This window comes from Impatiens glandulifera, chromosome 2, assembly GCF_907164915.1.
Source record: "Impatiens glandulifera chromosome 2, dImpGla2.1, whole genome shotgun sequence".
Lineage (NCBI taxonomy): Eukaryota > Viridiplantae > Streptophyta > Magnoliopsida > Ericales > Balsaminaceae > Impatiens > Impatiens glandulifera.
In genome coordinates, this window is record NC_061863.1 from 64411808 (window position 1) to 64481865 (window position 70058).

General features: G+C 30.1%; 10 protein-coding genes, 1 long non-coding RNA gene and 1 other non-coding gene across 15 annotated transcripts; 7 read left to right on the forward strand and 5 right to left on the reverse strand.

Annotated features, from left to right (window-relative positions):
* Nucleotides 1–2722: 2722 nt before the first annotated feature.
* LOC124926451 (wound-induced protein 1-like) lies at nucleotides 2723–3578 on the reverse strand. Its single transcript, XM_047466678.1, has one exon. The coding sequence runs from the start codon at nucleotides 3294–3296 to the stop codon at nucleotides 2946–2948; it is 351 nt and encodes a 116-aa protein (XP_047322634.1). The 5' UTR covers nucleotides 3297–3578; the 3' UTR covers nucleotides 2723–2945.
* Nucleotides 3579–9570: 5992 nt separating this feature from the next.
* LOC124925593 (amino acid transporter AVT6C-like) lies at nucleotides 9571–11356 on the forward strand. The gene is made up of 5 exons (XM_047465638.1): nucleotides 9571–9999; nucleotides 10077–10229; nucleotides 10330–10533; nucleotides 10626–11091; nucleotides 11168–11356. Exons 1-5 carry the CDS (start codon nucleotides 9591–9593, stop codon nucleotides 11292–11294), a joined length of 1359 nt encoding a protein of 452 aa, XP_047321594.1. The 5' UTR covers nucleotides 9571–9590; the 3' UTR covers nucleotides 11295–11356.
* A 2469-nt stretch (nucleotides 11357–13825) lies between these two features.
* On the forward strand, nucleotides 13826–16960 carry LOC124923639 (probable methyltransferase PMT23). The gene is made up of 8 exons (XM_047463600.1): nucleotides 13826–14382; nucleotides 14650–14799; nucleotides 15042–15312; nucleotides 15387–15497; nucleotides 15742–15913; nucleotides 15986–16228; nucleotides 16310–16504; nucleotides 16579–16960. Exons 1-8 carry the CDS (start codon nucleotides 13921–13923, stop codon nucleotides 16775–16777), a joined length of 1803 nt encoding a protein of 600 aa, XP_047319556.1. The 5' UTR covers nucleotides 13826–13920; the 3' UTR covers nucleotides 16778–16960.
* Nucleotides 16809–18790, reverse strand: LOC124923640 (peptide-N4-(N-acetyl-beta-glucosaminyl)asparagine amidase A). The gene has a single exon (XM_047463601.1). It carries the CDS (start codon nucleotides 18663–18665, stop codon nucleotides 16917–16919), a length of 1749 nt encoding a protein of 582 aa, XP_047319557.1. The 5' UTR covers nucleotides 18666–18790; the 3' UTR covers nucleotides 16809–16916.
* Nucleotides 18791–24548: 5758 nt separating this feature from the next.
* Nucleotides 24549–27916, forward strand: LOC124927500 (probable inactive receptor-like protein kinase At3g56050). 2 transcript variants are annotated; one of them, XM_047467918.1, is made up of 9 exons: nucleotides 24549–25159; nucleotides 25255–25393; nucleotides 25471–25542; nucleotides 25620–25754; nucleotides 25833–25946; nucleotides 26150–26595; nucleotides 26687–26877; nucleotides 26964–27096; nucleotides 27196–27916. In XM_047467918.1, the coding sequence occupies exons 1-9, from the start codon at nucleotides 25054–25056 to the stop codon at nucleotides 27765–27767; spliced, it is 1908 nt and encodes a 635-aa protein (XP_047323874.1). In that variant the 5' UTR covers nucleotides 24549–25053; the 3' UTR covers nucleotides 27768–27916. The 2 variants fall into 2 exon arrangements, with proteins under 2 accessions (XP_047323874.1, XP_047323875.1); XM_047467919.1 differs by lacking the exon at nucleotides 24549–25159 and having other exon boundaries at nucleotides 25471–25531.
* A 3162-nt stretch (nucleotides 27917–31078) lies between these two features.
* On the forward strand, nucleotides 31079–34708 carry LOC124925866 (sorting and assembly machinery component 50 homolog). Its single transcript, XM_047465984.1, has 4 exons — nucleotides 31079–31698; nucleotides 31823–32308; nucleotides 33697–34221; nucleotides 34311–34708. The coding sequence occupies exons 1-4, from the start codon at nucleotides 31198–31200 to the stop codon at nucleotides 34392–34394; spliced, it is 1596 nt and encodes a 531-aa protein (XP_047321940.1). The 5' UTR covers nucleotides 31079–31197; the 3' UTR covers nucleotides 34395–34708.
* A 311-nt stretch (nucleotides 34709–35019) lies between these two features.
* Nucleotides 35020–40545, forward strand: LOC124927678. Of its 2 annotated transcripts, none has more exons than XR_007098424.1 (3): nucleotides 35020–35289; nucleotides 38050–38137; nucleotides 40422–40545. It is a non-coding gene; the product is annotated as an uncharacterized LOC124927678 (long non-coding RNA). The 2 variants fall into 2 exon arrangements; XR_007098423.1 differs by having other exon boundaries at nucleotides 40398–40534.
* On the reverse strand, nucleotides 35651–37899 carry LOC124927677 (U-box domain-containing protein 1-like). The gene has a single exon (XM_047468133.1). It carries the CDS (start codon nucleotides 37881–37883, stop codon nucleotides 35823–35825), a length of 2061 nt encoding a protein of 686 aa, XP_047324089.1. The 5' UTR covers nucleotides 37884–37899; the 3' UTR covers nucleotides 35651–35822.
* A 1194-nt stretch (nucleotides 40546–41739) lies between the features above and the next one.
* Nucleotides 41740–41813, reverse strand: TRNAI-AAU. Its single transcript has one exon. It is a non-coding gene; the product is annotated as a tRNA-Ile (tRNA).
* Nucleotides 41814–52421: 10608 nt separating this feature from the next.
* On the forward strand, nucleotides 52422–53913 carry LOC124926584 (alcohol acyltransferase 9). Its single transcript, XM_047466835.1, has one exon. It carries the CDS (start codon nucleotides 52449–52451, stop codon nucleotides 53823–53825), a length of 1377 nt encoding a protein of 458 aa, XP_047322791.1. The 5' UTR covers nucleotides 52422–52448; the 3' UTR covers nucleotides 53826–53913.
* An 8880-nt stretch (nucleotides 53914–62793) lies between these two features.
* On the forward strand, nucleotides 62794–63858 carry LOC124925209 (ethylene-responsive transcription factor ABI4). The gene has a single exon (XM_047465180.1). It carries the CDS (start codon nucleotides 62794–62796, stop codon nucleotides 63856–63858), a length of 1065 nt encoding a protein of 354 aa, XP_047321136.1.
* A 1509-nt stretch (nucleotides 63859–65367) lies between these two features.
* LOC124927340 (trigger factor-like) lies at nucleotides 65368–67627 on the reverse strand. 2 transcript variants are annotated; one of them, XM_047467745.1, is made up of 8 exons: nucleotides 67484–67627; nucleotides 66815–66903; nucleotides 66643–66689; nucleotides 66463–66548; nucleotides 66262–66370; nucleotides 66131–66144; nucleotides 65947–66048; nucleotides 65368–65774 (listed from the first exon to the last, which is right to left on the reverse strand). In XM_047467745.1, the coding sequence occupies exons 1-8, from the start codon at nucleotides 67532–67534 to the stop codon at nucleotides 65649–65651; spliced, it is 624 nt and encodes a 207-aa protein (XP_047323701.1). In that variant the 5' UTR covers nucleotides 67535–67627; the 3' UTR covers nucleotides 65368–65648. The 2 variants fall into 2 exon arrangements, with proteins under 2 accessions (XP_047323701.1, XP_047323700.1); XM_047467744.1 differs by having other exon boundaries at nucleotides 66463–66554; nucleotides 67484–67626.
* Nucleotides 67628–70058: the final 2431 nt, after the last annotated feature.

The window sequence follows — 70058 nt, forward strand, 5'->3', positions numbered from 1 at the left end:
AGAAAAATTTATTGTCCTTCACTTAAATTAATTTTTTTTAAGGAAAATAAAACATAAAATATTTGATATTTTAAAAAACACTCTTTTTTTTTTTTATAAACTTTGTTAATACATTTTAAATATGTTCCATTTAAATACACTTTTTAAAATATTTTATACTTAGATGTAAAATATAAATAAAATTTTAAATTTATCTTCTATTAAGTTTAGTTTTAAACACATACTTCTATAATGAATTTAGATTAAAATACATAAACAATAATAAAAAAATATTAATATTTATTTAAAATATCCATTAATTCTCAAGCCAAAAAAAATAAAATTACACTGATATTATCATATATTCATATTAGTCAAATGAGATAAGAGCAATTCAATAAACAAATCAAGTTGATAATCGCTAAGATCATCTCCAATCCACCTGCAAACTCATCTTCATAATAAGTTTTAGCCCTTCAACCCACCTGCAAACTCAATTGCATTTTAAGTTTTTCTGTAAATTCTCTATCCTACAAACCCAAATTTGTAGGTACACTGTTCACATACTCAAAAGTTTTTAAAACTTTCATTTCAGTCTTTTTAGTTTGTTTTTAATTTATTTGCATAACTTATTTATATTTTAATTTATTTACATATTTTATTTAATTATATTTTAATTTATTTATATTTTAATTTATTTATATTTTAATTTATTTATATATTTAATTCATGATAATTTTAATTTATTTATATGATTAACTTATATTTAAATTTGTTTATATTTATATTTTAATTTTATGTGTGGAAAATATGTTTTAATAAGGTTTGTTTTGTTTTGTTGTATTTTTTTTGTTTGTGAAATGTAATTTTTGTTTATTTAATGATGTTTAATTTGTTTTATACAGTTGTATAAATAATTGATTTATAATTAGAATTGAAAAGTAAGTAATAAGTTGTTGTAAAGTTATGAGATCAATTTGTAATTTTAGATAAATATATAGATAATATTGAAAAAATTAAAAATTATTATAAAAATTAATATTCTGAGAATACTCTTTTGAGTTTGAGTTTGGGTTTTGGGGTTAGAGATAAATTACTGTTTGATTGAATGTTTACTGCATTTTGGGTTTGAAAATATGTATTTGGGTTGAAGATGGCCTAATATCTTAACAATGCTAACCAAATCAACGTCAATGTATGAGATTATTCATTGTAAACATTTATTATAAAAATAAATAAACATATTCATTGTAATTATAATTATTTTTTTAAAAATGATCCATTTAATAAAGTAATTATAATTATTTATAAGTGTTTTTTTATGGGAAGAATGTCAATTTTATTATCGAACTATAACGAAATATTCACGTATATCACTGAACCAATTTGTGTTCGCTCATACCACTGCAGTTGAGTTTAACATTAATCTATGTTACTGCTGGAAAAAACATCCAAAGCCGTTAAGTTTTTTGGTAAATGATAACACTTGTGATTGACATGTCATTTTTATAAAATTAATATATATCATATATTCATTTTTATTCACTATCTCTTAATAATAAAACTTAATTTACATTTTCAATGACATTAATTAAACAAATTATACATTTTGAGAAACATTAACAATAATTCACTTTTTTAAATTAATATATTTTCAACATTTATTTTTATCAACATTTTTAAATAATAAAATTCGTTAATAAAATTAAATATTGAAAATATATTAATTAAAAAAAAGTGAATTATTGTTAATTTTTCTAAAATATCTAGATTGTTTGGTTAATGAATCTAAAAATATAAAAGTTTTATCATTTAAAAATTATGAATAAAAATAAAAATATAATATATATTAATATAAAAAATGACATGTGAATCACAATCACATGTTTCATCATTTAACGAAAAACTTAACAGAGTTGGATATTTTGGGTAACCAGTGATATAGATGAACATTAAGTTCAACTATAGTGGTATGAACGAACAAAAATTAGTTCAGTGGTATACATTAATATTCAGTTATATTTCAATGATAAAATTGACATTATTCTCGTTTTTATTATTATTTATATATACTTAGTAAGAATGAGTTGTCCATTATAGGTGAGTTTGAAGTTAAATTTTAATATAAACTCAAAGTTACAATTATTTTTTATTTTATCTATTTATTTATTAAAATGAGATGATCACAATAAGATGTCGGTTGGATTTTCATTGAAACGGTTGGTGTCTGTTTTCTTACAAATTTTTTTTTTATCTGTGTCGGTTGACAATTGAACATGGTGGTCGATCAATTTTAATCATTAAAAAATAAAAAAAATAAAAAAATAAAAATTTAATATAATAAATTAAAACATTAAAAATTTATTCATAAACATAAAATTCTAATAATTTGTGAAAGTTTGATTTTAAATCACTAAAATCTAAACAAAACATCTTACAGAGTCATTTTTTTTATTAATAAAATTACATATTAACACTAGTATAAGAGATAATAATTTATATATTCGGTTTTGCTTAAACCCTTGTGATATTGTACTACACTATTCTTCAAGTTATTTTGTAGGCTTAGTGAGATTTGAAAATAAATTGAGTTGTATAATATAACTTGTATTCTTCTAATTTACACTTTTATCGATGGTATATCTTCTTCCTTAATTTATTGATGAACAAATATAATATAATATAATATATAAATAAAATAATAAATGAAACGTGTCAAACATGTGATGAAGGAGGAAAAAGGTAAGCCAATCACAAGGATTTATTATTATCATTAAAGCAAACTGAACCGATGACATCAAACAAACAAACTAGCAAACAGTAACCAAACACGCCCTTAAAAGATAAAACAGAAATATCAAACAAACACGCGCGGCCTTATCTTAGCACCATCAATCATCAACATCAGGTTTGACCGGGTTTATTTATTTAATTAATTATAGAGAAAGATAAACCGGGCGGGCGGTTTAAATGGCAAGAACTAATCCAGGGACCGACTTCCCGACCTGATCCGAAAGCGTGCTCTCCCAAATGGAGGGGCAATAGAGGGATGTGATGGAAGAAGAGAAATCAGTGGACGGCGGCGAGGATTGGTCTGTGTTACCGAGACGAGTGACAGTCAGTGAAGTGTTGAAGTATTCTCTGACCTGGGTAATAATCCCATCATGAGTGAGGGTCCAGGCGTGAATCCAGGCGATTGAACGGCTAGGATGACAGCCTTCGACGAGAACAGTTGATCCGAAAACGGCGACAGATTGGGGGACGAATTCGAAGGAGTGTTCTTGGGGCTGAGTGGTGCCGGTGAGGAGGCGCATCATAAACTGGTGGGAAGGGGGGCCATGGAACCACCACTCTAGGTCGGGAGCCAAGAGTTTGGTAACGGTTTCAACGTCTCGAGATCTCAGGGCTTCATACAGGGTTAGAACCAACCCTTTACTACTGGGCTCCTCCAGGCTTTCCGATGATGAGTTCGCCAGCTCCGACCCAAATACTACTCTCTACACAGAGAGAAGAAAACACTTCTTTAAGTTTTGTGAAGAAGAAGAAGAACAAGATCAGAACAAAAAAGGTCAGTTTTGGAAAGGATGTTAAAATATCTGTGAGAATTAAGGGAAGGGACTCATCATTTATATAGTAAGAAAAAAGAGTAAGGGTATATATGTCTTTTTGTAATGTCAATTTTACAGCTTTTACTTTTTTGGAATGAAGCATCAAACATTATTTTACCTTCTTGTCTCAAGAAAAAAGAAAGCTTAATAAAAGTTGGGAGATAAGTTCATTATAACTTTTTCTTCCCTTAAATCACATTAATTAATTAATTAATTAATTAACTTAAAATTTTTATTTAATTTTTTAAAATAATAATTCATTCATAGAGAATGAATTGGTAATTTTTTTTAAACAAACTAATTAACTTAAATATTATTTTTTTATAAATAATTATTTATATTATATTTTAGTAAAAAAAATTAAGTAGTTAAAAAATGAAGTTTTTGAAGTTAAAATTAATGAGTTTTAAATTATGTAATTGTAATACACTTATCTATCTTTTATGTTTTTTTTAATACATTTAGTAATACTTGTTCTTAAGAGATAAAATTAAGTATTCTACTTTTAAATTTAAATAAATACATAGCTATAAAGGATTATGCTAGTATCATTAATTAAAAAAATTAATTTAATGAAACAATTTAAAATTAGGAGAATTTTTTTATTCAGACTATATTAAAATATTTTATTAATAAAAAAATATATTAATATTTTATCTCATTTTTCTCAATTTTATTTATTTATTTATTTATTTAATGCTTAATGATAAATTGGTTGAATTATTAAATAATATAAACTTCTGTTGCAAACCAGAGTAGTAACCAGGTGTCAGAATGTTATTGGATTGTATTGGGTATCACGAATTCGGCATCGTATTGGATCTACGCTTATGGACCACTCTCCCTAATTAGTGAAGTCTACTTTTTTTTTTTCTCAATATTTGTTTTATCTATAAATAAATAAATCTAGAGATGAAAAATAATGTTCTAATTAAGTAATAAGAAAAAAAACTTCAATTAAAAGCTATTTTTGGTATTTTAAGTTATTTTAAATGTTATATGTATTTAATTCTATTATATCATTGTTATTATAATTATTAAATTCAAATTTTAAATACAAAAAGTATTTTAATAATTTAATTTAAAACAAATCTCAAATAACTTTATTTTCTTTATCAAAAATTTACTTTTAAGAAAAAAATCCAAGATCTTAAGTAAGAAATATATACTTTTAATTTTTTTGGTTTGCCTCACAAATTACTAATTTTACTTTTTCATGATTATCATATACTAGGATAATTTTATTTTTGGAGTATACTCAAAGTCTTATCTTGATTTTGTGCCTAATTAAAAATGTGTGACTTTTTGTTTATATATTACTTAAAATAAAAAACTTTCCAAAATTAAAAGATAAAAATACAATTATTATTGTTTATTTTAAAACTAATTACGATAATAAACTCCGGGATCCAATAATCTTAGTTAGGATGCACTTGAAAAAAAGATTGAATAGACTTAAATAATAACGATTTTTTTTAATAAAACAAGTAAATAAAAGTAAGTTTTGTCAAAAAAATATAGTAATTAAATAAATATATAGTGAATTATATTTATTTATTTTTTTAAAATTAGAGGTAATATCACACCTTACCGAAAAAAAACAAAATAATAATAATTTATTTTTCAACCCACGAACCTTTACATATATCCACGCCATTATTGAGTAGTTATTAAATTGAATTTTCATTTCGTCAAATATTTCATGTATAATTTAAAAGAAGATTAAAAAAATGCATGTTTAAGGTTTTGTTGAGGGCCGGTCACAATACATTTTAATATAATATTTAACTAATTAAATTAAATAACTTTTATATATTTATTATACAAAAATAATTATATTTCTCTCATTTAATTTAAATATATAAAGTTAAATAAAAAAATCTACTGTGAATAATAAAAAGCATAACCTCAGTGGACTAATGATGAATGAATTATAATATCATAAATCCCAATTGTAACTATTTCGTCATTGCGTTTGCCTAATAATAAGAAATTGCAACCTTTCTCTATTTGTTTTGAAAAATAAACCCAACATTTGAGCTATGTCATGTATATATATTAGAAATCTTAGTTATGATTCAATTAAATTTGATAATTCTACGCAAACAAAACAAAACCTATAGTTTAATGACATTATTTGAGCACTTTATAATAATTAATAAGCATTATTTGAGTATTAAGAGAGGCAAATGACAAATAAGTTAGTTGTCTTTACCTAAACCTATTAATTAAGGACAAAAAGGAACATCCAAATTCCAACAAACAAAAAGAAGTTTAGAAACTCTTTCTTTCTCAATTAACTTTCCCAAGTGCTCTTTACATGTTTTCACGGCCTTTACCCTTTCGGCGCTTCAACGGCTAGAAGACACTTATTTAGCTTACTCTTTCGTTGTACAATTGTTGGGACTTTTGGTTGCCAACTCCCAAGTGATGTGGTTCATGTTGGTTTCTCGATTTTGGGTCTCTTTATAGGCTTTTAGGGTCCGGACTTTTGAGAAGGGTGAATCGAACCTCTTCATCTTGTGGTCCGACTCGAGAATTCTAGGTTCGGATTCATCGAGTGATGATAATAATTGACTAGCGGCTTAAGTTGGTGAATGTTGTGAAAATTTGTAAAGTGGAAGTAATTTGTAATCATGTGTTACTATCACATCACCATTAGACTTTAATAGTTTATTTGACATATGGGTCCTTGATGCCATCAAATGAATTGAATAGATTACTACATTATTGGGATGATAATTAAATGTATATATATATTTAAGGATTGAAATTGGTTAAATTACAACCCCATATACATGCACTTATAATTAAGAAAGGATTTATGAGTGGCTGTGGCTGCTTAACAACCCCACTAAGTTTTTACTTGTACTTGTCACCCTTTTTGCCGTCTAAGTGCAACTTTTTGTCAACCTATTTGGTATCGAGAGTGAATTCAACTAATGTATATTAATATTATCATTCATTTCTCATTTTTTTAAACTTATCATGTTTTAATACATTAACTACATTTTTTAACCCTATTATTAAAGATAATCAGCAAATACTAAGACAATGTGAAAGAGACATTTGAATAAGAATTAAACAACTAAATGGAAACGACCCCAGGGTTTAAAATGCATTGAGAAGTTTTGTAACTTTATTTTTTTAAACTGTTTTGGGCAGTCTGACTTTCCCATTTTTAAGTTTTATCTTTTTCACTAAATTGAGTTTGTGACATCCTGTTTTCTTCGTTAAAATAAATGTCATCGTTTTGGGAAATACTTGTTCGGGGTTCTCTTATCAATTCATGATTGAAGACTAGGGATCTGGTCATCCTCATTAACAATAATTTGTATGGATTTCTCTTTAGTTAATGATTTTGGTGGTTTTCCTTACACCAATATTGATGTTTAATCTTTTAAGAAATTAATTATAGTTTTTGTTTGTGATTTTTGGCTTGTTTTTCACTTTCTTTGTGATTTCAAAATGGTTTCTTATCATTTTGATTGAAGTAACATTATTAATCAAAATATATATTTTTTTGTTTTGTTTTTCGTATTATTTATTTTATTTATTATTGTAAAAGTTATTTAAGGAAAATGTAAAATGTTGTTATTGAGCTCCACCTATTCGATCATTGCACTATTGAAATATAGTGAGATGATTAGATTATAATAGAGATGGTAATCCAACAAGGTAAGAGTGTCACGGGTTTTGATTCAATCTAGAAGCGCTTTAAGTTTAAACGATGGGTTATGTCTAGGTTATGTCTGTGGGGTGTTATGCTAGTTCTCCTTATAATAATAATAATAATAATAATAAAAATGGTTCAATTGTGAAAATATTGAGTCTTTCATTTTATTGGTCATCTGTCTTTTAACAAAATTGTGGAAATTCTAACAATTATAATAGCTAGGTTTATTAAATTCATACATATGACCATTCTCATTATCTTTATATGATTTAAAATGTACACCATTAGGCTCATAAAAGGCCTGAGAGCGATAACTTTATGGATTTTGGTAGCTGACACTAAGGTCCAATGGATTATTTTGGGCCTAATTTTATTTCAAAAGAATTTTTATTTGTACATACAAATTTTTATTTTACCTTTGTATTCAAAAAAGTTAAATTTAATCCAATCATCTTTTATACTAAATATAAATAAAATCAACCCCAGGTAGCTAAATATAAATAACTTCCTATGTTATCTTCTTTTTTCCTTAAATCTATATTTTTTTTTAAATATCTAATTCAAATATCGATTTAGATAAATAATATTTTGAACTATACATTATATATAATTTTACTAATAATGTTTTTCATTTAAACTCAGTTCCATTATAATTTCAAGTAATTTCAGCTGTGTCGGAATTTTTAATATTAAGTGTATTTTGAATCTCGTTAAAATTGCATATCTTAAAGATAATATACAAAATAATAATACAAACAAAGTGACTTAAAAAAAAAACAAATTAAATTGCCATACTTATCAATACTTGGGTAGTGTTGGGTTTATGCAATTTATTTTTTTAATAATATATAGATATATAATACTTTTTTAATATTAAAATTGAAAATATTGAGTGGTCTATTTTCACCATCAACCAATAATAAGATTTGTATCATCACAATTATAATTTCTTCAAGACTTGTGAGAAGATAAAAGAAAACTCCTAAAATGTAAATTAAATGAACATGGGTAAATTATAATTATTTTAAAAATATTTATTTATTAGTGCAAAATTTGAACAAGCCTTATGATTAAAATAGTGTTTGCCTGGCCCATTCCCAGACAAAACAAAACATCATTATTTGTTTATATTATTAAAATTATTTTTGTTTCTTAAAAATGAATTAAATTTTCTTTAAATTTATAACTAATGAGAAAATCACAAATAATTTGTCATAATTAAATAAACAAACAAAATATGAAGCTCAAGAAACACGAAAGTTTTTATTCTCTGGTAGGAACTCAATTCAACTAAAATATATAATATATATATATATATATATATATTAATATATATATATATATATTAATATTCGGTCAAACATATCAACCACATGATGATCTGCTTGAAGAAATTAAACTTTGATTCCAGATTTTTGAAGTCCAGTTATTATGCTTTATGATACAAAATTAATAATAAAATAAAGAACAACTTAATTAAAAATATCAAGAAACAATAATTACAGTTGAAGTAAAATGACAAGTGAAGCAAGGAATCTTTCTCTGACCAAAAAAAATAGTAAGAAATCCTTGACGTGGATCCAAAATAATATTATATCAATAACTTTGTAATTTCAAATTATTTAAATAGTTAACTAAAATATTTTAATTATTTAATCTAAAAAAATAAGTTTTTGTTTATTTTAACTTAAAATGATAGGTGATAATTTAAAAAAATAAATACTTTTTTTATAAAAAGAATTCAAAAAATATAATATATAATAATAAAATAAAAAATAATAATTTAAAATAAAAAAATATTTTAATAAAAAAATTGAATAATATAATGAATAATAGATGGAATGAAATTATATTAAAATAATTTGAGTTATTTAAATAATATAAATAAAATATATCTTAAACATAACTAGTGTATGATAAAGAAATTTTAAAAAATTCTTAAACCTATTGCTTTTGGGTTTTAACTTATTTTTTTGTCCTTGTATTTTACACGATTACACTTACTTTAATAATATATGTAAACAATAAAATATGATCACTATTATAAGGTATAATAAAAGTAATAAATAGAGTTCATTTACAATTGTCCTAATGAGCTAATATACTATTGCCATCACAAAAAAAATGATTAAAGCTATCCACAATTCCACACAAGCTTACCGTATTTGATATGTCTATTCTATCCTCGTGACGTCCCCTTTATACATTTTTTATTTATTTATTTTAGTAATAAATTTATTAATTGCTTAATAAAATATATAAAATATATTTCAATAAATCCTCTTAAGAATATTTGATTCTCTATCGGAAATAACAGAGAGAGAAAAATGAATCCCGGAAAGTGCGAGACCACCGGGGCTTTAGCGCCGCTTCTTCCCCGGTCGAATCCGATCGACAAAGGTTCTGAAGACGGCGGCGGTGGTGGCGGCGGCGCTTCGATTTCAGGGGCCGTCTTCAACGTGTCGACAAGCATGATTGGCGCCGGGATCATGTCGATTCCAGCCACCCTTAAAGTTCTGGGTATACTTCCGGGCTTCTTCCTCATCTTGCTCGTCGCTTTATCGGTCGATGTAACTGTAGAGTTTCTCCTGCGCTACACCGGTTCGGCTGATTCCTCCACCACCACCTATGGCGGCGTCATGGCCGAGTCTTTCGGGAAAACCGGCTCAGTCGCGCTACAGATCTGTGTTGTTGTTACAAACATCGGCGCTATGATCATTTACATGATCATAATTGGTAATTAGGTTTACATGATCTGTTCGTAATGTGAAATTGAATTCAGCTTATGGGTATTGAATGAATAATTTAAACAGGGGATGTTTTATCTGGAAATCAATCGGAAGGAACATTTCATTTGGGGATTCTACAGGAGTGGTTTGGAATTCAATGGTGGAATTCACGGGTTTTCTCTCTGCTTTTCATCACTCTTTTCGTAATGCTTCCATTACTCCTATTGCGAAACATAGGTTAAGTTAATTGTATAAACTTTTGAATGATTCACTCAATATCAATCATATAATATAGCCGCCATTCCTGATTACCAATTTGGATTATTTGATTTCTCAGATTCATTAAGACATGCTTCTGCAATATCAATTCTACTGGCAGTAGTGTTTGTTGTTATTTGCTCCACGCTGGCGATCTTCTCCATCGTTGATGGGAGAAGCCAAAATGTGAGGCTGCTGCCTGACTTTTCCAGCGGCCTATCTGTTTTCGATCTGTTCACAACCATCCCTGTTTATGCAACCGCGTTTGGATGCCATGTAAGCGGTATGATCTCCTTCTTCTTATTCTTCAGTTCATCCTGTTTTGTGATATAACTTGTGCAGGATTTCTTATAAAGATATCTGCGTCTGCTGCAGTTCATCCTGTTCGGGCGGAGCTTAGTAGGGCTTCTGATATGAAACCAGCGGTGAGATTATCATTGTTACTCTGTGTGGCGGTGTATTCCGCGATTGGGTTCTTCGGCTATTTACTATTTGGAGAATCTATCATGACTGATCTACTCGTGAACTTCGACCAGAGCTATAATTCAGCAATGGGTTCAGTCATTAACGACGTGGTTAGGCTGAGTTATGCAGTTCATCTAATGATGGTTTTCCCAGTCATTAACTACACGTTGAGGGCTAATCTAGACGAGCTTCTCTTCCCCAATAAGCATCTGTTGGCGAACGATAGCGTTAGATTCGTGGGAATGACTTGCGTTCTCCTATCGTTAGTTTATTTGGCCGCGATTGCCATTCCGGACATATGGTACTTTTTTCAGTTTATGGGAACCACAACTGTCATGTGTATCATGTTCTTGTTCCCCTGTGCCATCATTTTAAGGTATAAAACCCTAACCCGACTTCTTTTTTTAAGAAAATTTACCATTTATTTATGTTCTTGTTGCTGTTGTTGACAGAGATAAACATGGTATTGCTGGAAGAGGAGATAAGGTAATGGCTTCAGTGGTTGTGATTCTGGCAGTTGGGACTAGCCTGATTGCTATTTCTTCTAATGTATATAATTTCATGAGCAATAATAAATAATTCAACAATATTGAGGGATTTTGTATTATTGCTCACTTATTAATAGTGAGTAAATTGATTCTTAATGTTCTAAGAAAGAAAAAAAATATAGTAAACATAGGTGAACTGTCCCCATGATATTGTAACGATAGCTCTTTTATTGGGAACAATGTTGACTAATGTACCAAATTTATTTAATTAAGTTTAAAAAATTTATAGAAATATGACATTCTTTCCTTCTTTTATTTTCCCAGTCGACCAAATTGGTTCGGGTTTTGGTCCTGTTAACCAAAAAAAATGCGAGTGAGGCTGTTTAATTTCTATACTATATTGCTATTAAATAGTTTTCAAGCTTTTGATTTGTTAAACTTAGACAAAGACCATCTCCAACGATATTAATACCCGATCCTAAAACTTTTTTTTTCCTCCAACGGTACTAATACTCAAACTCAAAATGGGTTTTCTTCATTTTCTTTCTCGTGCAAAGCATATATGCGTTTGCACTGTTCATGAAACTCAAAATTTTATTTATTTTTTAAATTTAATCCCTAGACTTAATCTAGGTTATTTTATACATTAAATTTATTTATATAATTTATTATTTTAATTTATCTATATAATTTAATTTATTTATATAATATTTTTTATATAACATAAATTTATAATAATGTTCAAAACTTATAATATAACATTTTAAAATTTATCTCCTCTTCATTTGTAACAATAACTTTTAATTTAGTTTATGTATTGTAATTTTTAAATTTTTAATGAATTTTTATAATTAAATTTAAAATAATGGGGTAATATTAAAATATTATGGTGTAATTTATAATGTTGTAAAAGATATAGGGTGATATTATAAGAATATATTTTTTGAGTTTAAGAATGAGTTTTTTAATTGGAGTAGAATTAATCTGATATTTACACCAAAAATAAATTTGAAAATGGATTTTTTGGTTGGAGATGTTCTTACTATATGGCCCTGTTCGTATTGGGGTTATTTAAATAACCTAGAGAGAGAAAAAATAATGATGATTGATGATTTTGAGGAAATGATAATTAGTTTTGGTAAAAAGAGTAAAGGGTATTAATTTATATAAATAAAATAAATAATAATAATTTTAAATAGAAGGTATTTTAGTATTTTGATTAATAAAATGAGTAATTTGATTGGTGGAAGTGATTGATTGGAAAATTGGTTTTATATAGATTATTTAAAAAATCTAAGAAGAACAATGCTATGTTTTAAATGTTTGATTCAATGTCATTTTAAGTATTTTTTTATTCAACGTTTCATTGGTTTTCAATGCTCCGTTAGTAGTAATTTTGATTTGTTAGACTTAGGCCTAGTTTGATCAATGGATTTTTGGGATAAAACTCAGTTTTTATCCCAAAACCCAAACATCTTATCAACCATCAAATCAAATAATTTTATCATTTAAATACCAAAACTACCCTCTAATTTTATCTTCTATCTCTAAACTATCATTCTCTCACCTACACCATATCTTCTAAAGTCAAAGGGCAAATTATTCTTTAAATTTTAAAAACCAATTTTTTCCTACTTTTTATTAAATAAGAGTTTTTTTAAATAAAACCCAGACAAAATCCAAAAAACCACTTTCTTAAACAACGCCTTAGGCTGTTTAGTTTTCATTGACTATTTGGTTTATATAATATCCTATTGGTAAATTAGTGTTCATTGTCTTTTTTGACTAATTTAAATATTATAGTATTATACCACATTCTATGTACTATAATTGAAGTAACATGATGTTTTGTTATAGGTCAAATTGTCTATAAAAACCAGTTGAATATGTATCTAGATATAGATTGAAATGAGATGTAATATTCTTCGAATATTGCAATAATTTGAATTGATTACTTAAATGTTGAAATTTGATTGTTGATTTTTTTTTCTTTTACTGAAACTTTATAGCTAGAATTTGTGTATAAAATAAATTAATTAACAAATTATATATCTCTCATATTTAATTCTTATTAATAAGCTTTTAAATAAATGAAGTACAGGTTCAACAAATATAAAAAATGAAAGAAAAAAAAGAAGAAGATATATATATCTCTCAAACTCATATTCTGACATCTTAAAAAGAATTAACGGTATTATAGTAAACAAATTTAAATTATTTCAATAGGTCAAGTTTGTTGACTCAAACGTTTGTAAAATATTATTAAAATAATGTCCTTGATTACTACAAATTTTTAGAAGGCAGAGACACGTTGATAGAAGTATTATTTTAATATATTTTATATTGATAAAAGTCCCAAAAAAATCTCATTAAAAAACCATTGTAGCACAATTTAATATATTCATATATTAACTTTCTAAAATATATATATATAAAAATCAATTATTCTAAATTAATGAATTTTCTAATGCAAATGAAAAAAAAGGTTAAAATTTAGTTAATTAAAAAAGAATTTAGTTACAGAGAATCCATCCGTGTGTTCAAAACGACATTTTGAATTTACCGACTTAATGAGTAATGATGAGTGTGATTACTTACTTATACATATTCTCTCTCTAACATCAGCAGCATCTCGATCAAATATCTATCTTTCTTTCTTTTTACAGAAATCCAAGATCTTCAATCTCACTCACTATTCATACGACTGAAGATTTCTGATGGATTTATCAGTTCAAAGCTTAATCAAGGAGAAAAAATATCCCTTCATATTCTCTATATTCGTACTAATTCTCTTCGTCACCTTCTTCCTTCTCATCGACGATCAGTCTCCTGATTTTTCTGCTTCCGATCTCGTCCAATCCAGGTATGAAACGACATCTCCGTCTTCTTCTCCGACCAAACCTTCCTTGCAGACTTCCGCGCCGACTCTTGATGACGATTTCCTAACCAACGATACAACTTTTGCCGGCGATTTGCAACTCAACTGGAAATTGTGTGATGTACCTGACGCGGTCGATTACATTCCCTGCCTCGACAATAGCAAGGCGATCAAGATGCTCAAATCGAGGAGGCATATGGAGCATAGAGAGCGGCATTGCCCTGAGACGAACCCTAAGTGTTTGTTTCCTCTTCCGAAAGATTACAAGATTCGAGTTGCCTGGCCGCACAGCAGGGATAAGGTGAGATTGTTAGTATTCAACTTATGAGGAGATATTTTATTGCAAAGAGCGTGGAAAGTATGCATGCTCTGTACCTTTTTATGCTAGTAGACGAAATAGGAATATTCCAATTTTATCTTAGTGTACAAACAAAATATGTTCAGGCAGTTAGTTGGTGATGTAGAAATGCTTGAAACCTCAAATTATAAAGCAGATCTTGATCTCTTTTGTGTTGCTTTTGGTATCCCCCAACAATCTCATATATATATATATGCTTATTATCCCCAGGTCTGGTTTGACAATGTTCCCCATCCAAAACTCGTGGAATACAAGAAGGATCAGAATTGGGTGGAAAAGTCGGGTGATTATCTTGTTTTCCCTGGTGGTGGTACCCAATTTAAGGATGGAGTCACTCACTACATTGAGTTTGTACAAAAGGTAGTAGAGACAGAAAGAAGGGATATTTCAATTGATTTGCCTAATGATCTTACATCATTCATTATCCAGCATCTAACTTTGTTTTACTTATATAGTCATTGTAATTGTAATTGTATCTGTTGTGACAGTTTTGAAGATGTTGGTGATTTTTCTTTTGCCAATAATTTGAAGTTGCTGAAACTCTATATTTTCTTTCTAGGGTTTACTAGTATACTGAGTTTGTTTCTTATTTGTGACCCTAGACTTTACCTGAAGTTGAATGGGGAAAGCATGTAAGGGTAATATTAGATGTTGGCTGTGGGGTTGCTAGTTTTGGTGGCTTCTTACTTGACAAGGATGTCCTCACCATGTCATTTGCACCAAAAGATGAACATGAAGCTCAAATACAGTTTGCTCTTGAGCGGGGCATTCCTGCTACTCTTTCAGTCATTGGAACACAAAGGTTGACATTCCCTGATAATGCATTTGACTTGATCCACTGTGCACGATGCCGAGTTCACTGGGATGCAGATGGTATATTAATGTTCTCACGCTCTCTTTTTTTCTTCTCGTATCCTCTTTATGTATAGATATGTGAATATCTGCAGGTGGAAAGCCACTAATTGAACTCAACAGAATTCTTAGACCTGGAGGGTTCTTTGTTTGGTCTGCTACACCAGTTTATCGTGACAATGAACGGGATCAGAAAGTGTGGAAAGGTTTGATTTCAATATAACCCCATATTTCCACAATCAGGGCCTTGTTTGATGAAGAGTTATAACCTCTTATCTTTCCTTTTTATAATATTTTAGTAATTTAGCCCAAATAATCCAATTTTCTTCAAACAAGTTTTTTTCCTTAAAAAAAATTGAATTATTCTGAAAAAAAAACTTCAAACAAGCTCTAGTTGATATCAATTCATGTTCCTTGTTAGTTGGAGATTCACATTCTTTTGTCTGGCAGCAATGGTGGTTCTAACAGAAGGTATGTGCTGGAAGGTAGTGGCCAAGAATGTTGATTCATCTGGGATTGGCCTTGTCATATATCAGAAGCCAGTTACATCCTCTTGTTATGAGAACCGTAAAGAAGAGGATCCACCGATTTGTGATCCAAATAAAAGGGAGAAGACCTCATGGTATTCTTTTTTTAGTGGTTTGGTTCCACTCTCACCCATCCAATCTTAATATCTAAATTCATCTCTATACAGGTATGCTCCTCTTGACAGTTGTCTGACCCCACTTCCTACAGATGCTGAACCAAGATCAGATTGGCCCAGCCCTTGGCCAGAACGTCTCAACAGTAAACCCCATAGCCTACCAGCTGAATCAAATACATTTGATGATGATAGCAAGCAATGGTCTGGGATAGTTTATGATATTTATCTCGATAACCTTGGTATAAAATGGTCAAGCGTGAGGAATGTGATTGACATGAAGGCTGGTTATGGAGGGTAAGTAGCTAGCTGACTTATTTGGTTACTAATTAACAATTAGACTCGTGATTTCTAACTTTGTTTTGTATGTTATTTCAGATTTGCTGCAGCTCTAATTAAACAACCATTATGGGTAATGAATGTAGTTCCTGTAGATGGAGAAGATACTTTATCAGTTATATTTGATAGAGGATTAATTGGAATCTATCACGATTGGTGCGAGTCTCTTAGTACTTATCCTAGGACTTACGATCTTCTTCACTCAAGTTTCCTCTTCAAAAATCTAACCCAAAGGTACCACACCACTTCATATGCTTTCTCGTTGTTGTTCATCAATCATAAAATGGCAACTCTTCTTGTTTCATCAGGTGCGATGTAATAGGAGTTGCTGCTGAAATGGATCGGATTCTGAGACCTGGTGGCATTGTGTTGATCCGCGATGAGATTGAAATAATAAACAAGCTCACCCCTATCTTCCATTCACTTCACTGGTCGACGAAACTGTATCATCAGAAGTTCCTGGTATGTAAGAAAGGTCTCTGGCGTCCAGAAGGTAAAACCGAATAAGTATAATAATAGGTAATGATAGATGTTTCTCTTTTCTTTTTAACTTCAACATTATGGTGTTAGATAAATTTCAAGTATTTCTTGATTAGTAATACAGAGAGATGGATGGATATACAATCAAAGTAAGTGATTTCTTAAGTTAATATGGCAATTGACAAGAGAATGCTGAATTGTCTTTCACCATTTTTCCATCTTTCGTCATCACTGCTCGCCAATAGCATCCAAACTGGTCCTCATAACTCAAACTCTGGTTCGTCTGGGCAGAACCAGACAGGACAGAATGATCCTTAACCGACATCCATCCCAAAGAATCCTGGCTATTCCTTATTAAGCTCGAGAAATTCCCACATTCCCATTTCTCGATCAAACCGTGCGACACGTTAGTGGTCATCTTATATGTGCCCGGTTTCAATCCAGGCACGGTCGAGGTGATTATCACGAGAGGGTATTTCGTCTTCACTACAGCTCGATTTAGCTGAATTGCATCGGCCGACTCCACTATAACCTCCATCTTAGCTTTAACTTTCATACTAACTGTTTTCGTGGAACCGCCCCCTTCAAATAAGATCTGATTCTTGAACTTGAATTGCTGCAAAACGTGTGTAGTGAGATTTCCCGAACTCGAGATTATCCAGCCCGTAATTCGGTTCTTCCTCTTCGCCTCCACATCGAAAGAACCGTCCAGTTTCTGAAACAGGGACCGCTGTTTAATCATCACCGGAGGGATATCAATCTCGACGAGCCTAGCCTGGACTGGCGCCGAGCCGTGATCGAACCATATGTGTAGATTGGCATCCACTAGCCAAAACGGAATGCTGTAACCGACTCCAATTCCGAAGGAGTGGATTTTGTCGTCGAGTAAACGTCCCAGAAATGGGGTGAGGTCGAAGTCGTAGGAAGGGAGGTTGAATGCTCCTATGGACACTACGGGTTCCCAGGATAGTGGATTGATTCCTCCGGTGAAGATGACCGGAAAAGGAACCACCGAGGTGATGAATAGTCCGTCGATTGATAGAGACACCTCCCTGTAAGATCCGCCGCCTCTTTTCGTGGTCAGGTTGTTCCTTTTAATGTAGGAATCGGGTGGGTTCGAATACCAGAATTCGTCGTCTCCGTGGTAGGAGACGTAAATCTCGACAACAGCCTTTATGGTGTTTAGAGGAATCTTGATCTGGGTCAATCCTTTATCCGCTTTGCTGTTGATTCTGAACCAAAACCCTTCTTTAATCTTATTGTTGGAGATTGGAATGATCTCGTCTGCCGGCGTTTCGTACAAGTTGAACGCGTTTCTCCCATTATTCACAACACTGTCAAACCCTAATTCGTTCCGTTTATTCGGCGGCGATGAGGACTTAGTATTCTTGTAATACAAGAAGGTAAGTGTAACATCATAGACGCCGTCCAGATCGTCGGTTAACAAATTCTCCAGCATGACGGTTAGGGTAAGATGCGATTGTTTGAGTAGAGAGGTATACCTGGTGACATCCTTGCGAATGTTCCAGAAAATTCCATTTTCAGTAGGCTCCGCCGTGCTGGTGCGTAGAATCTCGGATCCGGCAAGCCATACGGCGGCGATACGGTCGTATTGGTCGCCCTCGGAAGAGACGTTGATCTGAAGAACGACGTGGGACCATGGAGGGCGGCAGCGGAAGGGCGGTGAGTACTTGACGGAAAAGGGAGGGCGGCCGTAGGTGTCGGCGAAGGTGTGGGTGAAGACGGGGTATGAACAGGAAGGGATGAGTTTGTCGGTTGGAAGAGGAGGTGCGAGCTCTATGTATTCTGTGGCGGCGGTCGGAATTACTGATCTGATGAAACGGTCAGATTCAGTGAGAGAGAATGATGAAGCAGCCAAGGCAAAGAAGAAGAAGAAGAAGGAAAACATTGACATATCTCTAATTCTCCAATTTTCCTGGAAGAAGAAGAAGGTGAAGAGTAAAATTTTTCATGAGTTCAGTAGTCAGTATGACTACTCTTTGTCATGAATGATATTCAGATTTAAAAGAGTATTAAAAACATATCTCAGGCAGGCAGGCAAGGGAAGAAGGAACTAACGGCCATAACATTACTAATTATTTAAATTTGTTTTTGAAGCTATGTATATAATCACATCATATCTTACCTAGTGTGGAGCTAAAGATTCTACACATGTATACTCGACAAACCCAAGTAAACTAACAGTCTCAACAGGACCAGGAACAGACCAGACAGAAGTTTTGGATTCTAGTTTCTATAATTCATCACATAAAACAAACAAACAAACAAACAACATGAAATAGTTTAAATGGGTTAGTTGAAAATATGAAAAATGTCTCAGAAGTGCTGCCGGGAGGAGGAGGGTATAATAGAACTAGTTGCCATGAAATTTGAGAAACTCTAATCATCATGCATGCGGTATGAATACAAATATGGTGAAATTCCTTGGGAATTAATGTTAATGTTAACCAATTTGGGTTGGACTTTTGTTTGGTCCCTTAGCTCAAGAACATGTGCATTTTCGAGATATTGGTTGCAATAAATAATAGCTGGTTCCAGTTGATAATGGAAGCTGTTGGTTCACCAAACCCCGACCCAGCGTCACAAATTCTCCAGGTCCGAAGGGATCCAGTGCCCAACTACCGACTCCTCTTGGAATTGCGTTATCGGAGCCTTATGAGCAAAAGTTATCTTCAAGCATTTTGGTTAGGTTGTTGATATGATGACATCTTTGTTAAGTTGAATACACTACCTACCTAGAGCCAAACTATTTAGCCGAAGGACATTTGATAATGGTATGAAAGCTCACTTACACTTTCTTTTTGTAAATATATATTTTTTTTTCAATTGTTGACATAGACTACCGTTAAGTTATCCTGATAGGGTTAATTAACCATTTTAGTAGTTTTGAATTGCTTGATGTAATAAAAATAAGATCAACTTAACTGAAAATATTTTGAATTTAAACGGGAAGTCCGTAGTTGTGACATAGTTGTGAGGTGGTGTTATGTTAGTTCTTATTTAATTCTTACAAAAATAAAAAGTGAACAAAAAGAAATTATATATTTTTTATTATAATCTTGATATTATAAAATAAAATTTTAAAAAAATTGATATCTTGTTACGGTACAACTAAAAAAAATAGTATGACAATATTTTAAAAATTACCCAATAAGATATTGACGTTGGCCTAATTGAGGCATATTTAAAAGTATAAGAACCACTTTCTAAAATTAAGGTATATTTAAAAGTATAAGTATTACTTTATAAAAACAAAACTCTTTGCTTTGAGATAATTATTTTCAGTCTCAATTTTGTATATATTAAGGTTTGGGGAAATCAGTTGTTATATAAATTTGTGTCATAACTCATACCTTATACTTGTAATTTATGTTATGATATTATCAATAATATTCTCTTTTTAATAGACATAATCCAGATTTATCTTAGTGAAACACATTGAATTGGTGTCTTTCTTTATTGTTACATAATTTTTGCATTTCGTTCTAATAAATCATTACTTCTTGACTATCTTCATTGTACACTTCAATCTCCTCTTATAACCTAGCGATAATAAGAGGGGATACTAACTCTAAGTTCATGAGTTCAAACCCGTTAGACGACAAATTCTGCGTTTTGTCCCATTTTTTATTTTATATATATATTTTTTTAATTCTTTTTCTTTTCATTGTACCCTTCATATATTTTTCTGAATTGATTTTTTATGGGTAAGTTATAAAATTTTGTAAAAATATTTAAAACATAAGATTTCATTTTGAGGGGTAAAACAAAAATGTATTGTACAGTGTACAAAGTGAAACTTAACTGGTAATGTTGGGGAGCAACAATTAATAAATCGATCCATAATCAAAATCCTGAAGGCCTTATTTTGGACTGGTTTTTTAAAATAATATTTAAATAAATCATCCTCATTAATAAAAAATACCATTAATTAATTTTTTTATTTTCTTTTCTTATATATTAATATTTTCACATAATGACCAGCATTTTATAATCTTAATAAAAAAAAAAGTGAAGGGTAATTGGAGCTGATTTGAAAATGAAATTTGGATGGGGGTGAGAAAATGAGTTGTTAGCATGACAATTGGGAATTGAGATTTTTCCTTAATTTTGTATTCCCATTTGCACAAGACTATCCTTAAAACTCACATATTTATTTCTGTCTATTTCATTAATTAATTAATCTAATCTAATCTAATTCAATTTTATTTTATTTTATTTATTAGAAAGTCAGTCTTCCTAATTGTCCACCCATTTCTGTACTTGCTTCACCATTAATCAACCATCACCCTTCTCTCTTAATCATATTTTTTCACTTAAAACAATTTGGACCTTAAAATTATTTTTCTTTCATTTTACTCTTCAAACTTTAAAAAAAAATATTTGATTTTCCCCCACCACCCCCCACAAGATTTAGGCAAAGTAAAAAGACTATTTCTACATTTTTTTATATATTTATTTATATTAGTTGATTAATTAAAGCCTAATTAATGTTAATTTAATGTTGGGTAGATTAGATCAACTGTATTTTTCCAGGTGCCACTTGAGAGTAAGTAAATGTCTTATTCTCATGAAGTGATCCTCTCTTTTTCTTATTATCATCATTATTAATTTTATTTTTTTTTGTTGAAGTTTTCAACATCATGAGCCACCTAAGCTTTGTTGGTTTGGAAAACTACAATCTATTATAAGTGGGAGAAATTTCTAATTTTATCATAAATGTTTTTTTATTAGAATTTCATTTCAAAACCGAACTTAATTCGGTCATAAAAAAAAAGTATATATTATTTTGTAAAGCCAAGGTAATATTTCATTTCAAAAATGTCATTTAAATTATAAAATCAGGCATATTTATTCAAATAAAATTCCGTCACCTCTACCTTAGAAGGTACAAAAGGCTCACTTGTGTAATATGTAGACAACTTAAGCTGGATGTCAGAGGGATGATTTAATTTAAATTTTATAAAATTGAAGATGTAAATAAAAAAAAGAAAAAGAGTGTAGGGGTTTGTTTAATCTTCTTTCCAAATCTCATAATATTGTGAATTTAAAAAGGAATATTCATAAACACGTGAGAGAGACACTCTATTGTCATACTTGGTCCACTTGATTTTGTCAATTAATACTTTTTCAAGCTAATTACTTTCTATTTTATCATAAATATTATATATTAAAATTAATGTCAAATTTTATGTTATTCAAAGACTTTTGCTTGTTCAGATTTGTTAGACAATACTTTATCTATAAAACTTGAAGGACTAATATATATTAAATATATTTTGAAACATTTTTAATACAAGTTTAGGTATGACTGCCTATATATATATATTTTTTTGTATAATAAAAAAATTATGAAAATAGTTTAAGTAGAAAGATACAAATTTGACTAGACATAAATTAAAAATAATTTACAAAACAAGAAAAAAATATAATGAGAAAGATGATTAGATCTCGAAATTTGTTTTCTCCACTACTTTATTTTCTTGATTTCCTTTATATATTTTATATAATTGTAAGATAAATTGAGTTAGTATATATATTAATTGTGATTTAGGAGAGACATTATTTTATATAAAAATAATAATAAGAAAAAGTAGAATGAACACAAAGATAAAAATTGAAAAAATAAAATTGATAGGTAAAAGAAAAGTTACAACCGAGATAGTCACAATATGCCGGTTTGATCGACAAAAAAGTTTAATTCATAGTGGAGAGTACATGAATTATGATAACCATAAATGATAAAAATAAGAATTTTGATCTATTTCGATTTAAACTCTATTAAATTATACCATTTTACTTATTATGTTTTTGTGATAAGTTTTATTAGTTGTGTTGTTTATCTAACTCTATATAAATGATATCAAAAATTGTTTTTTATTTTTCTTATTTTTTAATGATAAAACTAATACTCACATTTATTATGAATTAATAAAAACACTTTGACAAAATGAGAATAGGATTATATATTTTAATTTTTTTTTTTATTATAACTAAACTTAAGATTTCACACAAAAAAAAAAAAATTAAAAATATAAATAAATTAGTTGATGAGCTTATATAAAGTAATACATATTGAGATTATAATAACTAGGAAAATCAATGCACATATATAAATATAATTTTTTTTTTATAATAATATGTACTTAAAGTTTAAAATTCTTAATAAATCACGAATAATATATTAAAATAATAAATATAACACTTTCATTTTACATTTTATGCACTTCAATAAAATAATTACTTTTCTTACATATCTTATCACATATTTTTTTTCCAATGAACCTCTCATCTCGTGACCTTACGTTTTTACTTCGATTTATCAAATATTTGATTCATATTTTTTAACATTTAGCATAGTGACATCACACTTTGGTCAATCAAATATTTGATTTATATTTTTTAACCACTTTCAATTATTATCGGCTTATTATCCCTCGACAAACCACATCACAATCACATTTGGTTAAAGGGTTGTACTTGTTTTTTTTAAGTTGCAAGTTCGAAACATATATAACCGTTTTAAGTTTATGAACGGGTCAACCCGCAATCCGACCCAAATATACATTTACTCTCACATATATATCCAAATTAACCACAACTCTCGACCCGACAATTTAGACCATTTGAAAATTAAGCATCATTATATATATATATATATATATATATATATATATATATATATATATATACACGTTAGTTAGTTAGTTAAAAAGTTGAACTTATATTATTAAGACTGTACCTCGTTTATCAAATTTGGTGTTGAATTTAAAATATAAAATCTTATTAGCTTAGTTGGTTAAAGAATTGTACTTGTTTTTGTTAGGTTGCAAGTTCAAAACATATTTATATCATTATTTATTTTATTTTTAACCGTTTTAAATTAATAGGCGGATCAATCCAAATTCGACCCAAATATTTATTTACTTTCACATATATATTCAAATTAACCATCACAACCACTTTAAAAATTAAACATTACTATAGAATGTGTATATGTTTGTTAACAATCCATTATCAGACAAACAAAATATATATATATAGTTTGTCCAGTAATGAATTGTTAACAAACATTGTTTAATTATGTGCCCTCCACTAAAAAACATATGGATTAATGAAATGGGGCTCATCCTTTAAAATATAGAGCTCGATTGATCTTAGGTTCTTTTATGGTTTTTTCATTAAAAAAAAAAACTTTTGACTAAATTAAAAAAAAAAAAATCAGTTTTTTTTAAAGATCAAAATGACTTTAATTTTTGTTTTCTTATGAATGTAGGGTCTGCATGATAAATTAATTTAAAATAATAAAATAAAATATATTTTTAGTATTTTAATAAGGATTTTTCAAAATATAGGATTTCCTAATAAATTTCTAAAAAATTGAGATCCATATTAATTTCCCATGATTTTATCACGATACCCTAAATAAATAAATAAATCCTTAAATAACCTAAGTTTGATTGATGTAATACTCTAATTGTTGTGATATTTATAATATAATAGTTTGATTTGTATGATAAAATTTAATTTAAAAAAGTTAGTATTTTATTTTATATCTTTATATAAAATATTTTTAATGAAAATTTAATTCAGTTAACTTTATCTTATCCATCCTAAAAATTTATGATTTGAGATAAATTCAACTTTTTTTTTATAATATAAAATTCATATATATTATTATAAAAATAGTGAATTTGAAGTTTATAACAAAAATATAGAAGTTATTAATAAATAAATAAATAAATAATCCTTACAAGAGCGGGAACTAGATTTGTTACAGACGAAAGAAAGTATATCTTCTATCTTCTTCTTCGTCTTCATCTTGCAGAAGCAGAATCAACGTTGACCTAGAGAAAGAGAAAGAGAGATATAACCAGTTTCCGTTTGAAAAGTCATCAGCGGCAATAATAATAATATAATATTATTCAGATCGCCAATTACTATCTTACCTTTCCTTTTGAGTTTCCATGACTTGAAGGCCTATCTCTCTGTTTCTTCGGCTGATTCAATACAAACCGTTCATATTTCTACTGGATAATTCTCTGTCTACTGTTTTGATTCTAGCTTATTCTTCACTATAAAATCAAAATAATCGCTATGTATCGATTTTGTTCCAGCTTCACTTGCCGTTAGCTTGCGGCGGCACGTTCGATGTCTGTTAACGTACTCTACACTTTCTCTGACAATTTGATTCTAAAAAACTTAATTGTTGATCGATCGATCGATTTTGAGTTCGTGAAAGAGGAAGTCAACGTTTTCTTACTTTGTTCTTGGTTGCTGCCATGGTCGAACACTGGACATTAAGGAATCCTGGTGTTTTCGTTCTGGATGTGATTCTGATTTATCTATTTTATAATTCGGAATTCTGTTGGTCTCTGAATGAAGAAGGTACGTGTTTTTCTGATTTGAATTTAATAGGTTATGTTGAAATCATTAGTTTGTGTTCAGATTATCTTCTTCTTTTCCTTGTTATTTGCATTTAGGTGAGGCTTTGTTGAGGTTCAAAGATAGGCTAGATAGTGATCCATTAGGATCTCTGACTGAATGGAGAGACGAAGTTGGAGTTATCAACCCTTGTCTGTGGGATGGTGTGGAGTGTTCCAATGGATTTGTTGTATCTTTGTAAGTATTTTTCTCGTAAAACATCTCGGATCAACTTTATCCATTGCAGTTAAATTGAAGTGTTAAACAATGTGCAGGAATTTGAAAGATTTTGGTCTAGTTGGAACTCTTTCTCATGAACTTGGAAAGCTTATTCATGTAAAGTCTATGTAAGGATTTAGCATCTGATAATCTGAAAAAAATTGAAATCTGAACGTTTGGACTGACTATTTTTATACCTTTTTAGTATTTTGCGCAACAATTCTCTTTATGGAAGTGTTCCCGATGAGATTGTAAGGTTGGAGAAGTTAGAGGTATTGGATATTGGGTATAACTGTTTCAGAAAACCTCTACCATCAACCTTGAGCAATTATCTATCAATGTAAGCTAAAGTTATCGTTTAACTTCCAATGCTTTTGCTACAGAAGTTAATGTATTTTTTCTTTCTTTCTTATGATAGACTATTGGACAATAATGAGCTTAGAGATGACATATTGCCTGAAATTCCTTCTGAAGTTGAAGTGCTAAGGAATCCTCAACAACGAGCAAGACACACTGGAAGGAATATCTTATGGTACATTTGTATGATCTTTTCATAGAAACTTTCTTGATGTGCAGTTTTCTTGAAGATAGAAGAATATCACATAGTGGAAAAACTGTCTCTAGGAAGTAATTTTTTGGCATTTCATGGGTTCCTTCTTAATCTGGACTTTAACTTTCTGGTGTTCTTGTGTTGACAACAAGCCAAACTCAAATTCAAATTCCCCATCTGTTCAGGAATGCTGCAGAAACAAAAGACTCGTCTCATCACAGGAAGCTATTACAAGATCCTATTGATCCTATTGAACCTAAACGGAACACATCATCACCATCAGATTCTCCATCAGAATCACCATCAGGATCACCATCAGGATCACCATCAGGATCACCATCAGAATCACCATCGCCATCTCCGTCACCATTAACTCCCCCAATATCCTCACCACCACCTGCATCCTCACCTTCACCAGAGACAGACAAGAATATAGTGCCTACTACGTTTAGCCGGAATGCTAGAAACAGAAATAGACATATTCTGATACTGTCTGTAGTAATTGGCAGTTCTCTGTTTCTTCTTCTTGGTTTAGGGGTTGCTGTTTTCTATTATCGAGCTTACAAAGTGATCCGTGTCAAACCTCGGAGCACAACATTAACCAAGCAGCTGCAAGAAACAATTATACCTGGTAAAAAAAAATATCCTCAGATGTGTCAAGTTTTGAGAAACTAAATGTAACTGCTAGTAATCTAGAAGCTGGCTTGATTATCTATTATCAGGTATCCCAAAGCTTAGGAGATCAGAGCTTGAGTCAGCTTGTGAAGACTTCAGCAATGTTGTGGGTACATCATCATTAGGAACAGTCTATAAAGGAACATTGTCTAGTGGAGTTGAAATAGCTGTGATATCAGTTGTTGCTTTATCCTCCAAGGACTGGTCGAGCCATAACCAAGCTCATTTCAGGAACAAGGTATATATTAATATGAGAGTAATCAATTTGAGCAAACTTCTTCTTTTTTATGCTGAATATGTTGTTGGTGTTGTTATGGTTTTCAGATTGATTCATTGTCTGAAGTGAACCACAGAAATTTTATGAATCTTGTTGGGTATTGTGAAGATGAAGAGCCTTTTACTAGAATGTTGGTTTTTGAATATGCTCCGAATGGTACACTTTTTGAGCATTTACACAGTAAGCACAAGATCTTATTTCAAATTTTCAATGATAAGAATAAAACATGATCTGTTAGAAAGTAATCCTTTACTTTTGTTGATTTTGAATTTGATGCAGTAAAAGAAGCAGAGCACTTGGACTGGGGAATGCGAATGAGAATCGCAGTGGGCATTGCATACTGCCTTGAACACATGCACCAATCAACACCTCCAATATACCACACAAATCTAACAGCTTCATCGATCAATCTAACTGAAGATTACGCAGCAAAGATATCAGATTTCGGGTTCTGGGATCATACGTCTGGACCATTGATGGTGATGATGGGATCGAATTCTGAAAGTAATGTGTACAGTTTTGGTGTATTATTGTTTGAGATGATGACTGGTCGGTTACCTTACTCGGTTGGAAAAGGTTCAGCAGACTGGGCATCGGACTATTTGACGATTAACGGGCCCCTTATTGAAATGATGGATCCCATGCTTACATCATTCAAGGTAGAGCAGTTGGAAGAAATTGTTGATATAATTGGGCATTGTGTTCATCCTGATCCTGGTCAAAGACCTTCAATGATAGAAGTTTGTTCGAGATTAAGAGTGATAACGGGTATTGGACCGGATGGAGCCGCCCCGAAAGTGTCTCCTCTTTGGTGGGCTGAGCTTGAAATAATGTCAACAGAAGCTGCCTAAAGAGGTAGGTACTTACTTTTATTGTAAGTATTTTCATTGTGTTTTATTATTGAATGTTACATTACACACCTTTGTAAATAACAAAGCAGAATTTGGTCTCTTTTTGAATTATGTTGTTGCCTTTGAATAAAATTGTTATTTTCAAGTCATCTATCTTTCAGATAGAATCTTAAAGCCTACCTCATTTATTTTGGTATATTGAGGAAATACATCTTCAATCTTTCAAATCTTTCTCACTTGGCTATATATTGTAGTGGATAATGAAGGAGCCTATTATATTTTGAGCTTAATTAAATTGTGACGGTCCGAATCCAAAATTCTAACTTTGACATCCAATCCTTGAATGTTACATATTTGTTAGTTTATAACATGCTAGGCCGAAAGGAATATCAACACGCTATATTTATAAATATCTTTCAGTATCATGTTCTTTTTTTGAGACACATTTTTTTGAAGTAAATTACAAAATACAATGTATGAACACTTTCATCCATAATACTTATATATAATATGCTTCAGTCCAACGATTGAATGCACCATCATATGAGGTATATTCAAATAGTGATTTCCTTATTTTTATTTTATATAATAATAGTATAAACATAACTCAAGATTAATGGTACGAAGCTAGCGTAAAAATTTACCTTTAATAGTTTAAAAGTAAGTTTAACAACACGAAAATTATACTTATTCATTTGTTAGCGTAGCAGCACAAAGCCCTTAACGATCTATAAGTTATTAAATGACAAAATGCCTTTTAGAAGTTAGCATAATGATAATGACGTAAAACACTTAGGATTCAAAGATTAGCATAATGACCCAACGCCTTAAGGTTCAAAAGTTAGCTTAATAACTACAAAGTTAACCTAAACGTTCAACACAAACACATATACAATAAAGAAATGATTTCATCACTTATAGTCATATCATCGAATATCTCCCATAACTTTAAACACTTCAACTTTTCATATCTCTACATATATAATGATGCTTAATTTTTAAAGTGTCCGGATTGTCGGGTTGTGATTAATTTGGATATATATGTGAGAGTAAATGACTACTTAGGTCGGATTGTGAGTTGACCCGTCCATATATACTTAAAACGGTTAAAAATAAATTTTAAAATCTTAAGTGTGTTTCGAACTTGCAACATAACAAAATAAGTGCAACTTTTTAACCAATTAGACTAATAACACTATATTTTAAATTTAATACCAAATTTGATGAATGCAGAACATTTTAACCATATAAGTTCAACTTTTAACTAACTAATTTATAATATTAAATAAATATTTGATTGACCAAAGTGAAAGTATAAAATCACGAGACGAGAGGTTTATTTAGAAAAAAATATGTGAGAAGATAAATTGTTTTAATGAAGTAAATAAAATGTGGAATAAGAGCGTTTTATTTTTATTCGTGATTTATTAAAAATTTTAAACATTAAATACATATATTTTTTTTATTAAATTTATTTTAATTATATTTTTATCTGTGTACATAATGTAACATAATTTTTTTTTCAAGTTTCATATAATTCTACTATCCTTCCAAATAATTTAAATTCATTCCATGATCAATAATTATATTCACGATTGTTTCCTATCTTCTAACCCTATATATATCAATTTTTTTCATCACAAAACCCTCCCTAAAACTATATATCCTCATTAAATATGACCAATACTTTATTGTCTCATATGATTATTTCATGCATTCTTATTTCATAATTTTCTTAACACTTTCTTAATAGTTTTATTATCTCAAAATACACTTATATAATTTCAAATAATATAGTTAATTTAAGACTAATAAAAATATTTGAAATCTTGAGAAAGAAAGGTTTTACATTCCCTAAAATCATTCAGTAAATAATGGATAACACCTCTTTTATTATATATATTTATTTATTTTGTCTTTTTATGTTTAAAAAATAAGATTTAAATAAGAACAACACATATTTGAGGTGAAAATAATAAAAAGTGAGATGAATGTAAAATTAGAGATTATCCAAAAAAAAAATTATAATTAGTAAACAAACTTAATTTTAAAATTTTGTTGACTAATTCTTATCTATATATATAATGATGCTTAATTTTTAAAATGTCCGGATTGTGTCGAGAGCTGTGATTAATTTAGATATATATATATGTCAGAGTAAATTGATATTATGGTCAGATTGTGGGTTGACTCACCCATAAACTTAAAACGATTAAAAATAAAATAAAAAATACTATAGTTATGGTTCAAACTTGCAACCTAACGAAACAAATACAACCCTTTAACCAACTAGGCCAATAACACTTTATATTTTAAATTCAACAACAAATTTGATTAACGCGAGACATTTTAACAATATAAGTTCAACTTTTTTAACTAACTAGAATGTTTAATTTTTAAAATGTCCGGATTGCCGGGTCGAAAACTGTGGTTAATTTAGATATATATGTCAGAGTAAATGAATACTATGGTTGGATTGTGGGTTGACCGCCCATAAACTTAAAACGGTTAAAAATAAAATAAAAAAATACTATATGTATGGTTGGAACTTGCAACCTAACAAAACAAGTACAACCTTTTAACCAACTAGGTTAATAACATTTTATATTTTAAATTTAACACTAAATTTGATGAACGTGGAACATTTTAACAATATAAGTTCAACTATTTAATTAACTAATATTTTTAAAGTGTCTAGATTGTCGGGTCGAGAGCTATGGTTAATTTGGATATATATGAGAGTAAATATATATTTGGGTCAGGATATATATGAGAGTAAATATATATTTGAGTCAGATTTTAGGTTGACCCGCCCATGAACATTTTTACCGTAATATTTTTTTCTCGGTTTTTTTATATTATTACTCGTGCGGGATATGTGCTAATTTTTTTTTTAATAATTATTAATATAATACTATTGTATTTTAGAGTGCATTATTTAATTTTTAAATTTAGTGAATCTTAATCACATGGTTGCATATTGTTATTTATTTATATAAATGACAATCAGAATATGTATTGAAACAAATCGATTTTTTAACCCTTAGAAGATATGAAATTTTGTAAACTGATATCTACGGTTTAAATGTGTATTAGGATAAATATGACGAAAATTAATCAGTTAGGTTATGAAATATATTATAATATATTTTAAACAGAAATAAAAAAAAAAGGTTGGAGAATGTGGGTTAGGTAAAATAGAAAAAAATAAAATTCAATATGACTTTGTTTTCTTTGTTTAGCTTAATAAATAATCAATCAATCACACGACGCCCCATTAATTACTTCCATTTTCATTTTACTGAATACGACGCCGTTTACTCTGTACCGTCAGTCCTCTCCTCCGAAGATCCATTCCCTTTGCGAGACTTCACCAGTCAGTTAGTCATTTCCGACCGCCGCCTTCTCTCTCACACTCTTGTGCTCGACCATGGCTATCCCCGAAGAAGAAGAAGAACAACTGAAGAATCAGACACCAAATACAGACACGGATGAGGAGGAGGAGGATGAACTCTTCAATGGCGACGACGACGAATTCGATGACGATGATGATGATGAAGAGGAACTTGAGATTGAGGATTCTAGCCCGCGTTCACATAAGGCTAGAATGGAGAATCTATTCCGGAGGATATCCACGGAGGGAGTGCCTCTGAGAGTCCACGACGTTATCATCAAGGGTAATACCAAGACCAAGGAATCGATTATCGAATCAGAACTCGAAAGTCTTAGAGACGCAACTACTGTCCAAGGGCTTCTACAGGCTGCAAGTATTGCTAATTCTCGTCTTAATCGTCTTGATATCTTTGATTCTGTTAACATTACCCTCGATTCTGGCCCGCCGGAATTGCCCGGCACCACCAATGTTGTCGTAGAGGTTGTCGAGTTGAAAAACCCCCTCACTGGCGACTTTGGAATCTTTTCAAAACCCGAGGTAGGTATTCTATTGCATTCTTAATATCAGGGTACATTAAAATATGAATTAGGAGGAGAGGTAACACAAAATGGAAGATGATTCTTCATTTTCTGTGAATCTGTAAACTTTGTTTTGTATGTAGGCAAGATCTTGGTCCCTTGAAGGATCACTGAAGCTAAAGAACTTGTTTGGATATGGAGATCTATGGGATGGGTCTCTAACTTATGGATGGGATCAAACATCTGAGGTTAGTGCTGGTGTTGCCTTACCCAGATTGAAAGGATGGTGGGCGCCTGTAATGACTAGAGTGTCTCTTCTTTCTCAAGATTGGATGAAGTTTTCTTCTTATAAAGAACGAGCATTGGGCATATCCCTTGGCCTAATATCTACTAGAAACCATGAACTGGCATCAACCTTTTCTTGGCGTACTTTAACAGATCCTTCCCAAATGGCGTCCAGGGATGTGAGGAGACAGCTAGGGCATGGATTGCTATCCTCATTAAAGTATACCTTCAAAATTGACAAGAGAAACTCACCTTTACGACCCACTAGTGGATATGCTTTTGTTTCAACTTCTCATATTGGAGGTCTTGTACCTGATTATCGGGCCCTGCGTACTATCCGTCAGGTATATGGATTTTTTTTCTCTCTGATTATTTATCTATCTTTCTTGGTGGAGTCGATTGATGTGATAATAACTATTTGATAAATTTTATTGTCATCTTTGGGGTCAGGTTTGAGGGATTATTTGATATTTCCCCTGATTTCTTTAATATGGCAGTTACATAAACTGAAACATTGATAATTGGAACGTGTATAAACCTGGACGGTGGAAATAGTTGTTGAGATGGTGCACCTTTCTTAGTCCCAACCAATGTGACTATGTTGAGTTGTTCAATATTTTGTTTTTGAATATAATTCATTCATTAAAAACACAATCAATTCAAAAAAGTTGCATCAAACGTGAGTTACAATTCAATATTCTGTTCTCACTGTTAACCTGTTACAATACATGCCTATTCCAAATTCGCAGAATACACGTTTCCCAACAGTGACATTTTTGTGTAAGTTTCCTACTCAAAACTTGTCTTTAGAATGTAATATCCCAAACCATGTCATTAAAACAGCATGGAGGTAGTTTCATAGATAATGAAAATTACTTGTGGGCTATTTCATTGTTTTAGAGAAATCATTGATGTTAGCCTTTGCATATTCCTTAGAAACCCTTGTTTCTGTAGAATTGTTGGATCTGAGAGTAACATTGTTTCACATTCACAAAATCTTAATGCTTGCTGTGATGGTTGTCTAATACTTGGTTCAGTATCAAAAGAATATCACTAATGGTGAGTTTGGTTCGATTTCTTGTTAGTACTGTTATCATAGGTATCCTTAGGGCATAGCTTCCAGCCTTCTATTTCCCTTTTAGCTTGTCTTGTGACCTTCTTCATTTACCTGTTTTTGGTCATCAACATTTTGACAAGATAACATGACTAGTAAATATTCCTGAGAAAAGATACATGTTTTCATATGCTTTACATTGTTTGCTTCTGTAATTTCCAGCTACGAATTCGTTCACCTTCTAATATGTCTGATTGCAGAAATCGACATTATCATTTTCTTAAGTTGAGCAATTTCATTAATTGTATCCCCTAGCTTCAAAGGCTCTTGCCCCCCCTCCGTTTGATTCTTTTGAGCATGGATATGTTTTGCTGCTATAGTAAATCCATTTTGAATCCGGATTCAAACTTACTGGTTCTTGGTTTTGGGGCATTCAATCAAGATTGCATATGTTTGTACACCTCATGATGGCATATTTGGAAACTAATATTTTATCACAAGTTAAAACTGAGAGTGATTTTTTTCATTTGATACAAGAATATACTATCATGATCAAGATTATAATGTAAGTTTTTGTTGCTTCATATGGTTTTGAGATAATTTTTTAAGACAATTAGTAACAAAACAGTCCAGTATGCAATATGTTCATAATAATACGGTTATGGGTTATTGATGCAGGAGTTTGACCTTCGTTATTCTCTCCCATTGGGATTCTATCATGCTGCAATAAATGTGGGGGTCGCTGCTGGGGTAGTTTTCCCTTGGGGAAATGGAGCCCTAAACACACCCTCATACTTACCAGAAAGATTTTTCTTGGGGGGGAATTCGTCTCCAGTTTGTACTCTGGGAGGCCCAACAACGCTATTGGGTTTCAAGTCTAGAGGACTTGGCCCTACTCAGCCAAGAAGAAGGCAAGTTGGAGAAAATGGTGCTGCTGCTGAAAATTCAGAAGACTCTTCTTCTGAAAGAGATTATCTAGGAGGAGACCTTGCTGTTACTGCTTTTGCTGATCTTTCTTTTGACCTTCCATTGAGGGTTTTCCGCGAAGCTGGCATTCATGGTCACCTCTTTGGTTGTGCTGGGAACCTAACAAAGTTAACTGAGAATGCTTTCAGATATTTGTCTTTCCAGAGCTTCCGCGATTCTTTCAGAAGCTCTGCTGGATTTGGGATCATTGTGCCTACTAAATTGTTCCGTATGGAGGTGACATTTTGATTGAAGCTATATCCGCTGAAAATATTAAATACAAGGATATTTTAGTCATTTATGAAATCGGGTTTACTTGTTTGCAGGTTAACTACTGCTACGTACTGAAACAGCTGGAGCACGATCGTGGCAAGACTGGCGTGCAGTTCAGCTTCTCTGCCCCGTTATAAAAATAAAAATTGGGAGCTTAGAAGAGCGCTTCTTCTGGCATGTATTGAGAATTTTTCAAACATCATTTATTGTTGGCTTTTTTCGTTTCTGAGAATCAGAGTAATGTAATTCATCGTTACGGATACACAACTCTTTATGAAGTGTAATTGTAGGGCAGACGGGGATCATCGGTCGAAATAGAAATAAGTGGCACTTTTAAAATTCTAGGGTGACTTGTTGGAGTGTTTGATTTGATTATGTTTCATTTTGCTTGTGACCAATGTTTGGAAATTCTTATTCTGCCATTAACCTGCGTTTAATTATCTTAAAAAGTGATATATTAAGATTAATGTCGTTATTATAACAATTTTTTTATCTTCGTTTTAAGTTTTATCCCTTTTTACAGGAAGTTTGTGCTCTTGTTAATATCTTTTTTTCATGAATTTTAGTTTTGATTTTCGTACATTTTTTTTATTTGATGTAAACTTAGTGTTGTGTTTTATTTTGATTATTTTATCTGGTTCTCATGGGAATTGTTCATGATTTCAAATAAATTTACATTTTATAAAAAAATGGTGAAAAAAAGAAGCACTATAAAATATTAACCGACGTTGGATTCGACCGTTTGAGAAAACTCTCTCCATGTTTCCCGCACCCGCGTCTAGGGTTTCTCTCTCGAACATCGATACTAACTTTCTCTCTGTCGATTCGCGTTTGTTCTTACTGATTCTTTGCATATATAAGGGATCTTACTGGAACTGGAGGAATGCTAATCGCCATCGATAAAATGCACCAGCGGCGACAAATCACACATACGGCCGGTGTGATCGAGTCCAAATTTGTAAAGTCTGGATGTTGAATTGCGCGTATGTTATCTCTGACTGACTCTAGAGCGAGGGATTCTTCGATTGCAGTGTAAGTTGTGCAGTATGATTTTAGCGTCTGATAATCGTATTGTTTTTTCTCTTCTTTTTGAGAATGACTAGTATATAAGATTTTACGAGAAATTTGATTCATATTTGGACGGTGAGGCGTTGAATAGATACACAGTAGCAGGTTACACAGCACATGGTTGAAATATTTGCAAGGAACCAAATTGATTGGTTTAAGGGTCATCATTTCCTTATTATTCCAGGTCAACTACAGTATAATCAGATTATGATGATCCATCAGATCCTTGTTTGGTGAGAGAACTTCTTAAGATTCTATCTTATTTATACCTTTGAGTAAGCAGTGATTTTGTGATTCCTTCATTTGGCCTCAAACTGAGTATAGTAACTGCAAATTCTTATTAAAACCTGAATGAAACAAGTGTTGTTATGAAGACGATATTGAAGGTATTACAACAAAGCTACTACACAAATGAACATTCCTCCCTTTTTGTGTAATTTCCACAAATGTACACTTTTACATAATTTGTTCACACACATACTTTGCTATTTACTTATTTATTCTGCATCATCATGAGTAAAAGATTGTGAGCAACATCTGTCGAGTAATCTCAACAAAGCTTCAGCTTTCCTTCTAGCTTTAAGAGATCCATCGCCTGCTAAACTTTGCAAGGAAGGAATGCTCCTCGGATTTATCAACAGCCTCCTCGCAACATCCTGTCCACCTTCTTTGCACAAACCCAAGATAAGTGTTATCGAATTTTCTTTGCCCTTTGGCGATCCAAATCTCAATAGATCAATAAGAAGCGGAACCAACACCCTACTCTTTCTAATCTCCGTTAACCCTTCAGAACATCCCAATAGCAAAGAAAGAACCGATAGAGCTTCGTCTGTGATTCCTGCCTTATCATCCATCAACAAATCAATAAGCAAAGGAACTGCACCTGAAGCAACAATATTCACTCGGTTCACATTGTAAACTGCTAGGTTTAGAAGTGCTGTTGCAGCGTCCCTCTTCCCAGAAGTAGTTCCTTCTGTCAGTAAACACACTAAAGCCATGATTGCTTTCGGATGTGCACCTATCGTAGCTTTAAAGTCGTCTATCATAGACAAGCTGTAGACTGTGGCTGCTGCATTCTCTCTAGCTTCCATACTTCTACCCGATTGAAGAACTTCTATTATACCATTTATTGCAGAAGCTGCCATTATCAGAATCTTGTTGTTGTCAAACAGCGAGAGGTTCAGCAAGGCGGTGATTGCGTTTTCCTGAATTCTCGGATCGTGGGAATTTAGTAACGTCACTAAAAATGGGATGGCCCCTGCCTCTGCGATTATCCTTCGATTTTCCATACCGGTTTTCGCTAGTAAACGAAGTTCGTACGCTGCCTGCCTCTGGATTTCTTGGGAACCAGTTGCTAGTTTCCCCACCAGGAATTCAGCAGTCATCTTTGCTGCATCTATTGCGGTTTTCATGGCGGATATGTTGTCGATTGCTTTCTCGTATGATTTCCTATTACTTCTACTTCTTTCTAACTGCGATGATGATGATGATGATGATGTTGCTTCATCTGTAATTGGTATGTTGTTATCCTGACACCATTGATGGACGATGCCTTTTAGGGCGTAGTTCGGTATTAAAGCCATGTGAATTAGCCTCTGACCTGTCTTTGGGCAAGTATTATGCCCCGAGTTTATCCATTGGGAAATTGAATTTCGATCGTAGGTATGACCAGATGATATTATCACCGGATCTCTCATAAAGTCAAGTGAGATTGGGCAGCGATATTCAACAGGGATGTCGGGATTATTAGAATGATCGTTTTTTGAGTTTAAGAGATTCAATTGCTGCTGATTAGTCGAAATAGTAGACTCTTGTGGGCTGAAAATCATAGTTTTGGATAATGAAACCAAAGATATGAGATTATTGATATTTGAGACGACTATGAGCCCACCCGTACCAGCCTGCTTCTTGGCTTCGGTCTCTAGCTTTGATATTTCTTCGTCGTAATCCAACAAGATTGTCAAGCCAATGCCGCTCAAAATTTCCTTTAGTCTACCAAAATCTAAACTATTCTTCTTCTCTTTATTAGCTGCCATTGCCTGAAAAAGCTCGTCTCTTCTTTGAACATCTCGAGATTCCACGAACAGATCCATCCTCTTCGCTTGCTTGTGAAGGAGCTCCACTTGTTCTCTGGTGTCTGCAGTTATTTTAAGCAAGCTTAGTGGCAAGATGTCGAGCGCTCTCCCAATCTCCTTAACCAGAGCTTGGAATTGATTGGAAACGGAATGTATCTGGACAAGATTCCAAAGAGAACTCCCCTCTTTACACCCGTGGATGATCAAGAGCTTCACCCTTCTGATAACTGAGAAGATTTCCGTTAGACATAGGATTGATGAAGGAGGGAGTGGGGTGCTTGATTCTTGAATCTCTTCAAAGAGCGAAGAGAGGAGTTTAATCCTTCTTATCATTGTGGATATGTTCTTGGTTTGGATAAGTGGGAGCTTTTCAATAGACGCTATCTCATTGGATATGTGGATTAATGCCTCCAGCAATGAACCTATTGGAAGAAAACCAGATGAAACCATTAGTGAAGGAGGTAAAGCTGTTGCTACATCCATGGCTTCTTCTGTGAGTGATTGATCGTTTGCTTTGGGTTTTGGATTTTGGCTTTTTAGTCTCTCTGGATTTGGGTTTGAAGAATTATTCAAACGTTTGTTTGTGTTGTTAGTATTAAATTAATGAGATGGTCTATTGACTGCTTATGTTTGTCCTCTTATGATGTAGGTGATAACTACAAGGTGGGTTGATTTTATTTTATATAGAGAGCTTCTTCTGGGTTGCTGCCATGTGGAAGCCATACAAACAATTCCGGGTTAGTTAAATTTTATTTATTTAATTTTACAGAATTTTTGAATAATTGACTAGTTTATGAATGAAAATATTAAATGAAATTGTTTCAAATATTGCGTCTACTGACTTGACTTACCTCTTATTTGTCTATTTAATATATGTAGAGCATAATAAGAGTCATTGATGGATTTGATATTGATATGAAAAAGACAGTTTGATTATTTAGACAATAAGGCCTTGTTTGATGTTAGTTATTCCCAATTGACATTCTACTCATAATATTCAAAATAACCCAATTTTGATAACCTATGTCAATGGGGGTTATTTGAAACCCTAATCAAAGAAGCCCTTGGCTGGTCTGTTCTGGTCTCTCTTTGAGCCATATCTAATTTATCTCCATTGGGCTGACTAATGAGGAAAGAGCAGATTGCTGCTAATAAGTGTTTCATTCATTTTCCATGCAAATTGGTTTAAGTTGACTTTAGCAAATTGATATTTCCCATGACTCACTTATTCAATGGGATTTATGTTTCTAAACAGTTCCAAAAATTCATCTAAGACTTGTCTACTTCTTTAACTTGTCTTCTTTTTGCTTCCTTTTTATAAGTATCTAAGATTATTTCTCACCATTTAGCTTCATTAAGTTCATCAAGAATTTACACAACTTTTATATCTTCATAATCACATATAAAAAAATATATATTAAATTGCCAGGTAGGTTAAAGGTTGTGAATTGTGATGGGATAAAACTAGGGTGAGCAAATGGCCATATCATATTTCAACTCAATTTAAATTTACTGAACTCGGAATTTAACACATTATTCACGAGTATGAGTTGGGTCAGGTATGCATTGGATTGGGTAACTCAATTTTTTTTCCGTTTAACACGTATTTGACTACGTTTAATATATTTTTAGCACATTTAACAAGTATTTGATTCGTCAAAAACTGTTTTAACATATTTTTAACCAATTAACATGTTTTTAGCTTTTAGCTTGTTTATCACATTTTGATACGTTTTTAGTTAATTTAACAAATATTTGACTCGTTTTTGTTATATTTAACCTTCTTTTAAGTTATTTAACATTGTTTAATATGTTTTTACATGTTTAATATTTTTTAAATTCGTTTAACACATCTTTTATTCATTAAACTTATTTTGACTCGATCATATTTGACTTTCTTAACCTTATAAAAATTAATTTTATATTTGTGAAAGAGAGAGTTGAAGTGATACTGAAATGGGAAAATGGAGGGCTGATACGAAACGGTGGAGATAGTTAGGGATATTTCCGTCTTATTTTTATTTCGGGGATTTTTTACTACCATTCTTACCCCCTTCGATTTTGGGGATTTACCGGCGGTAACCGTTTATATTATATTCTCAAAAACAAATAATCAAATTATATAAATAGATTTTTTAATATAATATATATTGTAATATATTAAAAAATTATATTATTATAAAAAATAAATTTAAAACTTTTATAAAATATAATAAAAAAATAAATATATTGATGATTTCATATATTTAATTGTACTTTTAGTATTCAGATGGAATTTGAGGTGGGATCCCGCTCCATTCCCGGTCAAACCGAGGAAAAACTGTCCCAAACAGGGCAATTCGGTTCGATTTTGGCAATTCGGTTTGGCCGTTCGATTATCGCGAGACGCGGGACGGTTTCAAATTGTCATCCTTTTTAAGGAGTTTTGTTTTATGTAATTTGGATAACCTTAACCTAATCTGAATTAAACACAACCTAAATTTAATCCAACTCAAATTTAATTCAAATTAAATTATCTCACCTAATTTTATATTTTGAGTTTGAATTAGGGTTTGGGCCAATCCAAGATATATTCATCCTATATAGAACCAATCAACCCTTCCTATGAATTTTATTTTCTTTCAATTTTCTAAAATATTAGAGATATAATATTCTTCAAATTAATAAAAATGATTTAACTGGTTAGTTATTAGTCTTCTTTATATGATTAGTCATCAAGGTGATTGGATTCAAACTTTGACAGAAATGTTTTTTTTAGTGATCTTATGTTCTTGCATAGGTTATATCACTTTAGGACACATAAATAGACAAAACAATCAACTTATAATTCTCCCCTTATTAGTTGTGTAAACATTTTTCAATGATATGGCACCTCTAACCATCAAAGTAATCACTGTTTCTTGTATCTCTTTATTTATTTTATTACTTAGAAAAAGGTAGAAAATGTGAGATAAATTGTTTTGATTTAACTTGGGAAGTTTTTTTTATGTTGGTTAGCTTTCTTCCTGTCATACAAAACAGATGCGCTGACATGCTAGCAGTAAACAATGGATACTAGGCGCCATGTTTGTCACACTGGAGCATATAGATAGATCCTATGCACCTAATAATATTAGGTTTAATTTACATAATATTCTAGAACCCAACTTTTATATATATAAATATATATTTGATAATATTTTCTATTCAAATTCAGATTTAATTTTAGAGTGTTTCCAAGTGGGCATTTAAAAATAATGTTGTCAGGTTACCTCATTAAGAATAGTTTAAATAAAAAAAAACTAGATGTCTTATAAATAAAAAATCTCGCATGATTTCTAGAAACTAGAAACCTTTGTGGAAAGGTTGAAGTGAGCAATCCAACTTTCTTGGAAGGTAGCTAGACCATCTACCAGACAGACAGAAAGCAGTCCAACAAGACCACCCGTACGACATAATTCTATCACTCCTGGAATTAGCTTTCCCTCTAGCAGTTTAAGAACACTAAATTTGTTTTCAACAATGATTCTAACAATTATTTTAGTGAAATTTCAACGTATGCTAAACATAAACAAACTATATAAAAAAATAAAATAAAATAGCCTGTTAACTTTTTCTTTTTTATTAAAGAATGGTTTTTTTTTTTTTTTTTTTTTTGTTAATAACACTATTGCAAACATGTGACATAGTGCATTCTTGTTATAATAGAGTTATAACTAATTAAGTTAAAGTACGGATAAAAAAACAAATTAAATCAAAGAAAATAATTAATTATGACTAAAATTCTATAATTTCATTGAAAAACTCAAAATAAGGAGGATTACATCATTTACATCGAGGCAAACATAAGGAATTAATCTAATATAAGCATACAATTACATGAATAAAAAAAAAGAATATAATCATAAATGAATTTATCTCGCTTTGAACATTGTTCTTATGACTTCCTCGAACCCAATTTGTCTAATTATATCTTGTGTAATGGTTATCCAGCTTCAGAGTGTAATAAGGACATTACCATCTATTATAAGACATGTTTTGAAACTTGCTCAATTTTCCTTTTATAGTAAAAGCTCGTAGTATCGGATCATATAGGGTAGACTGTTCATACTAAAGAAGCATTTTAGATCATTAGAGGAGAAACTAGTAATTTGCTTTGACCATTAATCATGACTTTATGAAGTGAAGGAGATCGTCTATTCTTCTAGACCAGTGACAATAAGAGGGGATACTAATCTTAAATTCCTAGGTTCGAGCCCGTTAGGTGGCAAGTTTTGCGCCTGGTTAAATGATTACGTGTGTTTACGAGATACCTACTTAATTCGTTGTTTGTTCTGAAAAACATAAAAAAGTAAAATTTTGGCCTATGCAGGTCTCGAACCTGCGACCTTCGCGTTATTAGCACGACGCTCTAACCAACTGAGCTAATAGGCCAATTTGTTTTTAAAATAATGATATTTATATAACTATAAAATTTATAATTATATTAAGTAAAACTCTCACGTCATTTTGTTTAAAAGGACTATAAATGAAATTAGGGCTCAAATTCTTTTCAAAGAATCATAGTTACAACTAGTAGATAAAAATTGGTATTGTGGTGCTTTACTGCCCATTTCAAATCTTTAATTTATTTTTATTTAACTTTGAATTTAAAAAGAACACTCCTAATGAAATTTGTACTATTGTAATATATATATATATGCTGGTGCAAAATTATAGGGCTCCGGCTTCAGTTGTTTAGACAGACAATTCATGCAAAACTAAATTGGACATCCAAAACGAGTGGTTAGCCTATGTGGAGGACCGAACTGAACTCGGTTAGGTGTCGTTTCAGTTGTTTTTGACCGGTTCAACGACATTGTTTACACCCATAATTTGAATCATCTATCACTTTAATTTATTACTTTTGTTCTTGGAGGCTATTTCTTGTGAACTCAGATTTAGCTAGGGGTAAGCCAATTAGACCAGCCGCAGCAGGGGAGCAAATGAGGTGTTATTTGGGTGTCAAAAGAGGAGGGTGGGAGGCAGCAGGGGGCAAAAATGGGGATCAAATTTTGGGTGTCAAAATTTGATACGGGTGTCAAATTTTGTTTGGCCAATGAGACGCTGCCATGTGGCAGTTTAATATTTACTTTTGATTTTAATTTTCTTATTTTAAAAATACATTTTAATAATAATTGATCAATAAATAAAAAAAAAATTTATATCAATATTTTTTATTTTTCACGATCTATAAATAGAGACTTGGTTTGTGTCATTTGGACACCAAAAAATTTCAGAAATTTTCTACCATATTATCATCCTTGTTTGTATCACCTTTCTTTTGAAATCTTCAAACTCTTTCATGGATCCTTCACAAAACCACAACTTCTTTCCAAATTACTTCCCAAATCAAGCTCAAAACCCAAATATACAACCTTCGAACCAAAACATTGAATAATATTGTTTGTGGTTAAAAAAAATAAAATTATGTATATGTTTAAATGATGTGGAAGTGAGAGAAAGTGAAAAAGTAATTTTGATACCTTGAATAACACGCTGCTGTATGACATGTTAAAAAGTGGGTGTTAAAAGAGGTGTTAAGCTGACGTGGCAGGGTGTTAAATGAAAAAATTTGACACCCTGCTGTGGGTAGTCTTAGAGATTGTGACAAGAAGAAGAGAGTAAATCAAATCAGTTAATTATATAGCTTCTAATAATTACAAGAAGCTGGTGCATGCATTCATCTTGACCTGCATCTAATAATCAATATCATGATTTAGGAAGTGATTAATCTTTAATTATATCTATAAATATTTACCCTGAAGGTTAGACATGGTTTAATTTTGTTTCATATATATATATATGATTTCTAAGCCTTTTGTGAAATCGAACACCCAAATCTAAGAATTGTCAGATTGAACAAAACAAAAAAAAAATCCTAAAATTCGACCAGAGGAAAAACACATATCTTTTTTTTTATTGATTTGTAAGGGTGAGATGAATAAAATACAAATATACATCAAATTGGTTATCAAAGAAATGAAAGGGTTCAACATTATAACTCGATCTTACTGAATATTTAAAATACAACATAAACTTGTCAAATCCCGCAGTCTCAAAATCAAACATATTAGTGCAGTTAGGGTTGTAAACGAAAAAGTCAAACAATTTTAAGTTCAATCTCGGTTCGTTTAGCATATATTCGGGCTCACAAGCTGTTTGAACTCGGCTCATTTAAAGAAGATTTCATGTTTGTTTGAACTCAGCTAGTTTAAAGAAGGTTTATTTTAGACGAGTGTTCCACTTTTTTGTGGTTATTAAAGCCTCTAAACGAATATGTCGGATATTTAAAAACTCTCTTTTTCAAATTTTTTATCAATTTTTTTTAAACGAGTTCGTTCAATTCATTAAGATTCGAATGGCTTGCTAACAAATTCAAAATATATTCATTTATATTTATATGTATAGTATAATAAACAAGTGAATGATTCTACATGTATTTTATTTATTTTTGTCAGGAAAAAAAAAATTAAACAAACAAAATAAATGTGGGATACAATTCAATTATTTGATATCCATAATTAACAAGTCATAATTGTTGAAATCCATTTTATTGTTTATTTGTTTATCTCGATTCCTCTTTTGTTATTTTTCATTATCATTGGCCTAGACTTTTTACTCTTTTTTTTTTCTTTTTTTTCAAATGATTTTGTTTATGTAGTGATTTTTTTTTTCTCAATAATAATTCAATAGATATTGATTTAATATTAACATCCTGAAGCGCATTAAACATGCCATCAAATAATATAATGGAGATTTGGGGATGGACCGTCCCATGACTTAATTATATATCATTTTCCCTTTTTGGCAAGGCATTTTTTATGCCTTGCTTCAACAAATCAATCTCAAGCATCTTGGGCAAATTTTCTTTTCATTTATATTTTTATTTAGTAAGCTACCCAAGCCTAACTCATTCTAAGTAATAATCAAAACATATAATCTTAGGTGAATACTCACCCTAAAGTCCTGAGTTCGAGTTTGTCAGGCGGCATATTCTGCATCTAGTTAAGTATGTTTGCGGGCAGGGACGGATCCAGGATTTCAAATTGGGGTGGGCTTGAAAAAAAATTAAGGTGTGTTTAAAATAATAACGAGAAAATTTTGAAAGAACAAGTATATAAAAGTAAAATTTTACCATTTTTTAATAATTAGATAAAAAAACAATGAATTGTATTAAAAAATTTAAAGAAATTAAGGGTGATGTCATATTTCTATCGTAGAAAAAAAAAAATTGTCCACCCGAGCTCCTGCATAGATTCGTCCCTATTTGCGGGCTACATACTTAATCCGTTGTCCTATTTTTATCCCATTTTTTAACCTAACAGCAATAAGAGGTGAATACTAACCTTAAATTCCTGAGTTCGAGCCCGTCAGACGCTAAGTTCTGCGCTTAACCCTACATATTTAATCCATTGTTCTATTTTTTTTTTTAAAAAAAAATATGATCTTTTTATATTTTAAGTCCATTATTATCTTTTAAGTTACTTTAATAAATTAATAAATAAATAAAACTACAAAATCTAATTTAAAAAAGTTTTTTTTTTTAAATCTTGACCCGTTTCGAAATCCAAAAGACTTTATGCAAGCTTTTTTACATTTGAGCTTAAGTATAATAAAAATAAACAAAAAGTACCAAAATAACATATTTATTAGTGCAACTAATATTTTGAAAGAGGTAGCTGTAAACAATCCAATTACAAAATCATTCACATCCTTTTAAAAATATAAATAAATAAAAGGAGGAGAGAATGTCTACGATCCGACCAAATATCGATTTCGTCTTAAAATGACTTATGTAAATGACTTAAGTTGGGGAGGTTTTAACTTAAAACGTTTTAGTGAAAAAAAAAACAATAATTATAATTAATATATATAATATTATAATAAAAAAACAATTTTCTTATTAGTTTATATTATTATATATTCTAACCATTTACTATAAATTATAATAGTTAAGTTTATTAAAAACTTTTAAAATATTATTATTGTTTCAAAATATTATATTTTAAATTATCAAAAGTATAGTTAAAAATAATAATTTCTTAATTTCAAATTCGTATATTTAAGTAATTACTTTTATTAAGTTATCATATGCGTGAACTATAAATATATTATAAAAGAATAGTTAACTATTAAATACCATTGTACTTTAGTTGGTTATTTTCATTTTTTAATTAATTTTTAGTTTATGAATAAATTTAATATTTACCTCATATTTTAATAATTCCATACTTAAGTAATGTGTAATTGTGTATAATTAGTAAGTCAATTAATTTGGTTTCTCAATTGACTTAAAATGTCAATAACCAAATTCAATTTGACAGCTAAACAAAAAAATGATATATAATTAGCAAGACGTACAATAATCAAGATTAAATTTGGTTTATGAGATCTAATTTTTATAATCCTAGTTAATTAATTAAATAAACGTGAGATGATTGAAGGGTGTGTTGTCCCAATTAGCATTTTATGCCACACAAAAAATAATGTTTCTGACCTTGAATGTACACATAATATTAATTTTAAATTGGTTTGCCCTCCTTACTTAAATACTTCTAATTAAGAAGTCATATATTCTTTCTGGATTTTTTTTTATCACATCCATTGAATTTTAAAAAGGAAAAAAATACTCAAATTAACTATTTAATTGAAATTACTTCCTCTTTTTAAACTAAATAAAAGACATAATTCATAAAGTATGTTAAATTATGATATTCAGTCTAACTCAACTAAGAATGACAAAGTTATCCCAGTTGCTGAATCAAGATTTTTGATTTTTTTTCATAATTATATATGTTGTAATTTTCTAATATATATTAGGTGTCAAAGTTAATTTACTTTTTTTTTTTAAATGCAACAATTCCGTTCAGTCAATATTTAATGCTAGATAAAAAAAAACTATTTATTCTATATAATGGCTTTTCAAAATTAACATTTTAAAATGGGGTGGAATTAGTAATTTTAAGAGTTTGAGGTCAGGTTAGTTTTTATATTAAAAAGAAAAATCAGTTTATCAAAATTATTTATCACACACGACTGTAACATTTACTCATTTAAAAATTTTAATTAAAAAAAAGTTAATAGAAAGACAATATTTAATAATTAATTAGTTAATTGTAATAAACGTTAATGTTATTTGATGGGTGATGCCCGAGTTTTTAGGTAGTTGTTAGGAAGTTTGGATTGATGCGGTTAATATGTCACGAGGCCTACATATTTGGATTATCATCCAAATTATTCTTTGGTGGACTATCTAGTTTGAGAGAAATCGTCGAACTTTCATTGTAGTCGTCCGATTCATATTTCTGAGATTCGTTCAAGAAAGTCAGTAGAGTCTGTCGGGGAGTTAATCGTTTTTCTCGAAAATTTACGTGCTCGATAACATTTTAAGTATTGTTTTTCTTAATTTTTTTATTTATTGTTTTCATGTAATGATTTATCGTTATGCTTAAATGATTTTTTTTTATTTTAATATATATAAACTTTTTAAAAAAAAAAATAGAGATGATTTGATATAAGCGGTATTTCATTATTTAAAAAATCATCAAACTAAATTATTTGAAAGTAACATTTGCACATTTATTATCAAACTTAAAATAAGAAATTTGTAGTAAAAATGAAACTTCATACTTTTTGGTTTCTTAGATAATATCGGTATCAAACTGTTTTAATGAGTTTTTATTTCTTCTTGTGAAAAATGTACGTATTTTTTATTTTATTTTATATTACTTTAAAGCCCTTGAAAGAATTTAAATTAACATTAAATGTTATAAAAATGATACATCTTTGACTCACTAATTAAGGAACTGCATACTTTAATTCTTAATTAGTTGATCACACAATATTTATTCACAATTGTTGGTCATAAGTGATAATACAGCTTACCACGACAAAAAAAAAATATATTTAGTTAAATATTTGAGACTAAAGAACTGATTCAATTGATCTAGATAATTAATTGTTAATTAGTAGTTGAATTATTGAATGTCAACTATTAATTAATTGGATATTAGATTAGCTGACCAAAAGAATCTGATTATAGATATAATAAAGCAAGATATATATTATCTTTTTAGTTTTTTATTATAAAAGTATAAAACCTCACAAACCAATCATGATATATAAGGGTGTTAATTAATGTTTATAGTATATTTATGGAGTAAATTGAAAAAAATATATTTATATGGTAACCATCTAATACCGAGTTATATAATTAGTTTAGCTCAGTAATAAAATAAAAAATCAGATCACTTTTTGGATTATTTAAAAATAAAATATAAATATATTGTTGAAACAATTATAAATTTAAAAATATCTTAAGTGAAAAAAAATTATTTCCAGTATATTTCTTACAAAATAATGAGAATAATAATTATTTAAGTGTTGACTATTATTATTATTTACTTTTTGCTAAGAGTTGACATTCATTTTGATTACCAAAAGAAATGAGTATCTTATAAATTTGTACACTTGTCTCTAATATAAAAACAATCACGACTAATAACTTATTAAAAGTATTATTCCAAATACTAAATATATTTATCTTCAATAAAAAAAGAGAGACTAATTAATTTCTATGAATAAAAAAATCAAGTTTGTATAAAAAAATGTCTCCAAAATAATTTATAATAATAATACAATTTTTTTATTTTAGTCTTTCGATGCGTGCCATAATCATAATGCAGTCTCGATCTTCTGCTACCGAATTTTATATTCTCCTATTTCAGATAATCAGGATGTAGTATTAATATTACATTATTATATCTCATTCGAGTAAAAAAAATCTGGAACCCAGAAATATCACAAATTCCTTCGGGTTTAAAACGGAGTAAGTGCATTTCAATGAAGCTTCTATTTACCCTGTAAATAAAAGTGAACCAATCTTCACTCAAATACGCCTCCTCAAGTTTAACCTAGAAGAAATTTGTGATATTTTCGGGTACCGAATCTTTATTTTATTTTATCCAAATAAAATATAATAATATATAATTAATATTGTATTTTGATTGGTTCGAAACCAGAGAATAAAGAATTCGGTAGCAGAAGATCCAGGGTGATTGTTATGACACATTCTGATATTTGTTCAGAAAAATTAGTTGAGTCTGTCGGGAGTTAACCGTTCTTTTTGATAATTTACATGCTTTATAACTTATTGATTGCTGTTTTTTTTATAAATTTTTTATTTTATTTTTAATGTCATGTTTTGTTGTTGTGTTTAAATGTTTTTTTTTTCGTTTTTAATATGCATTTTTTTTTAAAAAAAACTCCATTTTTTTGCAATAATATTACCATTGTGTATTAAATAACTCTCATCCAATATGATTAAATTGAAAATTATTAAACATTTATAATAAAAAAATATTTAAATATATTTGTATTTGTTTAGTATTTTATTGTTTGGTCAAATTCGGTTCCTTTTTAGGAGTCAACTAAAATTTCAGACAATTTTTATTAAACATTACAATTTAAAATTTTAAAATTTTATTGTTAAAATTATATAAAAATGAGGTTTTTGTTATAAATATTGTTAACTTATTATTTACGTGATATTTATAAATAAATAGATATATGTTAATGTCACTAATTAATTGGTGTATTTCAAGAATTGTACTACCGATTATCTAAAATTCGGTAGTCAAAACCCTTAATTTGTCGAATTTTGATAGTTAATTAGTGACATTAATATTTTATTTATTTATTTATTATAAATAACTTATAGATAATAAGTTAACGATGTTTGAAATTATTATAGACAAAATCTCGTTTTTGCACAACTTGAATAATAAAGAGCTCAAAGTTATGAGGTTTAAAAGATAATATTTAAAATTTAAATTGTCACAAATAAGGAATTTCAATTTGACAATTCAATTAGTGTTTGATAATTATTATTTATTTATTCAATATTTAATTATATATATATATTATTATCATCAATCCTGATATTAATTTATTTTAAAATTGAAACAGTTTAATATTAAGGCATTTATAAAATGTTAGAATGAAATATTAATTTGATATAATTAAACTAAGTTGAAGATGGTTAATAAAAGATGATAAATAGGTTTGGGTTATGGGTCCATTAAAAAATGGGTCCGGAAAAGTCCACGACCCGAATAGTCGACGTCACGTCCTTTTGCATCAGGTCAGTGGCACATGATAATTATCGTGTGGGCGTTGAGTGGGGCCCACAATATTAGAAACAACAAATCAAAGCGGATTCAGTGGGGCCCAATTGAAAAAGAGAGAGGATTGATGCTTATCGCATAACATGCATGCCACCTGATTGTGCCACCTACCCAACCTTATGGTGTGCAACATGTACTGTATTATTACCCGTCATATTATGCTATATGGGGGACAAAACCCATAATAGACAGGTGGTATCATCAATCAAATTCCAAACCATTCCAAATTCGAGAGATCATGCGTACACAATATAATACCATTTTTATTTTTTATTTTTTAATTATGTATTTTTGTTATTTTAACTTTACATATTTAATTTCACATTAAAAATAGTATACTAAAATAAAAAAAAATTAAAGAAAGTGAATTATTTTGTTTGATGTTTATTTAAGTTTTGAGAAATGATAGAGGCTAAAAAAATATTGACAGACAAATGATATGTATCTTTAGATAGTATTAAAATTTTAATAAGATAAAATTTTTTATCTTTTAATCCACTCAAAGGATAACACATCATTTCTTTACATTTTCATGTCAATATTTTTCTACCCACTATCATTTCTCTTAAGTTTTATTCAAATTATTTTATCATTAACTAAAATATGAAGATATTTTATTTTAAATTTTAAATATAAAGAAAACATTATAATTATTTAATCTAATAGAAATTCAAATAAATTATCTTTTTCTTAAAAAAATAAATAATAATTGACTCAATTGTTGTGAAGCTAAAACTTAGATCGTTTTCAGCCGATGAGACTCGAATTTTGAATTATGCTTATAACACTCTAAATATCACAATTTTTATCGGTTAGGTTTTAGATTGAAAAAAAAAAGTTTGACTTCTTATTTTAGTATATCATTTTTGTTTATTTAACTAATTTGTGAAGTTTGTGGTTGAAGTGTTATTTAAAATGTTTTAGACTTACTTTATTTTTATTCGAATATTTTTCAAGATTTACGCATTTTAATTTGTTGAAAGTGGTTGGTGACTAAAAAAATATTTGATATTAGAAAATATTTTATCAAATTTGAAGATTAGATAGAATTGGTATTTGTTTTCATAAAACTTTAAAAAGACATTCAATTGAATGTATTTATATTTTAATTATTTGAATATTTTTGCATGATATACATGTTCTTGTTCTATATATCCGATAAGATTGGAATAGGGTTTGTGTCATTTTCAATATACATGGAACCCGTTATAAAGTAATTTTATAACACTAATGAGTGACAAATAAGTGATAAATCGTCAACTTACTTCTTATTCTATTCTAATGTTGATAGGCTTATAGCATGGATAGGCTTATAGCCTAATTAATGTTATTTAGTTGAATCTCTTCAATCACGTATTGGATCCATTGGATCCATGGAAGGTTTTACTACAAGTATATCTGTCTCGCTCGAGAAGGGTTTGCTCTAATTCATGTGCCCATTTAATTTAGATATCAAACAACACCCTCAAAATATTTGAATGCCTTAAAAATTATTATTTTGTGAGAATAGTTAGATTTTTTTTAATAAATTTTATAAATTAATTAAGAAAACTAAAAACATATGTTCATGTGTGAAAATATCTTAAATTATTAAAATTGTGATAATTCGAGTCTTATATGACACAATTCAAAGTTTTAACTATATATATTTACTAAAATTGATCCAAATTTGAACTTCAAATAATAATGGGATAAAAAAACAATAAATCCTCCAAATAACCCGACATCAAACAAGCTATAGCTTAAATGAACTAACATCTCAATCCTTATTCAAACCTTGTGCACCACGAGATTCATCTCACACTTGACAGGGCATGAAAAGTTTATCCAAACATTATGATTTAAAAATAAAAATTGATGCTTATTAATTTCTATAAATGATATTGGTAGAATAATTGAGATATAATAATTGAAATGATTCTCCAGACAGAAAGCAAAGAAGACAAGCTGTTAAGAAGAGTTTGATTTTGGTTCTTCATAAAGAGATGACCGGAGAATCTTTCACAAATCTTTCCACAGTACACAAACGACACCAATTGTTTTAATTACATTGTTTTATGTGAACTATTTTTTCTAAAAATAATTCATATCTCATATACTATATACTACATCACACAAAACATATATGTAAATATTCAATTAATCCGAAGACTCTTGCAATAATATATGGCTGGTTATTACTCTTTTAAAAACCCAAAATCTTCTTAATTTTTCTCTTCCCAAAGTGGATTTTGGCCATACCCTAATTGAGGATTGTTTTTTCTTTGCGTAAGACAATGCTTCTCTCCATTTCCTTCCTTCAATTCACTTTCATTATTAATTTTGTTTGATTGTAACACATGTTTGAAATGAAGAAGGAGACGGTTGAGAAGAACAAGAAAATGGGAGTCCATCCAATCTAACATTCTTTTTTCTTCCATTAGTTTTTGTTTATCTCAAAAATGACTGTTTTCGAGTAGCTATTTTTTTTTTTTTTTTACTATTTATTCATTTAATTTATTGATCCCAAATTTCAAAAGTTTATCAAAGTAAAAATAGAATGAGAAAATGTCAATTCTAAGTGTAATCGAATTCGTGACTTTTGTTATCTAAGAAATTACCCTTAACTCTTCATCTGTAACCTAGGTTTATAGGTTCTTGAATCGATCTTTAAATAATATTTTTTTCCCAAATATTTGGTTTTCTATTGGTGGAATGTACTCAATGTTAAATACTAATATTATGTTGATCATTTAAAGTAAATAATAAATAAAGAAATAAAGGATGGTTATGATTAAAATAAGAAATGAAGAATGGGTGTTAAAAGTATAAATAGAAATGAAATAGGCAAGAGTGATGATAAATGAAGATGTATTATAATCAAAGCTTTCTTTCTCTCCCGCAAAACATGGCCAGCTACGTACGGGTGAAAGAAGCCATTGTTGTCACTCCTTCCGAGCCCACCCCTTCCCGCATCCTCTCTCTCTCCTCCCTCGATTCTCAGCTCTTTCTACGTTTCCCCATCGAATACTTACTCCTCTACAACCACCACCGCCCTTCCTCCTCCACCGCCGCCGCCGCCCTCCACCGTCAAACCACCACCTCCACAATCAAATCCGCTCTCGCTCGAGCTCTAGTCCCCTATTACCCTTTAGCAGGAAGGGTACGCCATAACCAACAAGACCCATCTAGACTCGAAGTCGTTTGTCGAGCCCAAGGGGCTCTATTTATCGAAGCCGTTTCCGATTCCGTCGCCGGAGATTTCGACAAGGCACCGAAATCCGTTACCCAGTGGAGAAAACTGCTACCTTTTCTCGGCGCTGACGTTTTGAAAGGCGCGCCGCCTCTCGCTGTCCAGCTTACATGGCTAGCCGACGGATCGGCGGTTCTCGGAGTTGGGTTCGGACATTGTTTGTGCGACGGCATTGGCAGCGCCGAGTTTTTGAATTTATTCGGCGATTTGGCTACCGGAAAGGTTAAACTCGGCGAGCTTAAACAGAAACCCGTTTGGGAACGGCACCTGTTGAATTCGAATCCGGAAACTGTAGAAGATATACTCGCCAGTCATCGGAATTATCATCCTGAGTTTAACCGGGTCGCCGATCTATGCTCATTCGAAACCCGTTTTTCAGAAGATGGGTTGACTCCGACATCGACCATATTCGACGGGAGACGATTAAACGAGTTACGAAAAATAAGCGAATCATCTACATTATTCACATCATTCGAATTGCTTTCAGCTCATATATGGAGATGCTGGGGCAGGTCATTGAATTTACCGGCGAATCAGGTATTGAAGCTTCTATTCAGCGTGAATATCCGGGACCGAGTCAAACCGGGTCTACCCTCCGGGTATTATGGAAACGCGTTCGTACTCGGGTGTGCCCGGACGACGGTTAAGGATTTGAGCGATAAGGGATTGGGTCACATCGCCGGGTTAGTGAAGAAGGCGAAGGAGCGAATCGGAGATGAATACGTTAGGGAGGTGGTTGAGTCGGTGAGTGGAGGAGTGAGTCCTGACTCGGTCGGGGTTTTGATATTGTCTCAGTGGTCAAGACTTGGGTTAGACAGGATTGACTTTGGAATGAAAAAGCCGGTTCATGTCGGTCCAATATGTTGTGACCGGTATTGCTTGATGCTGCCGGTTCATGATCAGACTGACGCCGTTAAGGTTATGCTGGCGGTTCCTCACGGTGCAGTGGACAGTTATCAGTATTTCATCACAACTCCGTCCTCTTGAATTTACCGCTCAACATATGACTTTTTCATATTATTATTATTATTAAATAACCCTAAACCCATTAATTTAATTGACTTCTTCTTTTTTATCAAGTGGTCCATGCAATATTTAATTTCAATCAATCCTTTAAAATTCATATACATCTTCATCTAATTAAACAAAATGTTACAAAAGATTCTTTTTTTTATTTCAAAATAACTTATATAATATAAATCAATTTGCTAATGAAATAAGTAAGAAACCTAACTTATTCATTCTTATAGCTTAATGACAATAAAATTTTTTTTTTTTTAAAGTTTTGGGTTCGAGTCCGTCGCAATAGAAAAGCGTTTTATACCCAAAAAAAAAAAAAAAAAAAACTGTCAAATTATATATTATTTGGTAAGGATTTTACTATGTATTTATGATTTTTGATTCATATTATATAGTTTTATCCAAAAATAATAAAAGTAAAAAAATTAGGATAATGGGCTGGGCTATAGTAAATTGTAAAAAGTTAATTGGGTCCACACTACTCCGCAATATTTGGTTAAAAGGCACATGGGCTTATCTTTAGAGGGAATCTACGGAACTCATGTTTTCTGCATAGAGACAAATTCCTCAATAGTTGTCATTCTCAATTTTGGATTTATTTGGGCCTTGTTTGGATTTCAATATTCTAGATAATCAATCATATTTGTCTTCAAACAAAAGTTAAAATGAAATAAGAATATAATAATGATCATTATTTTTTCTTTCTAGAAAAATCAATTATTTCCATTAAATTGGTTAAGAAGAAACAAACCTTTGATACATGCATTTTAAGATAACTAATTGCTCATAACTATTTGTTAATTGTTTATTAACTAATTCATTTATTGATCTTGTAGTTTTTGATGATGTGGGTGACATCTAAGTCTTTAATTTTAATTAACTAAGTTGCTAGACCTTTATCAATACCCGGGATAAACACTACTTTTGTTTTATGAAAATTTTGAGTTTGTTAGAATATAGTATTTCAATTGGCAATTTTTTTTTATATATAAATAGGAAAAGTCTTCTTTTATTGAATTCTATTAATAAAAGATCATGTATTTTTAAAAAATATATAAAAAGTTAGTTTATTTTATGATCTAATAAATATACAATCTAAATGCAATAATTTACCCTTTATTTTTTAATCTCACATAACTTCTAGAAATTTATATATTAGTTTAAAAATAACGACAAAAATAATTTAAAAAACACGAGTGTTCACATTGTAATGAAACACATGAAAGAGAACAAGATTAATCATTTAGGAGCAACAATGAAAAAAAAGATTTATTAACGAACAATTATAACATAAAATTTAAAATTAACGAGTTTAGAGATCTTCATGAAGATCAAATTAGTTCACTAACTCACTTCAATTAGTTTTCTAAAAATTATCTCCCTCTCGTCGTAACAATATTGTTGTAAAGTAACATATCGGTCGATCACAATATCTAAAAGTCCTACGGGTTATTTGGAGTCAAATAGTCTATAAATAATTGAGATAGAAACGCATTGGCTCAATCAAACCAAGCTCGCGATTTATGTCCACGTATATATATATATAACAATTATAGTAAGCTAAAGATACTTCCCAATGAGGTTTTGATATTGAACCAAATTTTGTTAAAAAAACTCAGTGAAGAATCTAAATTGTTAAATTGTTTGCGAAAACTTTTCAACATAAAATAGATACCCTCCAAATGCTACGAAGCTTCTATGAGATTAGACATTTTGTGAAACCAACTACATTCATTTTTATCATACTTATATCGATGCCTTGATCATGCCCAAAACTATTGAGCTTCATACAAATCTACAGCATCATCTAAATAAAATAACTTTATTAAATGAAATAATATTTCAAATACCATTAATTTTAAAATAATTTTAACTTTATTTCAACTAACCAAAATATAAAGTAAAAAAAAAATCTCCATTATTTTTTACTTTTACCACCATTTTTTAAATGAATAAAGTCTTTTATTTGTGTATTATTATTATTATTTGGTGCTGAAAACTATAAGATGATATCACATGTTGTAGTACACTTATCATTTAAATAAAATGTATCCCGACAGTTTGGAACTAACCATTTTTGGTGAAACACACTCTGAAGAGGATCTGTTTATTGGATGGTCAAATTTGTTGTTTTATATTTTGCTACTTTTAGTAATATTTATGTAGATGCTTATTTCATTTTTATTATTTGTAAATAAATACTTTAATGTTAAAGTAATAATAGGAATAGTGTCTCCAAGACTTCCATCAAAGTATCTAGATTATGATTTCGTGGAAACAAATATTTCATTTAGTATAGATACAGATAAGTTTGTATAGTCACGCAATTTTTATTAATAGGATAACCTCCTACAAAATTAAACATCCTTTTACTCCTCTTTTATTAATCACATCACTCAAATTATTAAAAAAAATATTAAAATATTATATATTTTAAATTTTTTTTTTAAATTTTATTTATATATATAAATACCCTTTAAGTCTTTTTACAAAAAATAATCATTACTTCTTCAAAATCATCATCTATCATTATTTTTTTCTCCCCTAAGTTTTTACATAAAAAAAAGAAATTCAAATCCGAACAAGCTCCTTAACTATTCCAAACAAATAATTTTTTAGCCCTTAGTTGAATTTCAGCTCTTTTACAACCTATAATTCGACTTAATTTATTAATATGGCATAAATTATTTAACAGCTGACACATTGAGCCACTAAGTTAGCTCTGTTTCGCTTTCGAGTTTTTAGAATCTAGTTCCACTGAAAGTTCCTTCGATTTTCGGGAATTTCATCTAGAGCCATGTCTAAATAAAAATTGAAATATTGTAGAATGACATTTACTTTATCTTACAAGTTACAACGTTATAAGTATGAATCGAACTTCTAACATTATTCTCTTAGACACCGACAAGTGTTATTTGAATTGCCTTAATTAATGAGTTTTTTTTTTATGGTCGGTTAAAATATTGTTTTTTAAAAATAATATGGGGAATGATATATTCATATTATAAGATAATTATTTTTTACTTGGTCAGTTTGATAATATAAAATCATTTAAACTATTTAGGATTCTTTGCTTTATTTGTATATATGTTTCATTTTCTTAACATTATTTGGAAAGGTGAAGTGAGTTGTCGGTGTCATTGATAGAGAATCTTATTAAACCATATCGAGGACCTCTACAACAACTGATAATACAAACAATATGTTTTTGTTTTTGCTTTTAACTTATTTATTTATTAATTCTATTTTATTTTTATTTTTATTTTTGTTTAGATGATGTTATAATTCTTTACCTTCTAACTTTTTTTTCAACTTTTAAGTAAGAATCGAAAATCTGACCTGGTCTTTAAACCCAACTCTTATTAATATGGCTCAAGACTTATCCTAAAACTGGATATCAGTAAAGAACTTATGCAACTTTTATATTGTAATTCTTATAACATTGTTTTAAAATAATATTAAAATTATGAAAAGTATGTCAACTTAGATTATTAGATTTTTTTTAAAAAAAAAAGATATAATTCAAATTCAAACAGGTTGTCATGGTTGTCTATTAGGGCTGGTTAATCTTTGGTTACTGAGATAAAATCATATTTTTATTCTAAAACTCAACCATTATATCAAATATTTAATTGATTATTTTATTAATTTAAATATTAAAATTATTCTTTACTTTTTTTTAATATAAATTAATTATTAAAACAATTTTTTTCTTAGTTTTAATCAAACAAGAATCTTTAGGAAAAAGTTCCAAACAAATATCCCATTAACCACTTTCACTTTCTCAACCGAGGCCTTAATGTGGTGGTCCTATAAAATACAAATACAGATGTTTGCATCATTTATTTTAGTTGACCATGCATTTGAATTATATAATAGGTTAATTAAATTTATAATAAAATTAACTAACTAATTAAGTTTAATTATTATTTAAATAATATTTATTCAATATGACCCATTAAAACAGTTAAAAATAACAAGTGTTTTGTGATCATTAAGAGTTATAATACTTTTTACTTTTATTTTTTTAATATTATTTTTATGAATTAGTTATTATTAATGTCATTATTTCATTCTTAGCTAATTCTACACAAATTACTCACACCAATTAAAACTAAATTATAAACTTGTTGCAAACTTTGTATCCATTAATTATCTCTTTAGCTAGTTTGTTAACAATATATTGCTATAGTTTTTTCTTCACAAAATCAAAATTTAATAAAATTTATATTTGACATAATTAATTACCTTAAATATTAGTTAATCATAGTATATTAGTTTTCTTAGAAAAAAATCAATCATATCTAATGAAAAACTATTTTTTTTAAAAATAAAAAACTTGTAATTATGACAAATATAAATACTGATAAAATACTTTTATTGTGTGTCAGTGTCTAGTGTCTGTAATAACAAATTGACTTTTGATTGTATAGATGAATATGTTTTATAACATTAAATTTTATATAAATTTATTGAACCATTTTAAATATATATATATATATATTTATTTATTTATTTATTTTTGAAATAAATATTTGAGAAAAAAAAATTGAAATTATTATTCATAGAGTGTAAGAATAGATTAATCATGAATATTGTAATTCATTTTTTTTGAATTAACACGAGATATTACATATTTGTAACACGATACGGTCAGAGGCGGAGTCAAGATTTGAAATCTACACAAACAAAATTATTTTCAAAATCAAAATAAAACAAGTTTACTATAACTATTACACTCTACTGACAGTAAATTATCAATAATAACAGTATTTTATCTTCGTTATTGTTAAATACATAAAAAAAAATAAAAAAAAAATAAAATTGGACTTATATTATATACGGTGACATTTTAATGGTAAAACACGGTCAGATAACACAAATTCTCGGAACGTATTAATTTGTGATATTTTGATAGAATGATAAAATCGAAATAGACACGTACAAATGTCCAACCCTAATTTGAGATAATAAATAAAATAATTTTTATAAAAAAATATATTTAAATTTTCTTTCTTAATAGACCCGTTATTGAGGATGACAGTAAATTGAGGTGGGACATAAGTACGAGAGGGAAAAAGTGTGATGTTTTGAGAGCTTCGAGGTAATTGCTGGTCTTCCACTGCTATTCTTCCTTCCTTCGTATCTCTGCCACGCGTTCATTTGCATGTAAGTAATTTAATTACCTCTTTTATTTTCCTTTTACAGCTGTTTATTCAGTTTTTAAAATTTTAATTTTTATATTTCTTCTTTTTAAGAAATTCAATTGTATTTATTACTTAAAAAAAGCTTTAGTATTTATGGATCAATGTTGTGTAACTTGTTAGTGAGAGCTTATTCCTTTTTTTAATAAATAATTTAAATTATTAAAAAAATATTGATGAGGTTGATTCTAAGAATATATATTTTTTAAACATGTATAAATATATAAATATTTATTTTTTTAAATAAATATTATTTTAACATTTTAGATACGATTAATTGGGGAGTGACTGATGAACTAAAATTTGATTAATATTATTATTATTAAATTTAAAGAAAAAAAAACAACTGAAGAATGCCCAAGTCTACCAAATAATCATAAATGTCAACTAAATAACTAACTCAATTGATAAGATTGGATGTTTAAAAGATGAAAAAGTCATGTTCAATTCTTATTCAAATTATCTTGAAATGAAGTCATTATTTTGAGATCATGCCAACTTTATAAATAAATAAAAAAACAATAAACATCCTTATTCATTAATAATAATCATTTTTAATTTTACCATTTCAACTTTTGTGAAGGATGAAGAAGATGTAAAGAACCATGGTGCGTGATTTTGACTATTTAATTTATGATAAATTCTCAAACATTACTATTAAGTATTTTTTTCACATTTATCTATGTATACTTATAATATAAGTTGGGGTTAAGATTAGCTTCGCATGCAAAAGTTGTACTCTTATGCGTGCCAGTTTTCATCCTAAGTCAACTCATTGAATATCAAATTAATATATAACAAGTTAATTAAAGATAAGGCCTTTGTTCGGTAATTGAGTTACTTAAATGATATAGATGGTTTATAAAGTAATAAAAATGGTGATTTTGAATAATTAAAGATTGTTTTAATAAATATATTTAAAAAATATTAGTGTATAATGATAAACAAATTAATAATTAAGTGATAAAAAAAATAATATTCAATAATCAATTATGTTAAATTTATTTTAAGTAATCTCAACCAAACAAACTTGAACGAAGAGATTAAGTATATAAAAGATTTTATTATATTTTTGAAAAAAATAAGAAAAAAGAGAGAAAATTGAAATATTACATTAAATATTTTATACTTTGAGCCCCTCAAAAATTGATTTATGATTTTATATGGTTCAATTGTACTAAGAAAAAAAATTAATTAGCTGAAGACTAATTCTCATTTAAACTTATTTTATTGTATTATTAATTCATTCAAACATATTAACTATAAAATTATATATATGCATATTATTAAAAATTGACTCTTTTAAATTATGATTATTAATATGAGATATATTAATATATAAATATATTAATATTTATTTTCTTCGCTCATACTATTACTTTTTATTCAGTTTTTATCTATTTATTTATAATATATTTTAATATAAACAGCCTTTCTTACTTCAAACTATTAAATTTAAACAAATATTTAAATTTAAACAAATATGTATTTTAAATATTAATTTATTTAATATTATAAAATATTTTTAAAAATAAATTATTTGACACTTAGATTTGAATTTGAATTCAACTAAGACCTAAAAATAATATATATACATATATTTAAAAATTAGTCAGTATAAGAAAATTGAGATAGATAAATCTCTCTATATATGTTTGAAGTTAAATATATAATATAAAATTTTTAAATTATATATATTTTTAAATTATATAATTTTTAAAAATATTGATCATTTATTTAATTTTTTTAATTATATATATATAATTTCAAATTATTAATATAATTAAAATTATAAATAATATATATTAATTATTTTTAATTTTTAAATTATAATTTTTATAAAATTATTTAAAAAAAAAAATCTAATTTATATAATTATTAGTTTAAAAATAAAACTTTTAAAATATATTATATTGTTATAATAATATAATATATTATAACATAACATACTTCTAAATATAAATAAATATATATATAACATATTATATTATTATTATAATAATAATATAATATATTTTAACGCAAATAAAAAATAGATAATAGCATTCAATTACGGCGTAAACAAGATTTAAAAAAAAATATTTTGTAAGTTTAATACTTAATTTAATAAATTGATTTATCGGTTCACGGTTAACCGATGAGAACCAGTAGAACCAAAACCGATAAAACTGATACTAATGGTTGGTTAACCGGTTTGTAAAATAAGAAGTAAAATTGAACTTAACCGGAACCGTTTAATTTGACAGTTTAAATTATTATTATTTATTATATGTAAATTAAACTAGGACATGCTAGCGAACTCTTAGATGATATTTATCATTTGTGACAAGTTAATGAGCTGTAAATATTTATATACAATGTTCTATTTGTTCTTAGCCATTAATTGGAAATTAAGAAAATTGCACTTTATTAAAAAAAAGACATAATGTGAAATTTGACCAACATTTTCAATAAATTATTCCACTACTCAATGACAATTTAATTTAGTTTATGACCTTTTTGTTCATCATGAATTCTATTAAAATGAATAGGTTAGTAACAAAACTTTAATAAAAAAGAGAATTTAAAAAGTACATATGGAAATGATTATAAATGCCAATAGATTAGTTCATTTCTACAAAAACAAGAGAAGTGAATGCTATGACTAAATTGAATATCAAGTAAGTCCAATGATTATGAATGAACTCTTTGTGGAACCTTATTGAAGTGGGATGCTTTCTAAAGCCTACAATATATAATGATGAGGGAGCTAGGATAATGATCATGAACATTTACCCTGCCAAACAATAGATGATTTTTCAAAGGCATTGTATTAATGATAAACATAAAAACTTTGATTTAAAAATATACATACTTCAAACCACTTTTTTTTTTATTATTGATAAACAAGTGAATCTCCTCGAAAATAATGAGAGAAAAAAATTTAAGATTAAAAATAAAGTTTACAAACTTCACAAAAGTTTAATTTTGACAGTAAAAAAATTGTTAGATCATGAAATGGTGTACTCTTCTTTTTTTGATCATCTATCAATCCAGAAAGAGGCTCAATGCAATTACATTGAATTGGAGGTTGATGTCACATGCAGTCTTCTCATGTCACATTTTGTGTGACCTCTTCAAAACACCAAAGTTCCATCTTTCTCACATTGGTGCAAAACTGCAAATAAAATAAGATTTTATAATTAATGACATAAACAATTTACTTTTTGCCATTGATCTGATCCTATAAGGCTAGCTAAATGAAAACAAGGTTAAATATTGGTCATATATTTACACCTCCTTTGGTTGGCTAGCTGGTTAACACACAAGACCATTCAACGGTTGTTTATCCCTCAGTCCTATCCTTATTGACGAAGCAAATTCTTATTTTTATTTGAAATATATATATAAGTAGTTTATGAACTTATAATAAGACTCCCTTCCTTAAAAGAAAATAAAAATAAAATGCGAAAAAGAGAGTTCAGACTATGTTCCTTCACAGTGGAGCAAATGCAAAAAAACTTCTCTCTTTTATTTAATTTAGTTGGTAGAGAGAGAGAAAGAGAGATATAAAACAAGGACACCGCTCTATTCCACCATTTAAACAACTTAGAGATTCCAACACGAAGAGAAATGGTGGTATTCTCTTTCCTCTGAGTCTCCGTCTCTTCTTCCCACTAATCCACCACCACCAAATCTCAGATTCTCTCTCTTCTTCCTTTGTCATTTCCTAGGCTCCCTCCCCCTCAAATATGGCCTTTTCCTCTTCTTCTTCCATTCCCCTTTCTCCTTCTCCCCCTCAACAACAACACCCTAATTCCCCCTTTCATTCACACACCACCACTACTACCCCACCGCCACCACTTTCTCTTTCTTCTTCCTCCACCATCGGAGGAGGAGGAGAAGGAACATCAGGAGTATTAGGTCAAAAAAAGTTCAAAGGAAAAGGAGGACCAGAAAACAGCAAATTTAGATATAGAGGAGTTAGACAAAGAAGTTGGGGCAAATGGGTAGCCGAGATCCGCGAGCCACGCAAACGCACGCGCCGATGGTTAGGAACTTTTGCAACTGCCGAGGAAGCAGCTCGAGCCTACGACCGCTCCGCTATTCTCCTCTACGGTTCCCGAGCCCAGCTCAATCTCGAACCTAATCCCGGCTCACCCCCGCCTCCTCAAACCACATCAACGTCACCAACCAAGGTTAATAGTAATAATAACAATAACTCTTCATCTTATTCCAGCACTTCCTCCTCCGGCGGCCCCACTCAGTCTCTCCGGCCAATACTTCCCCGTTTCACGCTTTCCGACCTCCCTTTCCCCTCCCTTTCCGTTCCCATTATTCCTTCAGTTCCCATTATTCCTTCTCCATACGGACTTTACTATACCCCTAATTCCATCCTACAAAGTTATCCAACCATTGTACATCCCTTACATCATCATTATCATCATCAGCAAGTACAGATTAACAACATGTATGGATCATCGGCATCCGAGGATGTGACAGTAGCAACTCACCATGCGAATAATAATAGTGGTAATGATGACGAATCTGGCCGACAGAGTAATTGTGTGTACGAGGATATTACTTCGTTGGTCGGATCTAGCTTGTCTCTGTGTCCTCAAGACAATAACATCAACACTAGTCATAATAATACTACTAATCCATCTTTAGTCGTTTCTTCAACGGAATCGGCGACTGAATCGGCGACGGAGATGGTGGGATCTCCGATTCCAATTTGGCCGCCGTTAAGCACAAGCTTTGACGAGTATCCACCTTCTAGTATGTGGGATTACAGCAACCCTTTCTTGGATTTTTGATTGACATTATTAGGGTTTCATATTTCATGAGTGGTTGGTTCAGTAAACTAGCTAGCTAGCTAGCTAGCTAAAAGGAGCATTATCATTATTATTAATATTATATTTGAGTTAATATATATAGTATACACGAGATCTGATTGTGGGGGGGATGATTTGGCCTCCATGCAAGATCGATCTTCAATATCATGATTAAAAAATACAGTTTCAGTTGTAAGTTGTCATTTTCTTCTTCTGAATTGATTAGCAGTTTGTATTTGACATGCATGCAAATGAAGACTAGCTAGAGAAATCAAGAAGATCAATATATGCGTTGATGATCTTGCTCTGATGGTATGGTAGAAGAATCTCGTGCAATGTGGGTTTAGGGTTTATTAGGGCTAGCTGGTGTTGTTAGGGTTAGGGTTACAAAAAGAACAAATGAAAGGAAGTGAAACAATTAAGGAGGAAACATAATTTGCACTTCATTCTTATTGTTGTAATATGAGAGGAGAGGATAACTAGCTAGTTTTCATTCTTCATTATATACTTGGCTTATTTGTCAGACTCATGACCATCTACTTGATCTATATATATATGCTTTATTTTAATTTCATCCAGGTCACATTGATATATTGTGATGAACACCAACATTAATAAATAGTAAAACAAATTTCTATTAGGTTAATTTGTTATCATTTGATTATGTGTTTCAGTTTTCCTTTTTAAAATTAAGGCATAATTCTTTATAATTGATAATGACAATTAATAAGTAAGAAGCATGACTCCCTTGCCATTTATACTTCATTTAGTGTGTTGTCTTCTTAGTGGAAATTAAAGTATAATTAAATTTTAATTTGACCTATTATTAATTTTCACTACGGGGTTTATGTGGCTTTCCCGTCGAGTTGCCACGAGGAAACTACTATCAAAATAAGCTCATTCTTCTTTTTGTATGGTGGTTGATGAATTTTTTTTTGTGATGAACTCGTGTTTTGGATAATGGTTTGTTTTTCACAATAATGTGTTATGTGACATTAAAGTAAATGAATGAAAGTTATATCCATTCAAAAAAAAAAAATTATTTACACCAGCAGTATATAGAATAAGTGAATAACCTATGTGATGTCCTCTTAGTCTTTGGTAGAACAAATCAAATAAGTATTATAGTATAATTCATGACATAAATAAATTGCTATGATTTAATCATCACAAGTCACAAGCAAATGAGACCATAAATAAACCTCAAAACTAAAAGCTTAACTGCTTTAGGAATCTTAAATTGTTCCAGATTTCAATTCGATCTTAAATCAACTTGAATTTGGAGATCTTCGACAATAGATATTTTGCTTCGGTTTTTAGGGATATATATTCATTCTAAATGTTAGCTTTGGTTTTCTAAAATCTTCAATTAACAAAATTAAGTTTCATCATTTCAAAAAAAGAAAGGCAGTTATCATTTTTATTGTTGTATAGTAAAAGATTTTCCCCAGACATTCTTGTCAAATTAAAATTTGTTACAATATGAGAGTATGAGACAAAAGATCAAAAATAATTATGAGCCAAGTTTAAATTCAAAATTGTTCAAAATGAATGTATATAATGGATATAAATTGCAAATACAAAACAATTTCAATCATACAAGATATTACTTCCTTCTTCTTCTTCTTCCTCTAATTCTATTTCTAGATCACTTCAATGATATCTTCATATTGCCAAATTGGCTGACATAAAGGAAGGGTTTCTGTTTCCTAGCACATGACAACAGTCATCTTCTCTAAAGGTAGATAGATCATCACCAAGCTCCATAATTATTAGCCCGATGGTTCTTGAAGCCGAACAACAGCATCAAAGATGAATTTACCGCCTGGTTCAAAGGTTGATTCAAGTTCTTCAAAACTCTGTTCAACTCTCAAGTCTTTACTAGCTTGTAGACCTTCCTGCTTGCAGCAGCCATGGAGAACAAGTGACCAAAAGATCAATATGAGGGAGATTTCAAAAAGGATTTGGATCCCCAAAGCTAAATCATTTGCAACTCAGCATAGGGAAGAAATGGTGGAAAAAAAGGAATCAAACATAAGGACTCTAAAAAACATTCATTTGGTCCAGTACCTTGTGTATGTATTCAGCTATGGTGGTATTAATGATTTTCTTGATTACTTGCTTGTAAACTCTCATTGGTCCAAGAACTTCTAAAAGAATATCTCGCGGTATCTGTAAAAGCAGCCATAAAATAATACTCAATATTACAAAAAACATTTCCACACTTCAATTCAGAGAGAAAAAAAATACTTACATTGGGTGTTTTCCCTGAACAGAAGCACCACCAATGGAGCCAAAGATGCCAGACAAAAATAATTAGGAAAAGAGATGAATCTAAATTTCATCTTTAAAACTGAAAACTGTACTGATTTTGAAGACACAAACCTCCTTTGACTCTACGAAAGCCTGGGATTGGCTGAGCATCCTCAACCATCTTATCGAACACACGGTCAAAAATCGTTTGAGTTTTATCCCCAGAAACTTCTACACTTATCTGCCATTAAAGTTAATCCATTTTTATTTGTACCCCGCCTTATCTACACTTCTCTTTCAGCTGTTAACTGTAAACTTTCTAGAATTTATTACCTTTAACTCAGTGTTGTTATTATTGATCGTGTTACTTGAAGCTGTGAAGCCTTCAAATTGACCTGAAGAAACTTCAATAATGTCTTCTGCACCTAATCCAAAAGAGTTTCTACTTGATTTTTTCCATAAAACTCGAGAAACAAGAATTGGAGAGAATGAAGAAGAATATTTTATCTGTACCGGATGATACTACAGCATAAACAGGAGATGGATATTTCAGAGATGGCCTATACAGACAAGCAGACAATAACAAATCAAACAGATAATAACCTTTTAGTTTGATTGCATGCAGATTCATCTGATAAAATAGTTGTTAAGCCAAGTCAAAGCTGTCTGTATTGGATAGAAGTACCTTTGATGAAACAAATAGGTAGAATATCTCATCCGAATACTATTCAGAACTAATGCCCGGGCATAGACTGTTTTCATCGGGCTTCTTATCTGCGTGAAATTTAAGAATATTGTCAGGCATACATACAGATGAAGCGGATAACGAAAGATTGACCTATTTCAAAACGGATGACTGAAATGGGAGTGCTTAAGAGTTTTTCTATTCACTGTTTCTGAAAAATAGCAGCCAGAAGTGCTAGTTAGGGTTTCTGAGCTTGAAATCTGTGAAAAACAAAATCTTATCGGGCATGATTGTTTCTTAAACAGTAAATTTTTAGGTATTTTGAATCCTAATCCTTCACTGGATGGTTCATTCTGATACAGTTTCAACCCCTTTTCACTAGTTTGTCAAGTAAATTTCCATGTCTGTATCAAGTATCGTTTGAAGATAATAAAAAAGAGGAATCTACGCAAAATCACTATCATATATCGGCATTATTCACAATCAATAATCCCTAGTAGACTCCGGAGGAAAAGTACACAAACTCACGACCACAAAAACTAGAATTTGAGGGAAAGTTGCAGACAGTTAACCTTAGAGACGAGTATTCGTCGAATTTCAGCTACTTCAATAGTATTCAAAGGAGAAATTAATAGAGAATGCCGTAGATAGATAGAAAGATCGCCTTACCTTGAAATCAAGTGAGCCCAATAATTGCGTACCACCAAAAGACATAGCCATTTCTTCTGTAATCGTTCCTTCTTCTCTATCGGGAAGATTGTTCAATGGAGAAAGATAGTGTTCTGAGTCATCTCGTTAAACTCACTATTCAATTTTAACCGGCTTTTTTTTCTTACCTCATTTTTTTTTTGTTTTTTTTTTTTTTTTTAGAAATTTGACGAAATGACCTAAAGATTCTCTTAATTGCATCCGTGGTAACCATATCATTTTTAATGTGCCGATAATCACTTTATTTTTTTTAGACGAAAATACCCTCATCACAAAATGCCATGGATCTTTATGTTTAGCGAAAGGAAATGTTCTTTATATAAATACTCAATTTTTTTTATTTCGTTATTTTTTTTCTCTTTATTCTCTCTCTACTCCGCACACTCTCTCTCTCGCGACGGCGAAGAAATCCTAAACGAACACATCATACAGATCGACGACCAAAACCCGTTCTAATCCATTATTGTTCATCGTACGCATCGATTTATGTTATTATTTCCATTATGTTCATCTTAAACCCTAAACCATGAGGATATTCTTATTGGAGGAGTGATAGAGGAGGGAATTTGAGTGAGAGAATGGAAGAGAGAATGGAAGAGAGAATGACTTGTCATCACTTAATTGGTTAGAAAAAAGGTAAAGTACGAGGAAAGAGAGAGGAGAGAGAAATTATTTTAATCTTTTAACCAATCATATTGCCCCACATCATTCTTTCACCAAATTCCCTCTCCCAATCATTTCTCTTCTTATTGTTCATCTTGTTAATATTTAATTTTGTTAATATTTTGTTCATCTTATTCATATTAGTTGTTCATCTTGTCAATGATGATATTTGCATATGATACTATTAATCGATTTCGTTTCAGGAAAGATTCGTGTGATCTCGTGAAGCGGCATGGTGGTCACGCGAAGCGCCATGGTCGTCACCAGGGACGGATCTAGGGTTCGTCTCTGGTCGTCACGCAATACGCGAAGCGGCACGGTCGTCAAGCGAAGACCCATGGAGGAGTTGTACTTAGATTTGGGTAAAACACCAAATTCGATTTCTATTGTTTTTCAGCTGAATAAAGAATGATTTTCTTTGTTTGTTGGAATGGAAAGAATTAGGGGAAGAAGGACCCACAGGGAATGAATGGGAAGATCGACGCATGAAATTGCTAAGCATTTTATTCAAACAAATATAGAACCAGAATAGATGGTTTTGTATTTATTACCAGTTCTTCCTCCCGAATTGAGACCAATCATTCAGATAGATAGATGGGGTAAACTAAAGAGTTCGGATATTAATGAACTCTATAGAAGAGTTATCTATCGGAACAATACTCTTAGTCATCTGCTCATATTCAGGCTTATTTGTCTGTCTTGCCTTATCAGTTAAGTTTCTAACTATGGTTGAGACTTTTGTTAGGATTTACTTAGTATTTAAGGGCTTTAATTTGGATAGGTTTAAGGTTATGCTGAATATTATGAATAAACATTGTATCCTCAACTCTATCAATCTTTTCTTTACTATGTTTTCGTCTTAGTCTATAGGTTTAAATCTCTATCGATTTGAGATTAATTTTAAATAAACTATTTTTCGAATTAAGAATCTATAACTTACAATAATTAAGGTTATTTGAAACAACAAATTATTATAAATTGCTCAAAAAACAATTGTCACAAAGAACCAAATTTAAGATAATCCAACAATTGGATAATCATCCACTAAAACTAGTGAATTATTAATCACCTTAAACAGTTGTTTTTCTAGGCAATCTTAAAACATCAAAAGATACAAAGAACATTGAACAACGAAAACTTCCATCAAAATCTGAGTAAAGGTAAAACAAAACACCCAAAGGATGGCTCTTCGCTACAAGGGATAGCCCTTCGCGTGACGACCGTGTCGCTTCTCGTGACCATTGTGCCGCTTCGCGTAATGCGACAAGCCTTCGCGTGACGATCATTTTGTTTTGCGTTTCGCGTAACGCGTGACAATCGTGTCGCTTCGCGTGACCACTGTGCTGCTTCATGTAACACGATGGGCCTTCGAATGACGACCGTGTCGCTGCGTGTAACGCGTGACGATCGTGCCGCTTCGCGTGACCATTGTGCCGCTTCATGAGATCACACGAATTTTTCCTGAAACGAAACCGATTCAGAACATCATCTGCAATTATCATCATCGACAAGATGAACAACCAATATGAACAAAATAAATAAAATATGAACAAGATGAACAATAAGAACAACCTCATAGTTTAGGATTTGAAGATGAACATAATGGAAATAAGAACATAAATCAATACGTATGATAACAATAATGGATTAGAACGTGATTTGGTCGTTGATCTGTATAATGTGTTCGTTTAGGGTTTCGTTGCCGTCGCAAGAGAGAACGCGGAGTAGAGAGAGAAGAGAAATAAATAAAATAACGAAATGAAAAATTTGAGTATTTATATAAAAAAAACTTAAGGCCTGTCAAAATGGTTCTCAGCACATTAAAAAATTACGTGTGACCAGGATGCAATTAAGAAAATCTTTATGTTATTTT

What these genes read in the sequence shown, in the direction of transcription:
- LOC124926451 (XM_047466678.1), bottom strand. Translation starts at nt 3,296, where the DNA reads ATGATGCGCCTCCTCACCGGCACCACTCAGCCCCAAGAACACTCCTTC.
- LOC124925593 (XM_047465638.1), top strand. Translation starts at nt 9,591, where the DNA reads ATGAATCCCGGAAAGTGCGAGACCACCGGGGCTTTAGCGCCGCTTCTT. An exon ending in CATTTACATGATCATAATTG is followed by an intron (nt 10,000 to 10,076) that starts GTAATTAGGTTT and finishes TAATTTAAACAG; the next exon opens with GGGATGTTTTATCTGGAAAT. An exon ending in GTTTGGATGCCATGTAAGCG is followed by an intron (nt 10,534 to 10,625) that starts GTATGATCTCCT and finishes CGTCTGCTGCAG; the next exon opens with TTCATCCTGTTCGGGCGGAG.
- LOC124923639 (XM_047463600.1), top strand. Translation starts at nt 13,921, where the DNA reads ATGGATTTATCAGTTCAAAGCTTAATCAAGGAGAAAAAATATCCCTTC. An exon ending in ACATTGAGTTTGTACAAAAG is followed by an intron (nt 14,800 to 15,041) that starts GTAGTAGAGACA and finishes TTGTGACCCTAG; the next exon opens with ACTTTACCTGAAGTTGAATG. An exon ending in AAAAGGGAGAAGACCTCATG is followed by an intron (nt 15,914 to 15,985) that starts GTATTCTTTTTT and finishes ATCTCTATACAG; the next exon opens with GTATGCTCCTCTTGACAGTT.
- LOC124923640 (XM_047463601.1), bottom strand. Translation starts at nt 18,665, where the DNA reads ATGTCAATGTTTTCCTTCTTCTTCTTCTTCTTTGCCTTGGCTGCTTCA.
- LOC124927500 (XM_047467918.1), top strand. Translation starts at nt 25,054, where the DNA reads ATGGTCGAACACTGGACATTAAGGAATCCTGGTGTTTTCGTTCTGGAT. An exon ending in AATGGATTTGTTGTATCTTT is followed by an intron (nt 25,394 to 25,470) that starts GTAAGTATTTTT and finishes AACAATGTGCAG; the next exon opens with GAATTTGAAAGATTTTGGTC. An exon ending in TTGAGCAATTATCTATCAAT is followed by an intron (nt 25,755 to 25,832) that starts GTAAGCTAAAGT and finishes TTCTTATGATAG; the next exon opens with ACTATTGGACAATAATGAGC.
- LOC124925866 (XM_047465984.1), top strand. Translation starts at nt 31,198, where the DNA reads ATGGCTATCCCCGAAGAAGAAGAAGAACAACTGAAGAATCAGACACCA. An exon ending in GAATCTTTTCAAAACCCGAG is followed by an intron (nt 31,699 to 31,822) that starts GTAGGTATTCTA and finishes TTTTGTATGTAG; the next exon opens with GCAAGATCTTGGTCCCTTGA. An exon ending in CTAAATTGTTCCGTATGGAG is followed by an intron (nt 34,222 to 34,310) that starts GTGACATTTTGA and finishes ACTTGTTTGCAG; the next exon opens with GTTAACTACTGCTACGTACT.
- LOC124927677 (XM_047468133.1), bottom strand. Translation starts at nt 37,883, where the DNA reads ATGGATGTAGCAACAGCTTTACCTCCTTCACTAATGGTTTCATCTGGT.
- LOC124926584 (XM_047466835.1), top strand. Translation starts at nt 52,449, where the DNA reads ATGAAGATGTATTATAATCAAAGCTTTCTTTCTCTCCCGCAAAACATG.
- LOC124925209 (XM_047465180.1), top strand. Translation starts at nt 62,794, where the DNA reads ATGGCCTTTTCCTCTTCTTCTTCCATTCCCCTTTCTCCTTCTCCCCCT.
- LOC124927340 (XM_047467744.1), bottom strand. Translation starts at nt 67,534, where the DNA reads ATGGCTATGTCTTTTGGTGGTACGCAATTATTGGGCTCACTTGATTTC. An exon ending in TTATGCTGTAGTATCATCCG is followed by an intron (nt 66,555 to 66,642) that starts GTACAGATAAAA and finishes CTTTTGGATTAG; the next exon opens with GTGCAGAAGACATTATTGAA. An exon ending in ATAACAACACTGAGTTAAAG is followed by an intron (nt 66,371 to 66,462) that starts GTAATAAATTCT and finishes CTTTAATGGCAG; the next exon opens with ATAAGTGTAGAAGTTTCTGG.